At 40.8% G+C, this 72,089-nt stretch overlaps 1 protein-coding gene and 1 long non-coding RNA gene across 2 annotated transcripts; both read right to left on the reverse strand.

The window, feature by feature from the left end:
- Nucleotides 1-3,583: 3,583 nt before the first annotated feature.
- Nucleotides 3,584-49,527, reverse strand: LOC131393057 (uncharacterized). The gene is made up of 3 exons (XR_009215843.1): nucleotides 49,401-49,527; nucleotides 44,874-44,961; nucleotides 3,584-5,766 (listed from the first exon to the last, which is right to left on the reverse strand). It is a non-coding gene; the product is annotated as an uncharacterized LOC131393057 (long non-coding RNA).
- Nucleotides 37,027-43,248, reverse strand: SPATA31F3 (SPATA31 subfamily F member 3). Its single transcript, XM_058523417.1, has 5 exons — nucleotides 43,062-43,248; nucleotides 42,519-42,564; nucleotides 41,932-41,986; nucleotides 40,807-40,913; nucleotides 37,027-37,617 (listed from the first exon to the last, which is right to left on the reverse strand). The coding sequence occupies exons 1-5, from the start codon at nucleotides 43,203-43,205 to the stop codon at nucleotides 37,367-37,369; spliced, it is 603 nt and encodes a 200-aa protein (XP_058379400.1). The 5' UTR covers nucleotides 43,206-43,248; the 3' UTR covers nucleotides 37,027-37,366.
- Nucleotides 49,528-72,089: the final 22,562 nt, after the last annotated feature.

Here is a 72,089-nt window from a genome sequence, read left to right on the forward strand (position 1 = left end):
TGAGAACTACATGCTCTTAAGCAGGAATAAACAAAGGCCAAGTGGGATATTTCAGATTATGGGGACAGTTGCTTTGAGGCTTTAGAGCCGTTGCAGTTATTTACATATTTCTGAGCCTGTCCCCAGTAAGCTTCCACCAGTCCACCTGTCAGTGCTGCACTTTGGGCTAACCACTCAACATAAAACATAGTTGATGATGACACATCTTTTAAAATCAGGGGCAGGAATTGATTTGGAGAAAGGATGAGAATGTGTCATTTGCATGGGGTGCCACTGGGCTGATGAGCACCCTTCTGGCTAAAGAATCCTCCTGCACAGCTAAGAGATCACTTCAAGAAAACCTGTGATGAGAAAAATTCCCTGGGACCATGTGCATTTCTGCTGGCGATGGATCATTTTTTGTTTGGTTATGATTTATTTGGTGTTTCAAAAGAGATGATTGCTGCCTGAAGGTCCATTCTTTCCTTCTGGAGACAATTTTATGCCCCCTGGCTTGGAAGGAAGATCTATTTTGCCTCAGAGGAAAATTACCTGTGATGTACAAAATATGGCACTGTGAAGTCAACAACACAACAACACAACAGCAAAAGTAACCTCTGCTGGAGAAAGATGCATTGCACTGTGAGGGATGAAGAAATTTTCCTCTACCCTTCTAGGTTCTTCTGGATAGCCTCAGAATTAGATTGATATGAGACAGATTAACAGAAGAAAATCAAATTTAATTTTGTGCATACGGGAATCCCACATACATGAGAGAGTTGGAGACCCTGCGTACATGAGAAGTTCAGAGACAAAAAGCTAAAATGAGTTAGATATGCCATCTGGAGCTAAGGAATGGGATAGGGACCTGAGGCTTCAGAGGGGAGGAGGGTAATTCACAGGATGATAAGAAGAGCAGGTGTTTAGTAATTAGAAGTTTGCCTTGTTACAGATAGGTCCTACAAATTTATTTCTGGTAATAACTCTTATTATGGACAAGGCCCTCAATTTAAATTCTTTAAGGGGAAGGTAAAAGTTTCGGTGGTGAACTTGATGTAATCTGTGCAGAAGTGAAGGTGTAGTGATGTACACCTGAAATTTTTACAATGTTGTAAACCAAGGTTACTGCAATAAATAAAAAATTTAAAAAAAAAAAAGTTTCTCTTGAGCCCAAAGGATCTTGGTTGCCTGTAGCACAAAATATTCCACATGCCAATGTGGCATATCTTGGGGATGCCAGTTCTGAACCCCTTTAGCACCTCCTTGTCTCCTCCCCTCTGCACCTTTACCCTCTCCTGTATGTAGGAGTCATAACAAACCATGGATCTTCTTCTAGTTTGATTTTAACTTAATACTAATTGGTATCACTAAGTCTGAATCAATTTTTTTCCTTTGAAGAGCTCATGTTTCTTTGGGCATTTATCAGGTACTAGATAGCCTATGGGCATTTCACATTCACCAGCTCCCTGATCCTCCCTCCTTTTCTATGAAGTGGGTATCATTGTCCCCCAATTTTACCTTTTCCAGATCCCACAGCAGGAGGTAGAGAAGAGCTCATGCTCAGGCAACCTGGACCACAGAGTGTGTGTCACTCCCTCTTGCTTCTGGACACCTGGCTGTCTAATCTAATAAGCAATCACACAGGTGATTCTGTGCCCTGCTGGCATGCTCTGAAGATGTGGCAAAATGTGGCCCTGTGTCCACTTGTCAGATGTGGCCTTCTGAAAACTATGAAGTAAATTAGGTGGACACAGGGCTCCGTGGGCTTCTTAGAAACACAGGAGGCTCTTGGGTTTGAACAGTTTGAGTTTGAAACTTGGAGCACCTTTCCTTACAGAAACATATAACACATGAGAACTGGGTAACTATCCAAAATCCAATTGAGTTTATAAGGTGGCTGAAATATTGTACTCTGCTAATCTGACCATAGCATAGAGTCACCATTTTCCTACACTTTTCTGTCAGAGAATGTCTCAGTTTCTAATGAGCACTCCAGATAGTGGGAAGGGTGTTGAATGGAAACTGTGGAGCAGTAAAGTTCCCTGCCCACCAAACACCGTCTCACATTGAAGCCAAGCCTTCAGGATCTGGCCTTGCTGGTGTGGGGGTCAGTGTCCTTAGGGGAAGGGTAGTGTGTGGTGTGGCAGTACCTCAGGCTGCCTTCCTTCATCACGTTGCTGGCAGGGGGAAGCAGGATCCCAGAAGGTCAGCCCAGGGCAACAGGGAGTGGAGGTGTTCTTGGTGATGGTGGGAGGTTGAAGAGGGGCTGAAGACAGCACCTCTACTTCCTGGACTGGTCCAGAAGCTCTCTGGGCCCACTGCCTCTTCTTCCTGCCCTCTGGGGAGCCTGAGAGCAGCCTGGACCCCACACAAAACTGGGGTCTCTGCTGGGGACTCCACTCTCCCCCACGTCCAGGTCTTTCCCCCAGTTCTGCTGGATATCAGCCCTGCTCCCCACCCCCACCCAGCCTGGCATCAGTGAGAGGGAGAGGGTGAGGCAACCACACTGGCCTCCAGTGCAGGCATGGGACTTCCCAGTGGGGAACAGTTCTGCTTTGCAGAGTGATCCTCTGGCTTAGGAGACTGTGACTAATCACAGAAAGTGAAAAGATACAATGGGAGGGTAGTGAAAATGATGAAACCAAATTTTCATTTGAAAGCCCTCTCTCATCCCTCACAGTCTGACTGGTCTAGCTTTTCCAGACCTTGCTCAAGCATCCCTGAGTTTGTTCCTTATCTTCCCTCCTTGCCTCCTCCCCTCCCCCTACCCATGCTGTACACTGGAACCATCCTGTTACCATGTTGGCTTAGTTACGTACCTGAGGCCAGATCTATGTCTGACTCATATCAAGACCCACTGTGCCCTAGAATGGAAATAGAGACCTGCTCCAATAATTGATGTTAATCCATATTGATGTTAATATTAAAGTATTATATTCTTTATATTGTCGTTTGATATTGATATTTATGGTTTCTAGCTATTAACAGCTATGAATCTCACACACTAAATTGTCCCATCTACAAGTGCTTTGTGGAGGTAGTGTAGACAGATGACACTTTTTCCTGCAGAGGAGGATCCAGAGCCAGAGACCTCATCACAACTCACTGAGGTGCCAGGTCAACTGGTCCGTGTTTGAGATGAGGAATCTTAATCTGAGAAGTAGGTGTGGAGCGACGACCCCTTCACCTGTACCGTCTATGATTCCAGAAATTGCCAGATGTCCCAGCTGATATGATGAGCTCAGCAGTCAGCCCCTGCCTGAGGTCCTCAGTCACTGCTCTGGCCACCAAACGGCGGTCATCCCACAACCAGTCTCAGCACAGTGCTTCCAGGGGGGTGCACAGAGGATGGATCCTCCCTTCCCAAGGCAAGGGTTCCCTGGACTTGCATGTGGGGGGAGGGCAACTCAGGCATTTTCTGAACTAAGGGCAGAATAAAACAAAGAAGAAGAAATTAGAAACTAGAAGTGTCTGGTAAACAAATGTTTTTCATTTCAGTATTTGTGTCAGATTTTGGAAGGTTGACAGAAAAATAATGTGTCTATGGTTTAAAAATTTCTTAAAAAACAGAAAAGAGACAGAAAGTTCTATATTTAAAGCTCATGTTGATGTAAATAATCCATAATCAATCCATAAATCTAAATTGGGGTGAGTTTGTTATGAGCCAACTTTTGAGGACCATATCCCAGGGCATTCCTTCTGTAAGGAAGGAAGGGCACCAAAGAAGTGGGGTGTACAGAGCAGTTATATACTGTCAAAGAGCATGTATCACATAGGATTCCAATGTCCCATTTACAATAGCCACAAGATCACCCTGTCAGATTGCCCTGCCAGAATAGCTATTGATGGACACAGCAGGGAGCAGGTCTGGTGTCTCGATGGGTGTGGCTGGTGTCGGGTCTGTTGTCTCAAGCTGGGTGATTATAGGATGAGTGCAGCAATCAAATCAGGGAGAAATTCTTATCCTTAAGGAAATGCCAATGTGGGGGAAGTTGTATCCTTATCTTAAGGGCATTTACTCTTCTCTTTGGGACGTGGCTAGGCTGACACACAATGCAGGTGACAGGCTCTTTTGGAAAAACAAACCAAGGCCGACTTAGTTTTACCCCAAATGGCTTCCTCATATGCTCCAATATATCCTATTGCTTGTCATTTATTTATCACTCACAACTTAAAGTAGAACAGATGTTTATAGTATATAGCAACGATTCTTAATGGACAAGGTCTTTCTATAAACTTTTTTATACAATAACTTCCTCTTGATCATGTTTTGGCAGCACTATGTGAAATATTCTCATTTCTCATTGTGATGACCTGTGTGTAGACATACAATTAAATGTGAATGTAACATAATCCTTTAGTAAAGGATGGAAGACCCCTCAGGGTCAGGCCCTGGCCCAGGCACTCTGCTTATAACTCTGAACCAGACAGGTGTGGTCCACCCCTCCTGGAGCTCACATTCTAGAGCCAGAGACACATACAATTCAAGAACACAATGCATAATATAAGACAGTTTAAACTGTTTTAAGTAACATGAAGAAAAGAGATGGTTTAATAATGGTGGGAATGGAAGTATTTACCATAGGGAAGGTGTTCAGGGATGGCCCATGCACAGTGAAAGCCATGTGTAGACTGGGAAAGAGCTGACCAGGCAGAAAGGCCACTCAGCGGTGTCCCAGAGGTAGGGGGAGCTGGCCATGGCCAGGAAAATGAGGAGACCCATGTGTCCAGTGTGATGATGAAGGGGAACATGGAGGGAAGTGAGGTCAGATTGATGGGCAGAGGTCTAGGCTAGGGGCCACCGGCTATGGTGAGAAGATCTGATTTTATTCTAATTGCAATGAAATCAATGAAGGGTTGGCACAGGGTAGTGAGACAATCTGCTTAACATTTTAATGGATCAGAGAGAGGAGGAGTGAGCCCCATGATCCAGTTATGAATCTGGTCCAAATCTGGACAAAGGAGAACAGATGCGCCATCTAGGGTGGCTATGAGGTGAGAAGAAGCATACCAACACAGGAGTCAAGCTGTGAGGAGGGAAGTTTCAAAACAGACATGTTTTAGGGGAAAGTCTGGTTTCCCTGGAGAAACATGTGAGACACCAAGTGAAGGCCTCCAAGGGCCGTACGGCTATAGCTCAAGGCTGAATTTTAGGAGAGACTTCTATTCTACAGCTCACCAAAGCAAAATAATTGTGGATTACTTTATTCTTGACAAAGGCAGAAAAGTATTTATGGCCCAGATTTTCCTTCCTGCCTTGCAGTTCTGTGGTGGGGCGCTGGCTTTAGAACAGGCATCAGGAGCCCTGGCTGGAGCTCTCTGAACATGTCTGGTGGCCCTGGGTTGGGTGGGAAGGTGGCTTGACGACACCCTGGCCCCAGCAGCATTTACATCACTGTGGGTGTCTCCTTGTTTTCCTTCCCTGTCAGGGTCCCAGAACTTTCCTTCCTGGAAGGCACTCTGTGACACTGGAAATGCAGCCCATGATCAGGGAGGCTTTTTGCATGATTTCTGCCCAAACATCATACCCTTGTGTCAGACTTCTGAAGAAAACTGATGATCAGCAGAGAAACTAGAAATTGAATGTCACTGAAGAAAGATGGCTCCTCCTTGGAAAATTCAATATAGACCCATCTACAGCTTTGCACACCTGTGACTGCAGAATCCTCTTTCCAAAGACACATGGTAATGTTTCCTTAGGACAGGGGTGCACCCATCACTTTATTGTATTGAGGGTCTCCCAGCAGGATCCCACTCTTCTTTTCTGCTACAGTTATGATATTCTTTCTGGAGGTGCAAGAAAATAAAAGGAACGCTTAGGAAATTATGCTCTAAGTATTTGCAAGAAAGCTATTATTGGCTAAAATTCACCTGCCAATTGATAAAGAAGTAATTTGGGGGTATGTTAAAAATGTAATCTCGGTAAGAGACATGAGATGAGAATGTTTAAATGACAAAGGGACATATAATTTTGCAAGATTCTTAAATTCTTGAGAATCTTGCATTTGTACACAAGCAGTTGACAGAGCAGACAAAAATCTTTTCTATCTGGTAATGAAGGCTAATCTCCTAAGGACTTTTTCTTCCAATAATTGGTCACCTGCACCTTCATGACTACATTTCTGCACAAGTAATCAGGCTGACCTTCTTTAGAAAGAGTCTGTGGCTTTTTCACACCTCCCAGTTGTTCTGAATCTGTGACTTCATAGAGCAGAGAGCTGTCAAATGAGGACACTACTCTTTGGATCTCAGCAGGCAGAGTCCTGCAGCACTTTAGGACACAGTGGGCTCAACATCACAGTATTTGCTATCCCCATACCGGCTTCTCTCTTCTTCCTAATTTGGCTCTGCAGGCCCCACCACCATCACCCTGCGCACACACCAGCTTTGGATTTCCTGCACACCCTGGAAGGACTGTGAGTTCTTACTGTGAAACTTCTTCCAATTTCAGTATCCTGGCACACTGCTACATTCCAGATTATGGGCCAAGAGAGGCTCACACCTCCATCTCTGCTCACTTTGCTCTGTCCTCTGGGGTGATACTGGTTGGCCTAAACTTGATGTGCAGAAGCTTGTGGCAGGCTGATTGCTGTCAGCAGTAACTCCAAAGTTACTCACAGAACCTAATAAAAATTATTCCTAGGCAAAGGCAGTAAATAACTGCAATTACTTGCTTCTCAAGGTCTAATTGGCCTAAGGAAATGAAGGAAGCTGAGTGATGCATTGTGAACTGTAAGTGGCAGTCTACAGCACAGCTTTCACTGGTGGGGTGCAGTGGGGACAGTTCTGGCTTCTGTTACTCTGGTTGGTTGGGCCGTACCATTGCTCAAATTCAGTAATGAATTGTTGGATATTTTGCTTGTAGATTTAGCCAATGCATGATTTCTTGGAGAAATTAGGCAATCCAAATCTCTTACTCTTTTCCCTTATTGGGAACAAATCCTCTGATATCTTTGGTTTTAAGTCCAAACCCAGACCATCATTTATATGTTCCTTTATTACAGAAGCCAGAAACACGAGACATTTGCAGCCTAGCTGTTGTTGAGCTGAAGATTATAGAGTAAGTGATGTTGTCCAAGAGAAAAAGAAGTAGGACATGTAGCTGAGTGGACTGCTAAATGGATTGCAGTTATAACAAAGAAAGTTCCTCTGCTTTTTTATGTTAGATGGGTGAGGAGTACTCATCACTCCTCTAACTGAATCCCTCTCCCAAGAGGTCACTGTGTGGGGCACTAGGCTTCAACAGCTTGCCATTCTGCTTTATAGATCTAATTCTTGGCTGATAATTGATCCTCACATGTCACAAGGATGTTGGGAGGTTAACGTGACAGTATGCAGGAAAGGATTTCAGATCTTTGGAGACTGGCACTGTATAAACTCCTATCCCCAGGAAGAATCTTTGGACCTCTCATTGGCAGTTAACTCATTGGTTCCATTATGGTTGGAGGTCTATGTCTTTTAGGGTCTTAGATACCTTTCACAGGCCTTGCCTGGGGACTTATACCTTGTTTTTGCCCCCAAAAGTGTTAGTTGAATGTTTGGTAAACAAAAGCTATGATCCAAAGGGCTCCATCAACTCCTGATGCTCAGTTTTTTTGTTTGTTTGTTTTATTGTGAGGAGGACCAGCCCTGAGCTAACATCCAATGCCAATCTTCCTCTTTTTTGCTAAGGAAGACTGGACCTGGACTAACCTCCGTGCCCATCTTCCTTTACCTTATATGGGACGCTGCCACAGCATGACTTGCCAAGCAGTGCGTCGGTGTGCGCCCGGGATCCAAAGCAGAGAACCCCGGGCCACTGCAGCGGAGCGTGCACACTTGATGGCTTGCACCACCAGGCCAGCCCCGAGGCTCAGTTTTATGCAATGAAGATTTGCTGGGACTGGTTATGACACAACCTTCCCTTTCACTTCTCCTTGAGTTCAATTTAAGTCCAGCTTCCTTAAACTTATTTTATCTCCTCCCAAAATGTACTAAGATGTTTACACATTTAAAAAGTACTCAATGCTGCATTTGTTCATTAGCAATTATAAAATGTACTCCCGTTGCTTTCAATATGTACTTAGATGTTTTTCTGTAGTTTCATTATCACATCACAAGAAAACCAGACAAAAATATATTGAATCAGAATCACAACAACAAAAAATATACCAAAGTTTGTTTTGATTTGCTTTCTAAATATGGCCTGATGAAATACAAATACCTTCTACTGACATGTGGGAGAGCTCAGGGGTCCAACAGTCTGAAAGAATATAAAGGAAATTTGCTGAGCTCAGTTCACATCAACATCGTTTTGATGAGAATGCAGCAACTTAGGCTGTTCATGCAGTACAACCAGCAGGGAAAACATCACATATCAAGAATGAAGAAGTAGAGAAATGAAAGAAGCATTGAAAGGAATCAGCTTAGAGGAATAATGTATAGGCTTCAATGACAAAAATGAAAAAAGGCTTACGTTAGAAAATGTCATTGACTAAATATGACTATGAATGGAGAACTAAGAAGAACTTGAAGGAGTGACATCAGCATTATGGTGGAGTGAGTTGCTCCCTTTGTCTCTCCTCTCTAATTTACAACCAATTGGACATCTATTGACCAACATAAGATTCCCTACATAGGCCAACAGGATGCATAAGAGATCCATGCATCTATACATCTGAAGCCATGGAAAGTGGAAATTATGACCAGAATCTTCAGGAACCACAACAGAACTGGAGACCCAGCCCCCATTGGTGGCACCCCCAACACCAGCTCCACCAGCAATGGGGGCTGCATACAAGTCTCCAGGTCCTCAGGCCTCCAACAGCAACAGTGACACCCACAAATCCAGCACCTCTGGTAGTGGTGCAACTAGCACCCCCAGACAACACAGGAGTAGCAGAGCAGATAGTGCATGGGGCAGCAGCATCTGAGCAACAGTGACACTCATGAATCCAGCACCTCTGGTAGTGGTGCAACTAGCACTCCCAGACAACACAGGAGTAGCAGCGCAGATAGTGCATGGGGCAGCAGCATCTGAGCCCATGGAAAGTCTGTTGAGAGCCAGCAGAGGAACATGAGTCCCAGGCAACCCCAGAAGCTGCAGAAGTGCTTGCAACCTGGTGACTCCAGTGGCAACACTTGAGACTGTAGTGACATCATGAGCAGCAAGGCACCAGCAACCTCAGAGGCACAAGGTGGCACAAGGAGGGCATTGACGCCCTCAGAGGCAGCAGAGGGTGGAAAGTGAAGACTCTCAAATACAACCAAAAGCAGCTTAGAAGCAAAGTAATCAAAGCCATACCCAAATAAGAAAAAGTAGTTACTGGGGCCAGCCCTACGGTGTAGTGGTTAAGTTTAGTGCATTCCATTTTGGTGGCCCAGTTTCATGGGTTCAGATCCTGGGTGCAGACCTACAGCACTCATCAGCCAAGCTGTGGTGGCAACCCACATATAAAGTGGAGGAGGGTTGGCACAGATGTTAGCTCACAGCTAATCTTCCTCAAGCAAAGAAAGAGGAGGACTGGCAACAGACATTAGCTCGGGGTGAATCTTCCTCAGGAAAAAAAAAAAGAAAAAGTAGTTACTACAACCAATGTGCCAGCAGAGGATCAATTTGTCAAATAGCATGAAGAACTACAGTAACACAGCAGAACAGAAAGAGAATAACAACTCTCCAGAAACAAAATTTGAAATCACAGAAGAGTACAATCTAACTAAGACTTTAAAAGAGCTGTCATAAGGAAACTCAATGAGTTACAAGAAAACTCAAAAAGACAGTTCAGTGGGCTCAGGAATAAAATTAATGAACAGAAGGAATACTTCACCAAAGAGATTGAAACTCTAAAAAACAAACCAAACAGAAATTCTGGATATGAAGGATGCAATGAATGAGATGAAAAATAATGTAGAAAGCATGAAAAGTAGGGCAGACCATATGGAGGAAAGAATAAGTGAGCTCAAAGGTAGAAACCTAAAAAAGATTCAAGTGGCGGCAGAGAGAGAACTAAGTTTTTTTAAAAAATGAAAAAATTTTTCAAGAAATATCTGACTAAATTGGGAAAAGTAAAATAAGGATTATAGGTATTCCAGAAGAAGACAGGGAGAAAGGAGCAGAGAGCTTATTCAAAGGAACAATAGCAGGGAACTTCCCAAACCTGTGGAAGGAACTGGACATACAATTACACGAAGCTAATAGAACTCTTGATTACATCAATGCAAAAAAACCTTCTTCAAGGCATATAATATTAAAACTGTCAAAAGTCAATGACAAAGAGAAAATGTTAAGGGCAGCAAGACAGAAGAAAATAACCTACAAAGGAACCCCCATCAGGCTTTCAGTAGATTTCTCAGCAGAAACCCTACAGGCTAGGAGAGAATAGAATGATGTATTCAAAATACTGAAAGACAAAAACTATCATCCAAGAATACTCTATCCAGTGAAATTATCCTTCAGATATGATGAAGAAATAAAAGCTTTTCTAGAAAAACAAAAGCTGAGAGAGTCCATCACCACTAGGCCTACCTTACAAGAAATGTTGAAAGGAGCCCTCCCACCTGAAACAAAAAGGCAAAGGTTTACATAGCTTTGTGCAAGGAGATAAGTAGAGAGATAGAATCAGAAAATTGCAGCTCTATATCAGAATAGGTTAATAAAAACCTAATTATAACACAAAAGATAAAGGGAAAGAAAGCATCAAAAATAACTATAACCACTTCAATTTGAACATATACTCACAACAAAAAAAATAATTTGCAACAACAATAACATAAGGGGAAGAGGAAAAGGATGGAACCTGCATAGGCTAATGGAGATAAGATGCTATCAGAAAAAGGACTGTCTCATCTATGAGATCTTTTATACAAAACTCATGGTAATCACAAAACAAAAATTCAGAGCAGAGTCACAAATCATAAATGAAGAAAAAACTGTGAAAAACATCACAGAAACCACCAAACTGAAATGAAAGACAAGGAAAAAGTAACAATGGAAATATAGAGCATTTAGAAAATAAAAGATAAATGCAATATTAAGCCCTCATATATCAATAATCACTCAAAATGTAAATGAATTGAATTCACCAATCAAAAACACCGAGTGAATGGGTGGATTAAAAAGAAGACAATAATATATTGCCACCAGGTAACACACCTCAGCTCTAAAGACAAAGAGGCTCAGGGTGAAGGGATGGAAGAAGATACTCCAAAAGAAAGCAGGTGTAGCTATACTTACATCAGACAAAACAGACTTAAGACAAAAAAGATAAGAGACAAAGATGGACATTATATAATGATAAAAGAGACATTGCACCAAGAAGACATAACACTTATTAGTATATATGCGCCTAACTCAGGAGCATCAAAATATACAAAGCAACTATTAACAGACCTAAAGGGAGAAACTGACAGCAACACAATAATGGTCGGAGACCTTAACACCCCACTTACATCAATGGATAGATCATCCAGACAGAAAGCTAACAAGGAAACAGTGGCCTTAAATGAAACATTAGATCAGATGAACTTAGTAGATATAATTATAGAACATTCCATCCAAAAACAGCAGAATACACATTCTTCTCAAGTGCACATGGAACATTCTCAAAGATAGACCATATATATAGGGAAACAAAGCAAGCCTCAATAAATTTAAGATTTAAATTATATCAAGCAAGGAGAAAGTCAAGATGGTGGCGTAGGCAGACTCTGAACTCACCTCCTCCCGTGGACACAGCCAATTTACAACTACTCGCGGAAAAATTACCCCTGAGACAGAACTGAAAACCGAATAAGAGGAACTCCTGCAACAACGGACAATCCTAATTGAGGTGGAAGAGGCAGAAATTCCCTTCTGGAGAGGAAAAACGCCGCCTTCACAAGCGCAGCGCCTCACGGCCACCCGGGAGCAGCCCACAGGTACACAGCCCTCCCTGGAGGCATGGGGCCCTGAGCAGGGGAGCGCCCCCACTGGGGGCATTGTGTGGACCCAGCACAATCGAGACAAGTGGCATAATATCTGAATTTGCCTGCCACTAAAACATTGGGGAGTACCCCCAGAAAAGCTGGTTCACAAAGAAACTAAAACTGGCTCTTAAAGGGCCCAGGTGCAAACTCACCCAGTTCAGAAAGCAACCTAAAATCACCAAAAAGAAAGGTGCACAGTGCTTTGGTGAAAAGAGACTCACCTGATAGGCCCTGAGTGCATCTCGGTGAGGGGTCAGACCACTCCAGGGACTGGGACATTTGCGGCGGCCATTGTTGTGGCCTGGTGTGGGCATGCTGACACAGGCGCCATTGGAGTTCTCCCTGAGGCCTGCTAGCCTAGAGTCTGCCCCACCTGCTAGAGCAGCGATTTAATCCAGCTCAGCCAGGGCAGGCAGCCCACCCTAGAGACTGGCCCCACCCAACAACAAGCCCTCAGGCAAGTTGTGGGCCTGCATATATTGGTGACTGGATTCTCTGCTGCCTGGCAACTGAGCCGACTTCAGCGGGGCAGGGGGCAGGGCATGCACAAGGAGCAGGTGGAGAGTGTGGGGCCATGGTGGAGTGTGTGGAGTTCCCGCCGTGGAGAGACTGGGTCCGCTTCAGGAGGTCGGGGCACGCACACAGGGGAGGACTGTGTTGACTCTGTGTGTGGACCTGTGGGTGGCAGGGCTTGTCAGCTGCAGAAGACTTGTGCTTATCAAGGACCCACATGGGGGTTTGCTCCACCTTCCAAAGCCTGAAACAATTGGGTTCTCCTGTGCCTGAGGCCAGCCCCACCCAGCTGCAATCCTCAGAGAGCTGACAAGAGACCTAAAGGCTGGAGGCTTATACCAATTGTAAGGCCCTGAGCCTAACTACCTGACACACTGGGGGCCTACTCACTTACAAGAAATACTGCAACACAAATGTGGTATTAGAACTTGCAGCGAACTGTACTGGGGCTCCCCAGACCTGATAAAGAGACTGAAAACTCCACAACAACTACAAGCAGCTGAGCATTATAACAGCTGGCCAGGAGCATAACTCGGCCTCCCTGGGCACCTACAGGGAGAGCAAACAAGCCACAACAGAAGGACACACATAGCCCACATAGGGGTCACCCCTGGAACATTGAGAACTGAGGGAAGCACACTGCAGGCCTCCTAAGCCATCACTTACATAAGGTCACCTATCCAAGAGCAGGAGACATAGCTGACCTACCTAATACGTAGACACAAGCACAGGGAAAGAGGAAAAATGAGGAGGCAAAGGAACACATTCAAAGTAAGGGAACAGGACAAAACCCTAGAAAACGAACAAAGTGAAACATAAATGAGCAACCTACCTGACAGAGAGTTCAAACAAAGATGCTAAGAATGCTCAGTGATCTGGGGAGAAGAATAGGTGAACTCAGTGAGAATGTCAACAAAGAAAAAGAAGATATAAAAAAGAACCAAACAGAAATGAAGAATACAACACTGGAAATGAAAAATTCACTAGAGGGACTCAAAAGCAGAGTAGAGGATACAGAAGAACGGATCTGCGAGCTGGATGAAAGACTAGAAGAAGTTACCCAAGTTGCACAGGTAAAAGAAAAAAGAATTAAAAACAGTGAGGACAGTCTAAGGGACCTCTGGGACAACATCAAGCGCACTAACATCCATGTTATAGGTGTCCCGGGAGGAGAATAGCGAGACAAAGGGGCAGGGAATCTATTTCAAGAAATAATAGATGAAAACTTCCCTAACCTAAGGAAGGAAACAGACATACAGGTACAGGAAGCACAGAGAGTACCAAACGAGATAAACCCAAAGAGGCCCACACCAAGACACATCATAATCAAAATGTCCAGAATTAAAGATAAAGAGAGAATCCTAAAAGCCACAAGAGAAAGTCAAGTTACATACAAAGGAAACACCAGAAGGCTATCAGCTGACTTCTCAGTAGAAACCTTACAGGCTAGAAGAGAGTGGCACGATATATTTAAAGTGCTAAAAGGAAAAAATGTACAGCCAAGAATACTCTACCAAGCAAGGTTATCATTCAAAATGGAAGGAGAGATCAAAAATTTCCCAGACAAGCAAAAATTAAAGGAGTTCATCAACAAGAAACCAGTGCTACAAGAAATGTTAAAGGGACTGATTTGAGGGAAAAAGAGAAGACCACAAATAGGAAAAATTATCTATGTCCATGATAAGAACGTAATGGATACAAATGCACAAAAAAGAAGTTAGATATGATATCAAAAACATAAAAGGAGGGAGGAGGGGAGTTAAAGAGTAGAGCTTTCAGACAGAGGTCAAACTAAAGAGACGATCAATTCTGTATAGAAGAAGAAAGGAACAGAGAAGAACTACTAAAACACTGAGAAAAAAAAAAGTTAAAAAATGGCAGTAAGTGCATACTTATCAATAGCTACTTTAAATGTCAATGGAATAAATGCTCCAATTAAAAGGCATAGGGTGGCTGACTGGATAAAAATCAAGACCCATATATATGCTGCATACAAGAGACACACTTCAGACATAAAGACACTCACAAACTGAAAGTGAAAGGATGGAAAAAGATACTCCATGCAAATGGCAATGAAAAGAAAGCTGGGGTGGCAGTACTCATATCAGACAAAATAGACTTTAAAACAAAAACTGTAAAAAGAGACAAAGAAGGGCATTACATAATGATCAAGGGAACAATCCAACAAGAGGATATAACACTTGTAAACAGCTACGCACCAAATGTAGGTGCACCTAAATATATAAAGCAATTATTAACAGACATAAAAACAGAAATAGACAGTAACACAATAATTAGGGGACTTTAACACTCCACTTACACCAACGGATAGATCATCCAAACAGAAGATCAATAAGGAAACATTGGCCTTAAATGATACACTAGAACAGATGGACCTAGTAGATATATACAGAGCATTCCAACCAAAAACCGAAGAATACACGTTCTTTTCAAATGCACATGGAACATTCTCCAGGATTGATCACATATTAGGCCACAAAACAAGTCTCCATAAATTTAAGAAGATTGAAATAATACCAAGTATCTTTTCTGACCACAATGGTATGAAACTACAAATCAATTGTAGGAAGAAAATCAGAAAAGCCACAAATATGTGGAGATTAAACAAAATGCTACTGAACAATGACTGGGTCAACGAAGAAATCAAAGGAGAAATCAAAAAATCCCTGAGACCAATGAGAATGAAAATACGACATGTCAGAATTTACGGGATACAGCAAAAGCGGTTCTAAGAGGGAAGTTTATAGCGATACAGGCCTATCACAACAAACAAGAAAAACCTCAAATAAACAATCTAACAATGCACCTAAAGGAACTGGAAAAAGAAGAACAAACGATGCCCAAAATCAGTAGAAGAAGGGAAATCATAAAAATCAGAGCAGAAATAAATGAAATAGAGACCAAAAAATCAATAGAAAAAATTAATAAAACCAAGAGCTGGTTCTTTGAAAAGATCAACAATATTGACAAACCTTTACCTAGACTCACCAAGAAACAAAGAGAGAAAGCACAAATAAGCAAAATCAGAAATGAAAGAGGAGAAATTACAATTGACACCTCAGAAATACAAAAGATTATGAGAGAATACTATGAAAAGCTATATGCCAACAAATTCGACAATCTGGAAGAAAGGGATAAATTCTTAGAATCATACAACCTTCCAAAACTGGATCAAGAAGAAGTAAAGAATTTGAATAGACCAATCACCAGTAAGGAGATCGAAACAGTAATCACAAACCTCCCCAAAAATAAAAGTCCAGGACCAGACGGCTTCCCTGGGGAATTCTACCAAACATTCAAAGACTTAATACCTATCCTTCTCAAACTCTTCCAAAAAATTGAGGAGGGGGGGAAGCTCCCTAACTCATTCTACAAAGCCGACATTAACCTGATACCAAAACCAGACAAGGACAGCACAAAAAAAGAAAACTACAGGCCAATATCACTGATAAACATCGATGTAAAAATCCTCAACAAAATACTAGCAAATCGCATGCAACAATACGTTAAAATGATTATACACCATGATCAAGTGGGATTTATTCCAGGTATGCAGGGATGGTTTAACATTCGCAAATCAATCAACGTGATACACCACATTAATAAAATGAAGAATAAAAATCACATGATCATCACAATAGATGCAGAGAAAGCATTTGACAAGATACAGCATCCATTTATGATAAAAACTCTGCATAAAATGGGTATAGAAGGAAAGTACCTCAACATAATAAAGACCATATATGACAAACCCACAGCTAATATCGTCCTCAATGGTGACAAACTGAAAGTTATCCCTCTAAGAACAGGAACCAGACAAGGATGCCCACTGTCACCACTCCTATTTAACATAGTACTGGAAGTCCTAGCCAGAGCAATCAGGCGAGAGAAAGAAATAAAAGGGATTCAAATTGGAAAGGAAGAAGTGAAACTGTCACTATTTGCATATGACATGATTTTATATATAGAAAACCCTAAAGAATCCACCAGAAAACTTTGAGAAGTAATAATCGAATATGGTAAAGTTGCAGGATACAAAATCAACATACAAAAATCAGTTGCATTTCTGTACACTAACAACGAAGTAGCAGAAAGAGAACTTAAGAATACCATCCCATTTACAATTGCAACAAAAAGAATAAAATACCTAGGAATAAACTTAACCAAAGTGGTGAAAGATCTGTACACCGAAAACTATAAAACATTGCTGAAAGATATTGAAGACAACGCAAAGAAATGGAAAGATATTCCATGCTCTTGGATTGGAAGAATTAACATAGTTAAGATGTCCATACTTCCTAAAGAAATTTATAGATTCAATGAAATCCCTATCAAAGTTCCAACAACATTTTTCACAGAAATAGAGCAAAGAATCCTAAAGTTTATATGGAACAACAAAAGACCCCGAATAGCTAAAGGAATCCTGAGAAAAAAGAACAAAGCTGGAGGTATCACACTCCCTGATTACAAAGTATACTACAAAGCTATAGTAACCAAAACAGCATGGTACTGGCACAAAAACAGACACACAGATCAATGGAATAGAATCGAAAGCCCAGAAATAAACCCACACATCTATGGACAGCTAATCTTTGACAAAGGAGCCAAGAACATACAATGGGGAAGAGAAAGTCTCTTCCACAAATGGTGTTGGGAAAACTGGATAGCCACATGCAAAAAAATGAAAGTAGACCCTTACCTTACACCATACACAAAAATTAACTCCAAATGGATTAAAGACTTGAATGTAAGACCTGAAACTATGAAACTTCTAGAAGAAAACATAGGCAGTATGCTCTTCGATATCAGTCTTAGCAACATCTTTTCAAGCACCATGTCTGACCGGGCAAGAGAAACAATAGAAAAAAATCAACAAATGGGACTACATCAAACTAAAAAGCTTCTGCACACCAAAGGAAACCATCAAGAAAACAGAAAGACAACCTAACAATTGGGAGAAGATATTTGCAAACCATACATCTGATAAGGGCTTAATCTCCAAAATATATAAAGAACTCATGCATCTCAACAACAAAAAAACTACCAACCCAATTAAAAAATGGGCAAAAGACCTGAACAGACATTTCTCCAAAGAAGATATACAGATGGCCAACAGGCACATGAAAAGATGTTCAAAATCATTAACTATCAGGGAAATGCAAATCAAAACTACAATGAGATATCACCTCACGCCCGTCAGAATGGCTATAATTAACAAGACAGGAAACAACATGTGTTGGAGAAGATATGGAGAGAATGGAACTCTCATACACTGCTGGTGGGAGTGTAAACTGGTGCAGCCACTATGCGAAACAGTACGGAGATTCCTCAAAAATCAAGGATAGAACTACCATATGATCCAGCTATTCCACTGCTGGGTATTTATCCAAAGAACTTGAAAACTCCATTGCATAAAGATACATGCACTCCTGTGTTCATTGCAGCATTATTCACAATAGCCAAGACTTGGAAGCAACCTAAGTGCCCATCAAGGGACGAATGGATAAAGAAGCTGTGGTATATATACACAATGGAATACTACTCAGCCATAAGAAATGATGAAATCCAGCCATTTGTGACAACATGGATGGACATTGAGGGTATTATGCAAAGTGAAATAAGTCAGAGGGAGAAGGTCAAATACCATATGATTTCCTTCATTAAGTAGTAGATAATAACAACAATAAACAAACACATAGAGACAGAGATTAGATTGGTGGTTACCAGTGGGGAAGGGGGGAGGGGGGAGGGTGAAATGGATAATTCGGCACATGTGAGTGGTGATGGGTTGTAATTAGTATTTTGATGGTGAACATGATGTAATCTATCCAGAAATAGAAGTATAATGATGTACACCTGAAATTTATACAATGTTCTAAACCAATGTTACTGCAATAAAAAATTAAAAATATAAAAAAAATAAATAAAATTTCTGCCATAAAAAAATAAAAAATAAAAAATATAAATAAATCATATCAAGCATCGTTTCCAACCACAATGGTGTGAAACTAGAAATCAACTACAAGAAAAAAGATGGAAAAGTTACACATATCTGGAGACTAAACAACATTCTACTGAACTATTGGATTAATAAAGAAATCAAAAAAGTTATCAAAAACTACCTGGAGAAAAATGAAAATGAAAACAAAACATACCCAAACTTATGGGATACAGTAAAAGTGGTACTAAGAGGAAAGTTTATAGCAATACAGGCTTATCTCAACAAACAAGAGAAATCTCAAATAAACAATATTACACTATACCTAAAAGAACTAGAAAAAGAAAAACAAACAAAGCCCAAAGTCAGTAGAAGGAAGGAAATAATAAAAATCAGAGCAGAAATAAATGAAATAGATGCAAAAAAAAAAAAGCAAAAGAAAGGATCAATGAAGCTAAGAGCTGATCTTTGAGAAGATAAAGAAAATTGACAAACCCTTAGCTAGACACACTAAGAAAAGAAGAGAGAAGACTCAAATAATGAAAGAGGGGAAATTACAATGGACACCACAGAAATACATAGGATTATAAGAAAATGCTACAAAAAGCTATACACCAACAAAAACAGATAACCTAGAAGAAATTGATAAATTCTTAGACTCATATACAACCTCCATAAACTGACTCAAGAAGAAATAGAAAATCTGAATAGACAAATCACAAGTAAAGAGATTGAAACAGTAATCAAAAACCTCCCAAAAAACAGAAGTCCATGATCAAATGGCTTCCCCAGTGAATTCTGCCAAACATTCAAAGGAAATTTAATACTTATCCTTCTCAAACTCTTCCAAAAAATTGCAGAGGACAGTACACATCCTAATTCATTTTATGAGGCCAACATTACCCTGATACCAAAAAGGACAACACAAAAAAGGAACATTGCAGCCCAATACCACTGATGAGCATAGATGCAAAAATCCTCAACAAAATATTAGCAAATCAAATACAGCAATACAGTAAAAGGATCATACACTATGATGTGATTTATTCCAGGGATGTAGAGATGGTTCAACATCCACAAATCAATCAATGTGAAACACCACATTAATAAAATGAAGAATAAAAATCACATGATCATCTCAATAGATGCAGAGAAGGCATTTGACAAAATTCAACATCTGTTTATGATAAAAACTCTGAAATAAATGGATATAGAAGGAAAGTACCTCAACATATTAAAGGCCATATATGACAAACCCCCAGCCAAAATCATGCTCAATGGTGAAAAATTGAAAGCTATCCCTCAAAGAAAGGAAACAAAACAAGGATGCCCACTCTCACCACTCTTATTCAACATGGATTTGGAAGTTCTAGCCAGAGCAATTAGGCAAGAAAAAGAAATAAAAGGATCCAAATTGGAAAGGAAGTTGTAAAACTGTCACTATTTGTGGAGGACATGATTATGCATGTAGAAAACACTAAAGAATCCAACAAAAAAAACTATTAAACTAATCAATGAATACAGTAAAGTTGCAGGGTACAAAATCAATATACAAAACTCAATTGCATTTCTATACACTAATAACAAACTAGCAGAAAGAGAAATCAAGAATACAATCCCATTTACAATCATAACAAAAGGAATAAAATAGCTAGGGATAAATTTAACCAAGGAGATGAAAGACCATACACTGAAAATTATAAAACATTGTTGAAAGAAATTGAAGAAGACATAAAGAAATGGAAAGACATTCCATGCTCATGAATTGAAAGAACAAACATAGCTAAAATATCCATATTACCTAAAGCAATCTACAGATTCAATGAAATTCCAATCAGAATCGCAATGACATTCTTCACAGAAATAGAACAAAGAATCCTAAAATTGATATGAAACAAAAAAAGACCCCAAATATCCAAGGCAACCCTGAGAAAAAAGAACAGAGTTGGAGGTATCGCACTCCCTGAATTCAAAATATACTACAAAGCTATAGTAATCAAAACAGCATGGTACTGGAAAAAAGACAGACACACAGATCAATGGAACAGAATTGACAGCCAAGAAATAAAACCACACATCTATGGACAGCTAATCTTTGACAAAGGAGCCAAGAACATACAATGGAGAAAGGAAAGTCTCTTCAGCAAATGGTGCTGAGAAAACTGGACAGCCAACTGCAAAAGAATGAAGGTAGACCATTACCTCACACCATACACAAAAATTTAAAAAATCAAAATGGATCAAAGACTTGAATGTAAGAACTGAAACCATAAAACTCCTAGAAGAAAATACAGGAAGTATGCTCTTTGACATTGTTCTTAGCAGTATCTTTTTGAATACCATGTCTACTCAGGCAAAGGAAACAAGAGAAAAAATAAACAAAGGGGACTGCATCAGACCAAAATCCTTCTGTACAGTTAAGGAAACCACGAACAAAATGAAAAGACAACCCACCAACTGGCAGAAAATATTTCCAAATTATATATCCAACAAGGGGTTAATATCCAAATTATATAAAGAACGCATATATCTCAATAACAAAAAATTAAACAACCTGATTTAAAAATGGGCAGAGAATCTGAATACACATTTTTCCAAAGAAGACATACAGATAGCCAACAGGCACACGAAAAGATGTTCAGTATCACTAATTATTAGGGAAATGCAAATCAAAACTAGAATGCAGGGCCAGCCCAGTGGCGCAGCAGTTAAGTGCGCGCACTCTGCTTCAGCGGCCCAGCGTTCTCAGGTTCAGATCCCAGGCATGCACTGATGCACCGCTGGTCAAGCCATGCTGTGGCAGCGTCCCATATAAAGTAGAGGAAGATGGGCACGGATGTTAGGCCAGGGCCCATCTTCCTCAGCAAAAAGAGGAGGATTGGCATTCGACATTAGTTCAGGGCTGATCTTCCTCATAATGGGTATTATTTATTTTTTATTTTTTATTTTTTATTTTTGTGAGGAAGATCAGCCTTGAGCTAACATCCATGCCAATCCTCCTCTTTTTGCTGAGGAAGACCATCTCTGAGGTAACATCTATTGCCAATCCTCCTCCTTTTTTTCCCCAAAGCTCCAGTAGATAGTTGTATGTCATAGTTGCACATCCTTCTAGTTGCTGTATGTGGGATGCCGCCTCAGCATGGCAAGAGAAGTGGTGCATTGGTGTGCACCTGGGATCTGAACCCAGGCCGCCAGCGCCAGAGCATGCACACTTAACCACTAAGCCACAGGGCCGGCCCCAGGTATTATTAAAAAGACAAAAAATAACAAGGGCTGGATAGGATATGGAGAAAAGGGAACCCTCATACACTGCTAGTGAGAATGTAAATTGAATGGAAAACAGTATGAAGATTCCTCAAAAATTAAAAATAGAACTACCATATGATCCAGCTATTCAACTTCTGAGTGTTTATCCAAAGAACATGAAAACACTAAGTTGAAAAGGTATATGCACCCCATGTCCATTATAGTGTTATTCACAACAACCAAGACTTATAAACAACCTAAGTACCCATCGATGGATAAATGGATAAGGAGGATATGGTATATATATAATGGAATATTACTCAGCCATAAAAAATGATGAAATCTTGCCATGTGCAACAACATCAACGGATCTTGAGGGTATTATGCTAGGCAAAGTAAGTTAGATGGAGAAAGACAAACACCATATGATTTCACTCATATGTGGAAGATAAACAAACACACACATAGATACAGAGAACAGATTAGTGGTACCAGAGGGGAAGGCCTGGGCAAAGGGCAAAAGGGGTAAAGGGGCACATACGTATGGGGAAGGATAAAAAGTAAACTATTGGCGGTGAACACGATGCAGTCTATACAGAAATTAATATATAATAATGTACACCTGAGATTTACACAATAGTATAAGCCAGTATCACCTCAATGAAATAATTTTTGAAAAAGAATAACCTGAGTTAATTTTTAAATCAGTTACATGATATACAGGCAGGTTCCCACCAACTAATGGTGGCACATGGGATGAAAGCACAGGTGGTTGGACACAGGTTCAAGTGCCCTGAGGGCTCTCTGCAGGCCATCCACCAGAGTATTGTGGTGGTCACACACATGGCTTCTACAGGTGGAAGTTATGTCTCAATGGTCGTATTTGTCTAGTCTCCTAATACGCAGATTTTTATAACTTCCATGTCATCTCTCTGCTCTTGGCATTGCCCTCTCATTGGCTTCTAAGCCCTAGCTTGAAGCAGTTTTGCTGGCTGTTTCCAGGAGAGTCAGTACAAGAGGAAAATAAGCATATTGATCACCCAGTGGAAGGAAAGGGAGGAAGAGAAGAGAAAAGGAGGTGGAATGACGCTGGAAACAAGACCTCTAAGCTTCTCCTTCCATCCTGAGAACATTACATTTTACTCTTAATGACTCTAACATTTTCCTCATGCATTATGGAACAGGAAAGAATGTGGCTTCCAAAAATTTCTGGGAATATAGCTGTTCTAAAGTATTTACACAGTTCACAGTTCACCAGGAGAAGAAACTCTGCAGGAACCTCATCAGGCAGTAATCCTTAAAGGGTCATTGATAATTGCTGGAGACTGAGAGTGGACCAGCTTGAGAGATAAAAACTCCAGAGGTCGAGCCTTGGAGCGGCCCACACTTGCCTGCATTTACCTCCAGGAGTCCCATCAAGATCTCACCGTGGGGAGGAGTCAAGATGGCGGCATAAGCAGACTCAGAACTCACCTCCTCCCGTGGACACAGCCAATTTACAACTACTCGTGAAAAAATTACCCCTGAGACAGAACTGAAAACTGCATAAGAGGAACTCCTGCAACAACAGACAATCCTAACTGAGGTAGAAGAGGCAGAGACTCCCTTCTGGAGAGGAAAAACGCCGCCTTCACAAGCCGCCAGCTTCACAGCTGCCGGGAGCAGCTCACAGGTACGCAGCCTCCCTGGAGGCGCGGGGCCCTGAGCCGGGGAGCGCCCCCACTGTGGGCATTGTGTGGACCCAGCACAATCGAAACCAGCGGCATAATATCTGACTTTGCCTGCCACTAAAACATTGGGGAGTACCCCCAGAAAACCCGGTACACAAAGAAACTAAAACTGGCTCTTAAAGGGCCCACACACAAACTCACCCGTTTCAGAAAGCACCCTAAAATCACCAGAAAGAAAGGTGCACAGTGCTTTGGTGAAAAGAGACTCACCTAATAGGCCCTGAGTGCATCTCAGTGAGGGGTGAGACCTCTCCAGGGACTGGGACATTGGCAGCGGCCATTGTTGTGGCCTGGTGTGGGCGTGCTGACACAGACGCCATTGGAGTTCTCCCTGAGGCCTGCTAGCCCAGGGTCTGCCGCACCCGCTAGAGCACTGATATAATCCAGCTAAGCCAGGGCAGGTAGCCCACTCTAGAGACTGGCCTCACCCAACAACAAGCCCTCAGGCAACTTGTGGGCCTGCATAGATTGGTGACTGGATTCTCTGCAGCCTGGCAACTGAGCTGACTTGAGCAGGGCAGGGTGTGCACAAGGAGTGGGTGGAGAGTGTGGGGCAGTGGCGGAGTGTGTGGGGCTCCCGCCGTGGAGAGTCTGGGTCCCCTTGGGGAGGTCGGGGCGCTCACACGGGGCAGGACTGTGTTGACTGTGTGTGTGGACCTGTGGGCATCAGGATTTGTCAGCTGCAGAAGACTTGTGCTTCTCAAAGACCCACATAGGAGGTTTGCCCCACCTTCCAAGGCCTGAAACGATTGGGTTCTCCTGTGCCTGAGGCCAGCCCCACCCAGCTGCAATCCTCAGAGAGCTGACAAGAGACCTAATAGGCTAGAGGCTTACAGCAATTGTAAGGCCCTGAGCCTAACAACCTGTCATGCTGGGGGCCTACTCACTTAAAAGGAATACTGCAACACATATGTGTTATTAGAACTTGCAACCAACTGTGCTGGGGCTCCCCACACCTGATAAAGAGACTGAAGGGCCCACAATAACTACAAGCAGCTCAGCATTACAACAGCTGGCCAAAGCATAACTCGGCCTCCCTGGGTGCCTACAGGGAGAGCAAACAGGCCACAACAGAAGGACACACGTAGCCCACATAGAGGTCACCCCTGGAACATTGAGAACTGAGGGAAGCACACTGGAAGCCTCCTAAGGCATCACTTACATAAGGTCACCTGTCCAAGAGCAGGAGACATAGCTGACCTACCTAATACGTAGACACAAACACAGGGAAAGAGGAAAAATGAGGAGGCAAAAGAAAACATTCCAAGTAAGGGAACAGGACAAAACCCCAGAAAAGGAACTAAGTGAAACAGAAATGAGCAACCTACCTGACAGAGAGTTCAAACTAAGAGTGTTAAGGATGCTCACTGATCTGGGGAGAAGAATAGATGAACTCAGTGAGAATGTCAACAAAGAAATGGAAGATATAAAAAAGAACCAATCAGAAATGAAGAATACAATACTGGAAATGAAAAATTCATTAGAGGGACTCAAAAGCAGAGTAGAGGATACAGAAGAACGGATCTGTGAGCTGGATGAAAGACTAGAAGAAATTACCCAAGCTGAACAGGTAAAAGAGAAAAGAATTAAAAACAGTGAGGACAGTCTAAGGGACCTCTGGGACAACATCAAGCACACTAACATCCATGTTATAGGGGTCCCGGAAGGAGAAGAGTGAGACAAGGGGGCAGAGAACCTATTTCAAGAAATAATGGATGAAAACTTCCCTAACCTAAGGAAGGAAACAGACATACAGGTACAGGAAGCACAGAGAGCCCCAAACAAGATAAACCCAAAGAGGCCCACACCAAGACACATCATAATAAAAATGTCCAGAATTAAAGATAAAGAGAGAATACTAAAAGCCGCAAGAGAAAGACAAGTTACATACAAAGGAAACCCCATAAGGCTATCAGCTGACTTCTCAGCAGAAACCTTACAGGCTAGAAGAGAATGGCATGATATATTTAAAGTGCTAAAAGGAAAAAACTTACAGCCAAGAATACTCTACCCAGCAAAGTTATCATTAAAAATGGAAGGAGAGATCAAAATTTTCCCAGATAAGCAAAAATTAAAGGAGTTTGTCACCAAGAAACCAGTGCTACAAGAAATGTTAAAGGGACTGATTTAAGGGGAAAAGAGAAGACCACAAATAGGAAAAATTATCTCTTTCCATGATAAGAACGTAATGGATACAAATACACAAAAAAGAGGTTAGATATGATATCAAAAACATAAAAGGAGGGAAGAGGGGAGTTAAGAGTACAGCTTTCAGACAGAGGTCAAACTAAAGTGACCATCAATTCTGTATAGAAGAAGAATGGAACAGAGAAGGACTACTAAAACACTGAGAAAAAAAAAAGTTAAAAAATGGCAGTAAGTACATACTTATCAATAGCTACTTTAAACGTCAATGGAATAAATGCTCAAATTAAAAGGCATAGGGTGGCTGACTGGATAAAAAAACAAGACCCATATATATGCTGCATACAAGAGACACACTTCAGACATAAAGACACTCACAAACTGAAAGTGAAAGGATGGAAAAAGATACTCCACGCAAATAGCAATGAAAAGAAAGCTGGGGTTGCAGGACTCACATCAGACAAAATAGACTTTAAAACAAAAACTGTAAAAAGAGACAAAGAAGGGCATTACATAATGATCAAGGGAACAATCCAACAAGAGGATATAACACTTGTGAATAGCTACGCACCCAATGTAGGTGCACCTAAATATATAAAGCAATTATTAACAGACATAAAAACAGAAATAGACAGTAACACAATAATAGTAGGGGACTTTAACACTCCACTTACACCAATGGATAGATCATCCAAACAGAAGATCAATAAGGAAACATTGGCCTTAAACGAAACACTAGAACAGATGGACCTAGTAGATATATACAGAGCATTCCATCCAAATATCGAAGAATACACGTTCTTTTCAAATGCACATGGAACATTCTCCAGGATTGATCACATATTAGGCCACAAAACAAGTCTCCATAAATTTAAGAAGATTGAAATAATACCAAGCATCTTTTCTGACCACAACGGTATGAAACTACAAATCAACTATAGGAAGAAAATCAGAAAAGCCACAAATACGTGGAGATTAAACAAAATGCTACTGAACAACGACTGGGTTAACGAAGAAATCAAAGAAGAAATCAAAAAATATCTGGAGACAAATGAAAATGAAAATACGACATGCCAGAATTTATGGGATACAGCAAAAGCGGTTCTAAGAGGGAAGTTTATAGCAATACAGGCCCATCTCAACAAACAAGAAAAATCTCAAATAAACAATCTAACAATGCACCTAAAGGAACTGGAAAAAGAAGAACAAACGAAGCCCAAAATCAGTAGAAGAAAGGAAATCATAAAAATCAGAGCAGAAATAAATGAAATAGAGACCGAAAAAAATTAATAAGACCAAGAGCTGGTTCTTTGAAAAGATCAACAAAATTGACAAATCTTTAGCTAGACTCACCAAGAAAAAAAGAGATAAGGCACAAATAAGTAAAATCAGAAATGAAAGAGGAGAGGTTACAACAGACACCTCGGAAATACAAAAGATTATAAGAGAATACTATGAAAAGCTATATGCCAACCAATTCGACAATCTGGAAGAAATGGATAAATTCTTAGAATCATACAACCTTCCAAAACTGGACCAAGAAGAAGTAGAGAATTTGAATAGACCAATCACCAGTAAGGAGATCGAAACAGTAATCACAAACCTCCCCAAAAATAAAAGTCTAGGACCAGACGGCTTCCCTGGGGAATTCTACCAAGCATTCAAAGAAGACTTCATATCTATCCTTCTCAAACTCTTCCAAAAAATTGAGGAGAGGGGGAAGCTCCCTAACTTATTCTACGAAGCTGACATTACCCTGATACCAAAACCAGACAAGGACAACACAGAAAAAGAAAATTACAGGCCAATATCACTGATGAACATCAATGCAAAAATCCTCAACAAAATACTAGCAAATGGCATACAACAACATGTTAAAAAGATTATACACCATGATCAAGTGAGATTTATTCCAGGGATGCAGGGATGGTTTAACATTCGCAAATCAATCAACGTAATACACCACATTAATAAAATGAAGAATAAAAATCACATGATCATCTCAATAGATGCAGAGAAAGCATTTAACAAGATACAGCATCCATTTATGATAAAAACTCTGCATAGAATTGGTATAGAAGGAAAGTATCTCAACATAATAAAGACCATATATGAGAAACCCATAGCTAATATCATCCTCAATGGTGAAAAACTGAAAGCCATCCCTCTAAGAACAGGAACGAGACAAGGATGCCCACTGTCACCACTCCTATTTGACATAGTACTGGAAGTCCTAGCCAGAGCAATCAGGCAAGAGAAAGAAATAAAAGGGATCCAAATTGGAAAGGAAGAATTGAAACTGTCACTATTTGCAGATGACATGATTTTATATATAGAAAACCCTAAAGAATCCACCAGAAAACTTTGAGAAGTAATAAACGAATATGGTAAAGTTGCAGGATACAAAATCAACATACAAAAATCAGTTGCATTTCTGTATACTAACAACGAAGTAGCAGAAAGAGAACTTAAGAATACCATCCCATTTACAATTGCAACAAAAAGAATAAAATACCTAGGAATAAACTTAACCAAAGAGGTGAAAGAGCTGTACACCGAAAACTATAAAACATTGCTGAAAGAAATTGAAGAAGACACAAAGAAATGGAAAGATATTCCGTGCTCTTGAATTGGAAGAATTAACATAGTTAAGATGTCCATACTTCCTACAGCCATCTATAGATTCAATGTAATCCCTATCAAAGTTCCAACAACATTTTTCACAGAAATAGAGCAAAGAATCCTAAAGTTTATATGGAACAACAAAAGACCCCGAATAGCTAAAGGAATCCTGAGAAAAAAGAACAAAGCTGGAGGTATCACACTCCCTTATTTCAAAATATACTACAAAGCTATAGTAACCAAAACAGCATGGTACTGGCACAAAAACAGACACACAGATCAATGGAATAGAATCGAAAGCCCAGAAATAAACCCACACATCTATGGACAGCTAATCTTTGACAAAGGAGCCAAGAACATACAATGGGGAAAAGAAAGTCTCTTCAACAAATGTTGTTGGGAAAACTGGATAGCCATAAGCAAAAAAATGAAAGTAGACCCTTACCTTACACCATACACAAAAATTAACTCCAAATGGATTAAAGACTTGAATGTAAGACCTGAAACTGTGAAACTTCTACAAGAAAACATAGGCGGTACGCTCTTCGACATCAGTCTTAGCAACATCTTTTCAAACACCACACTGACCGGGCAAGAGAAACAATGGAAAAAATAAACAAATGGGACTACATCAAACTAAAAAGCTTCTGCACAGCAAAGGAAACCATCAAGAAAACAAAAAGACAATCTAACAATTGGGAGAAGATATTTGCAAACCATACTTCTGATAAGGGCTTAATCTCCAAAATATATAAAGAACTCATGCATCTCAACAACAAAAAAACTACCAACCCAATTAAAAAATGGGCAAAAGACCTGAACAGACATTTCTCCAAAGAAGATATACAGATGGCCAACAGGCACATGAAAAGATGTTTAAAATCATTAACTATCAGGGAAATGCAAATCAAAACTACAATGAGATATCACCTCACGCCTGTCAGAATGGCTATAATTAACAAGACAGGAAACAACATGTGTTGGAGAGGATGTGGAGAGAAGGGAGCTCTCATACACTGCTGGTGGGAGTGCAAACTGGTGCAGCCACTATGGAAAACAGTATGGAGATTCCTCAAAAAATCAAGGATAGAACTACCATATGATCCAGCTATTCCACTGTTGGGTATTTATCCAAAGAACTTGAAAACACCAATTTGTAAAGGTACATGCACCCCTGTGTTCATTGCAGCGTTATTCACAATAGCCAAGACTTGGAAGCAACCTAAGTGCCCATCAAGGGACGAATGGATAAAGAAGCTGTGGTATATATACACAATGGAATACTACTCAGCTATAAGAAATGATGAAATCCAGCCATTTGTGACAACATGGATGGACATTGAGGGTATTATGCAAAATGAAATAAGTCAGAGGGAAAAGGTCAAATACCGTATGATTTCCTTCATTAAGTAGTAGATAATAACAACAATAAACAAACACATAGGGACAGAGATTGGATTGGTGGTTACCAGAGAGGAAGGGGGGAGGGAGGAAGGTGAAAGGGATAATTCGGTACATGTGTGTGGTGATGGGTTGTAATTAGTATTTTGGTGGTGAACATGATGTAATCTATGCAGAAATAGAAGTACAATGATGTACACCTGAAATTTTTACAATGTCATAAACCAATGTTACTGCAATAAACAAAAAATTTAAAAAAAAAAAATCTCACCGTGAAGATCAAAGAAAAATTCCCTCCTTCTTCTAGCAGGAGGAGCGGAAAGGCACCACTGAAATATGCCCAGAGAAGTCTGTTCTTCTAACAAAGCCTGCCCTGAAGGGAAATTGCTTTACCAGAGTCAAACCAATGGGAGTTTACCAGAGACTAACCAATCTGGGGGAGAGAAATTCCACTCCAGCCCCATCTACCTTCCTGTCTCACTTGAAGTGAGGGAGGGCAGCAGGAGTGACTGAGAAACATTTGCAAAGGTCACAGCCCAGGGGAACAGGTCATGAAAAAAACCTGAGACATAATCATAGGAGGATGCAATGGGTACCCTACCCTCTCTCCTTCAACCACATCACTAGGGTTTCTGCATAACAACAAGGGATTGAAATTAAAGGAACTACATGTCTCAGACCTTATGTAGGAAGCACTCTCTGTGGAAACACAAAGAAATCAGAAGAAACAAAAACAAAAACCTGAAAGGAACCTATCCTCTGACATCTACAGCGACAGCCAACAGTAAAGATAGCCTAACTCCTTGCCAGAGAAATGTAAATCTCACAGATAAGGACTATTTAGCTCAGTTCCTTTATCCATACACCCTGCCCGGCTTTCAATAAAATATGATAAGGCATTCTAAAAGGCAAAAAATGCAGTATGAAGAGACAGAGCAAGCATCAGAAGCAGATTCAGATTTTGTAAAGATTTTTGGAATTATCAGAATGAGAATTTAAAACCACTATGATGAATATGCTATGGGCTGTATGGATCAAGAGAACAGCACAGAAGAGCAGAGGGCAATGGAGGCAAAGAGATGGAAATTCCTCAAAATTATCAAAAAGAAATGCTAGACACCAAAACACTGCAACAAAAATGAAAATGTCTTTGATGGGCTCATCTGAAGACAGGGCACAGCCAAAGAAAGAATCAGTGAGCATGAAGATAAGCGAATAGAAATTTCTCAAACTGAAAAGCAAATAGAAAAAAAGACTGAAAAAACAAAACAGAATATGTAAGACTTGTGTGACATTTACAAAGGTTTAACATACGTGAAATTGGAATACCATAAGAAGAAAGAGCGAAGGGAACAGACAAAATATTTGAAGAAAAAAATGGCTGAGATTTTTGAAATTTAATGAAATACTCCCAACCACAGATCCATAAAGCTCAGAAAACCAGAAGCAAGATTAATATAAAATGCTCTAGATTTAGGTATACCATATTCAAACTGCAGAAAATGAAAGAAACAGACAAAATCTTGAAAAAATATACAGGGATAAAAACGCCATACCTATAGAGGAACAAGGATAGGAATTACATTGGACTTCTCTTTAGAAACCATGCAAGCAAGAAGAAACTGCAATAAAACATTTAACGTGTTGAAAGAAAACTCCACCAACCTCTAATTCTAAATCCTGTGAAATTATCCTTCAAGTGTGAAGGAGAAATAAAGACTTTCGCAGACAAACAAAAATGAAGGCATTTGTCACCTTACACAAGTTTTGCAAGAATTGTTGAAAGAATATCTTTATATGAAGGAAAAGGATATACAGACTCAGATCTATATAAAGGAAGAAAGAGCATTAGAGAAGGAATAAACAAAAAGAAAATTAAAACTCTCAATTGATCTAACATATAATAGTTTGTTCAAATTAATAACAGCACCATTGTATTTGGTGAATATAGCTTACAGAGAAGTGAAATTAATGATAGCAATGTTATAAGAGATGAGAAGGAGGAATTTGGAAGGCTCTGTTATTAAGGTATTTGTACTATCCACGAAGTGTTCTTTGAAAGTAGATTGGTTAGTTGTAATTGTAGGAAACAACTAAAAAATTTTTTAAAGATTGTAATTTACAAGCTCAGAGAGGAGACAAAATGGAACCATATAAAATGCTCAACGAATACCAGAGAAGGCAGAAAAAGAAATGAAGGACAAAGGCAACTCAAACAAAATAGTAACAAATATGGTAGATATTAATCCAAAGTGATCAATAATCAAGTTACACATCAGTGGTCTAAATACACAAATTCAAAGACAGAGACTACCAAAGTGGATCAAAACACAAGACTCAACTATTTCTTGTCTACAAGAAACCATTTTTATTTTTTATATCTTAATTTTTTATTGAGCTATAATTGACATAACATTGTATAAGTTTAAGATGTGCATACATTTATATATTGCAATAAGATGACTACTATAGTGTTAGCTAACATCTTAATCACAACACACAATTATCATTTCTTTTTTGTTGAGAACAATTAAGATCTAGTCTTTTAGCCACTTTGAAGTGTATAATACAGCATTTTAACTATAATCACTATGTTGCACATTAGATATCCAGACTTATTTTTCTGCCAGTTGCATGTTTGTACCCTTAATCAAAATCTCCCCAATTCTGCCAGCCGTCAGCATCTGGTAACCACCATTCTACTCTATTATCACAAGAGAAGTTTTTTCAGATTCCACATATAAGTATATTGTACAGTATTTGTCTTTCTACATCAGACTTATCTCACTTAGCATAACACCCTTGAGGTCCATCCATTTTGTCACAAATGGCAGGACTTCCTTTTTTCTCATAGCTAAATAATATTAAATTGTATATATATATATATCACATCCTCTTTACACATTCATCTGTTGACAGACACTAAGGTTGTTTCCCTATCTTGGTTATTGTGAAAAATGCTGCAATAAACATGGAAGTGCAGATATCTCTATGGGATCCTGATCACAGTATGGTTTAGACATACTCAGGTGTCAGATTGCTGGATCATATTGTAGTTCAATTTTTAACTTTTTGAGGAACTGCCATACTGTTTTCCATTATGGCTATACCAATTTACATTCACACCAACATTCCACCTCTTTGCTGACATTTGTTCTCTTGTCTTTTTTCTGGGGGGGGGGGGGTTAGCCCTGAGCTAACATCTGTCATGAATCCTCCTCTTTTTGCTGAGGAAGATTGGCCCTGGGCTAACATCTGTGCCCATCTTCCTCTACTTTATATGGGATACTGCCACAGCATGGCTTAACAAGCAGTGCGTCGGTGTGCACCTAGGATCCGAACCTGCGAACCCTGGGCCACCGGAGTGCGCACACTTAACCACTATGCCACCGGGCCAGCCCCTCTCTTGTCTTTTTGAGAAAAGTCATCCTAACAGGTGTGAGGTGATATCTCATTGTGGTTTTGATTTGCATCTCCCTACTGATTAGTGATGTGGAGCATCGTTTCAGATACCTATTGGCCATTTAAATGTCTTCTTTGGAAAAATGTCTATTCAGGGCTTCTGCCCTGAATTTTTTAATTGGATCATTTGCTTTTTTTGGCTATTGAATTGTAATCATTCTTTATATATTTTGGATATTAGCTCCTTATCAGATTTATGGTTTGCAAATATTTTTTCCCTTCTGTAGGTAGCCTTTTCAATTTGCTGATTGTTTCCTTTGCTGTGTAGAAGCTCTTTAGTTTAATATAGTCCCACTTGATTCCTGTGCTTTGGTGCCTTAGCCAAGAAATTATTGCCTAGACCAATGTTAAGGATTGTTTGCCTTATGTTTTCTTCTAGGACTTTTACAATTTCAGGTCTTACATCTAAATCTTTGATCCATTTCAAGTTAACTTTTGTGAGGTTGTAAGAAGGGGAATATTCTGCATGTGGGTATGCTGTTTTCCCAGCACTGTTTATTGAAGACACTGTCCTTTCAGCTCACACTCAGGGAGTCCTGGTCCCCTGCTGGAAGAGGCTGGCATGACAAGATGGAGCAAGAGCAAGGAGAGGAAGTCTCACACACACACTCCTGTGCTCAGCATGTTCTATGCCCTCCCTGCTAGGGTGGAGTGAGCAGGTACACAGTCAAGCAATCATGGTGGTCAGTTGCCTGAAATTGCCTTAATAGAAATCTGCTGGGGCAGATAGGAGCCTGTGAGGAACCGTCGGATAGACCTGCTCCACCTAAGACAGGATGTGTGCAAGTTAACCTCAGCTTCTCACCTGATGCTGCTGTGACCCTTCTGAGTCACATTTCTGCTCCTGGGCATCCTCCTACATGGCTTCTTCCCAGCTTCCACCAGACAGGAAGATTTACCTGTCACAAGACCTCCTATTATCTTTGGGGGTGCTTTGGTAAAATGCCTAGAGGATGTCAGCTCAGCAGGCCTGGGCGTTGTGCCTCTTCTCCGTGGAGGCCACAAGAGGGGCTAGGCCCCATCCCTTAGGCACAGAAACACCATTCAGAGGAGGGACACATTCACGCTTCTTCCCATCCTGGCTTTTCTACATCCTGCTGCCAGTAGACACTCTGTGCTAAGCAGTGGGGTCCTATCGGAGGAAGAAAGTCTTGTCTCCAGCTTCTCCTGGTTTGATGGGAAGTTAAGTCATCCTGGATTTCCTTCAGAATCAGGGCAGGGACATCCCACAGTCCCCCATAACACATCATAAGGAAGCTACAGCACTTCCTGCACTTCCTCTAGCTCTTGGCTCCTCTGTGGTAGGTCAGAAGGTGGGAATTCAGAGGTGCCACCTTCTGAGACATGTGAGGTGTCCCTAACGGAGGTCCATCCCATCCATTCAGGGCCCTCTTTGTCTTTCTGCCTCCCAGTCCTCTCCTCCTAACCCCAAACATCCTGGTCTCTGAACACAAGGATGCCATACCTGCCCTCTTTCTGTGTCCCTCGCCCCATCCTCTTCCTCATGCTCCCTTGAGCTTTCTTTGGGATCTCTCCCATTGCCTCAGTGTTCCAAGAGCACGTTCAACCATCTTTTTATGCCCAACTGGGCTCTCAGTTGGCCACCGACTCCTTAGGCCCTAATAGAAACTTGTCATGGTGACTTCCAGAATCTATCTCTTCTTCTGGCTTTCCAGCTTTGGTTCTCCATACCCCGCTGGGTCTTTGCCCACACTCTCTTACATCTAAGAGAAATCTTTCTTCTCCCGATATACAAAGTCTTACCTCATTAACACTTCCTTTTCTATTTACCACCAGCAAAGTGTCTGTGCATTTTCCAAGGCCAACCACTCAACTTGGCCCTCATTCCCATTCCCTCACCCCTACACCCACATTGCTCCAGCAGTTCTCCTGTGCCCTCCTACATTATCGTTTATTCCTCTCGACTGGATCTTTTCCACTGACATTCAACACACCATGTCTCTCCTTCTTTAAAAAAAACTCTGGATCCCACTTCCCCCTCCAGCTATTTCCTCATTTTTCTGCCCCTTTTAGACCAAAACTCCTTGAAGTAATTGATTATACTTGCTCTCACCAATTGTTCTCCTTCCATTCTCTCTTGAATCCACTCCAGTCCTTCACCTTCACCTTCACCAATCCACTCCATGGCTTCACCTCTATCGTCCACCTGAGTCTGTTCTTCTGAAGGCCATGAGTGATCTCTGCATTGCTAAATCTAATAGTCAACTCTGAGTTCCCATCTTATTTGATCAATTCACAACTTTTCACGCAGCTGCTCACTTTCTCTTTTCAATAATTTCCTCTCTTGGCTTCCAGTACATCACACTCTTCTGGTTTTCCTCCTACCTTATTGGCAACTACTTCTCAGTCTCCTCTACTTACTGGTTCCTCCTTTTCTTCCCAAGTTCTTAACACTGCAGAGTCCCAGAGCCCTGTCCTTAGATCTCTCCTTTATTTACACTTATTCCCTTGATGATCTTACCAGTCTCATGATTTTATGTCTATCTATCTACCTACCTATCTATCTGTCTATCTATTTATCTATCTATCTTTCTATCTATCTACCTACCTATCTATCTATCATCTACAGCAACACCTGCCCTTAGCACTATCAGGCTTCTGTGTTGACAATAGGCTGTTGGAGGTATAGTATCAGGAAGAAGCAGGAAGATAAGTTATGATACTATTGCAGCAATCAGAGCAGCAGAGGAGATGAGAAGTGGTCATATTCTGGATTCATTTTGAAAGTAGAGACAACAGGATTTACTGATGGGTTGGAAGTGGACTGTTATAAGCAAAAGTCAAGGATGACACCAATTTTTTGGCCTGAACAACTGGCAAGAGAGAGGTGTCATTAACTGATATGAGAAATACTGGGATTGGAGCAGGTTTGGTATGTGTGATTTGGGGAGGGGTGTAGCGGGAATCAGGAGTTCACTTTTGAGATGAATATTGGACATCCAAGTGTATATTTTGATTAGACAATTTGGGGATGTGAGACGGCCTACCCCATGAGATCATGATCTCCATAGAGGCAAGGCCTGGGTCTTAGTGACTGCTGTGTCTGGCATAGCTCCTGGAACACAGTAAGTACTCGAATATTTGAATCGTTGAATGCAAAACTCAGCTCAAAGTCATTTTTTTGTGTGTGTGAGGAAGATCAGCCCTGTGCTAACACCTGCCAATCCTCCTCTTTTTTTTTTTTTTTTTTTTTTTTTTTTTTTTTGCTGAGGAAGTCTGGCCCTGGGCTAACATCCATGCCCATCTTCCTCCACTTTATATGGGATGCCGCCACAGCATGGCTTGCCAAGAGGTGCATCAGTGTGCACCTGGGATCCGAACCAACAAAACCCGGGCCGCCACAGCGGAGCATGCACACCCAACCACTTGTGCCACTGGGCCAGCCCTTCAAAGTCATTTTTATTGTGACCTTTCTGGAGACATTCTCATCAAATGATTGTCATTGAGGGAGGCATTTATTCCACGCAGCTGAAAGGCAATGGGAATCGAACAGGCAGCAGGGCTGCAGCAGGGTCCCAGATGGGTTACCCCTTAAAGATCTAATCAATAACAACAGGGCACAGAGAGGGGAGATTCCCTCCCTTGCTTCTAACATCTGTCACATTCTCTGTGTGCTTTGGATAAACACAAAACATCTCCTCAAGCATGGAGCACTGTGACCCTTCTCTAAAACCTTCCCTCAAGATTGTGGGCACATAAAGAAGTCATCGATGGATTGTGCCTGTGGGCCAAGAATGCACTGGGTTCCTGGCCGCTACCTCTGTACTATCATCATGCCCACACTGCTCCTCTGAGGCCGAAGACACCATGGGAAGCCATGAAAGAATTCAAGCCTGATCTTTACCTTCAATGCACCTGAGATGACAGTCTTCTTTCTCTGCTCAAGTCCCTTTATCCACAGTCCAGGGGGGTGCTGAAAGAGCTGTGTGGAATGCCAACCCTTCTGAAACATGGGTTTAACCTCCTATACCATATGAGGAGTGCTACCTACCTCCTCTACCCTCTCCATCACATACAACATTGAAAATAAGGAGGCGCAAACAGGTGGTTCTTTGCTTAGATGTATAAAGTATATTTGGAGAGGGTCCTGCATCTGCACATTAATGGAAATAATGATGACAGCCTTTTTCAGGGGGATGCAGAGGTTTGAGAACCTCTGAACTCCCTTTTCCTGGAATGAGAATTCTCCTTGTATAGGTCAATGCCTTCTGCTCAGGTGAGAGTTGAGACCTGGGATGGATCTTCTGGTTGAGCGGCACAAGTCAGCTGAGGACAGTGCTTGGAGCTGTTGCGGGAAAGGCACAGGGACCAGGAGTGGCTGGACTGAAGGAAATGTTGCTGTAGCTCATTGTCTCGGCACTGGGGGGGCAGCAAAGATGGTCATACCCTCCTCCACTGTTGTCTTCTCCAAGTTAGCTCTCCTCACCGGGTCTTTGGTAGGGGATGGACTCTTCTCAACCTTTTCTGTCGCAGTTTTGGCCACTGTCTCATCCTTCAAGAGGAGAATGGGTTCCTTATGCCCTTGACCTTTCACCTCAGAGTTAATTGAGTATAGAAAGTGCTTCATCTTATTTCCCAAGCCAGCTTCTGCAGCTTCTGGAAGGGTAGGGCTCTTGTGAGTATGGGCTGCCTTACCAGCTCTTGGCCCTGCAAAGTTTGGATGTGAAAAATGTGGCCCCTTCAAATGCTGGACTTGCAAAATTTTGCCCAGCAAATGATGGTACAGTAAGTGGGTCCTGTAAGGTCTGGCCCTTTTAAGCTCTGGGCACTCCAGATTAGACATTCTCAGGAATCGTTGTTTGGGTGAAGTCATTCAGCTTGCTCTAACAGCCTTGCAGAACATTCTTATCTGGTCCTTTCATCCCAAGGAATCCTGGAGGATCTAGGAGCTCAAGGTGAGGGAGAAGCTGGTGACGGTGCTGACAGGAGCAGGAAGTTGAGAGGATGGAGATGGTGGCTCTATAGATCCAGACAGAACCTTGCTACTCACTCAAGGCAACCATCTTGGCCAAACTAAAATTCTACCTGGGAAAGATCCTGGAGATACGTTTGGGAAGTCAGGGCCTCTGTGGGTTCTCCCCGGAAGTGTCCCTCCTGGCCCCCGAACCTCAGCAAAGTAGATGCTCTCTGGTCGGGGACAGCCTCAGCACAGCATCCCCATCTCTGGGATCCTCTGCTGCTCTGAGTTTCCCTGGGTCCTCTGTTTTCTCTGCTGGGGTAGGGGGTTGTCCCCACCCTTGCAGAGGCCTGGGACTCAGGGGTCCAGGGCTCCTCCGGGCTGGGGTTGCTCACACTGGTCTCCAGCTGAACACAAAGCACTTGGGCCTCTGTCATGTCCCCATTGGATTGTGAGACTTTGAAGGCCCAGGGGGAAGAACCATAAGGACTGCTCTGCGACTAGCTTGCTTTGGGTTCTGCTGCACTGCCTTAGTTTAATTGCAAGCTCTTCTTTAAGGTGGACCATGCTGGGGCACATGCGATGACTGGTGGGATGTGGAGTTCCTGCAGCAATGTTTTCTCCTGGTTGTTTGGACTCCTAAAGGACTCCTGGGCACTGATATTCTTTGGGACAGCCACAACTTGTTCCCTGGACTCTATGAGACTTCCCAAATGTATCCCCAGGAATTTCTTTTTCAGGTAAAAATTTAATTTGGCCAAGATGGGTGTCTTGAGTGCATATGGGGTAGCAGGATCTGGCTCTCTAGAGGCACCATCTCCGTTCACCTGTACTTCAGTCTGCAGCACCAGTGCACTGTCCGCACAAGTCTCATTGGCATCTTAAAAGCCTGGCCCAGGATGTAGATGTTGCTGTTTAGATGAGATTGAGCCAGGGGCTCTGTTGGGCCCCCAACAGGCCCAGGCACCATCTCTATGATTGCAGATTGCCTAGTGATTGCTGGGGCCATGGTCTTGGAAAGAGTCATATAGTAAAGAGCCAGCAGCCCTCACAGGAATGCCAAAACCTGTTTCCAGTTTCTCAGTGACTCCCTGGGAGGGCACCCAGGCAGGTGCTGATCAGGTGAGCAGTGACAGCATCTGATGAGGCCTCCTGCTGCTGCTTGAGGCCTGTCAGTGTTCAGGGCCTCACTTCCTGATCCATGCAGGGATAATTGCTGCCTCCACATCTAGGGGCTTACTTTCCAGGGTGCAAGGGACCCGAGCTGCTACCAGGGCCCCTGGAATGCTGCAGACCCAGTGATTTGCCTCCCAACAGCTGCAGATGTGGGCAGGGACAATGCCCTAGCAGATCTTCCCACGTTTGTAGTCAATGTGGCTCTGCAACATTGCCATGGCGCAGGCGAGCAACTGTGGACCGGCCCTGCTGCCACCATGGATCAGAACAGGTCTATCCCACTGGCCTCTAGGCCTGCAGGCTAGGGTCAGTCACACTGGTCAGTGTGCCACCCTGGGGCAGAGGCTGCTGGTCAGCAGGGGACAGGAGGAACTGGATGGACTGCTGGGTCTTCTGGGGCAGCCCTGGCACAGTGAATCAACCTGCTAATCAACCACTTCTGAGGGTGGAACTCCAGCAACTCTGGGCATGCTCCATGGAAACACAACTGCCCTCTTGAGGACGGAAATGGGCTTCCCCAAACAGGTAGGCCCCTGGGTCCCAGGGCACAGGCTGCAACATGTCTCATGGCTCCCTGCATCTACAGAGAAGTTGTATGGTTCTCTGCATCTAGAGATCTCGGGGCAATAGCTGGCAAGCCCCGCTGAAGCTGGAGCTGCCTTTGCAGCAGGTGCCACTCCAAGCCTTCCCCCTTTGTCAGAGTCGGAAATGGGACATTGATAAGGGCTTGTTGAGAGTCAGCTGGAGAAGCCCAAATTCAGGAAGGCGGGAAGAAGGTGGGGCTAAGAGAGGTGGAGGAAATTTTAGACAGTATGGAGATTAAGAAGAAATCACCGAAGAAAAAGGGACTGGGGCTCCCCTGTATGCAGAGATCTCCAGGGACGGAGCAGGGATTCATTGCGCAGAAGACAGGGACCATAGAAAGGTCGCTGTGTTTCTGTTGCAGATAGCACACCGAGGCTCAGCAGCTCCCCCAGGCAATGGACAGAGGCCACTTAGAAACTGAATGGTGGTGGAGGGTGGAGCCAGAGACATGGAGTTTGGGATTTGTGGTGGTATTTGCTCCGGGTCATAGTGGATCCTTCAGAAACCCAGACAGTTTGAGGGGACTGGCTGACCTCCCACGAGCCCAGGTCGGGGAGATAAAAGCCCATCTTTTCAACAGAAACCTTAGAGGTAGCATTCATGATGAAAGAAATGGCGATTTTACCCCAGGCTTGGAAAACGCTTGGGGCCGTGTGATATAAGCTGCCACAGGAACTCCTCCACAGGTCTTGGGAGCCTGCAGGTGTAGAAACGCGTGTGTTTATATACATGTCCCTAAACAGACCTCAGGCCTTGGGGACATAGGACCAGCAGTGAGGGAAGTGCAAGGCTGGGGTGGGGGGGGTGAGCTGAGGCTCTTGAGCTGGGTTCAGAGGAAGAAAGGGAGTCAGGGGTTCAGGGCCGCTGACCTCATCTCTCCAGGACACATCCAGAGCCGCTCTTCCTCTTGTCCTGCTGCTTCACAGGAGTCCCAGGCTCCTCGAGGCTTGAAGAAGACAGACCTCCCATGTCCCAGGACACGTCTGGCACTTGAAATCCCTACCCAAGGTCCCAGGGTGGGGAGCCCTGACTCTGCTCAAAAGAGAGATGAGACGTGGACAAAACCTCTGGGCAAGAGGACCCCTGCGATGGCCCCGATGACGTGGGGGAGATCAGGGTGATCTCACCCACCAGCAACTGCCGGATCTCCAGAGCCACAGCATTGCAGATGGGGCACGAGGGATCTGCACACAGGAGCCGCCGCACGCTTCCCTCCTGAGGCAGCCAGCCCTGGCTGGGAAGGGAGACATGGCAACCATTTGTTACTGACGGAGTGACATTGGCCTCTTTGGAAGTGTGTGGCCTGGAGATTGGTCCTGCCCTCCCCTAGTCCTGTAAGCTCTGGGGTCTGCACCCCCGGGTGTTTACCTGTCTACTTTTCTTCCTAGGAAAATGCCATTTGGGAAGTTATGTTGGGCTGGGTAGAGGTTCTGGGGCTCACTGGGCAAGGTCTCTGACAATCCCTGGGAGCACAGGACCACGAGAGACTGGAAGGTGGGGTGAGTTCTCTGCTGACCTATGTTGAGAAGCTGAACCGGGAGAAGGAAACAAGGCAGATGGGGGGTGGGGGGACAGTGGTTAGCTCTTGGGAGATCACCAGGTACATCACCAGGTAGAACTTGGAGACAGTCTTGTTTGGGGCTAAGAAGGCCACAGCCTGGTGTTCAGTATTTTCAAACTGGAAAATGAAGTCTTTTTGGGAACTTTGTATTCTGGGTACTATGGGGTATCCCTGCCGCTGTTCTCTAGAGATCTTAAGAAGAAGATAGGATGACAGGCTCCTGTCTGAGGGCTGTCCTGGGAACTAGCCTCCCTGAAGCCAGACCAGAGGAGGCAATGTTAGTAGAGTCCAGCCAGACTCCAAGGCTCCTGCTTTTGAAAGAGTGTAGCTACAAAGAGAACATGACAGTGATGACTTATTTATGCACTCATTTATCCATTCTCTGGACTGGAGAACTTGTCTTGTGGCTGAGTGCAAACCCACATAGAGTTTTTTATGAATTACACACTAGTCAAATCCTGAATTCCAGGACCCCTGTGAGCCTAGCCCTGAGCAGAACTGGGAGATGCCTCCCTCTTGAGATGTCTGATCCCCCCTCTGTTCCAGGACCCTCTCAACCAGTGCTCCAGCCTCTGCTGTGTCTGGCTCTCTCCCAGCCATTATCCTTCTCCTCATCCTTGCTCCAGACCAAGCAGAAAAATCATCACAGGCCAGGCTGGGAGTTGGGAGACTGCAAAGAGCAAGAGATTACCCATTCATGAAAGACAGCAGCTCCCTCTTCTCAGCTGCTTCCTGGGAACATCTATCTGAGAAACCAGGAGACAGTGTTACATGGAACAGGAGAGGATTTAGGGACATCCTGTAGGAAGCTGAAGGCCTTTGAATGAGAGGAGACTGGAAACCCCAACAATCAGTGCTCTAAGACTGTCTGCGTACAACTTAACTAGTTACAATGCGCTGTCCAGGACCTAATCTCATCTGATCTTCACAACCACACTGTGACTCAGGCAGGATCATCACATGCCCATTTCATGGATAACAAGACTGAGAGATGAAGTGACTTCCACAGGGTCATAAAATGAGTAAATGACCACAGTTAAGGATTTCTGCCCTACTTCCTAATTTCTCGCTCCTGGGGGATAAGGTGGAGAATTTGGGAATATTCCAGGCCTCTGATTTCCCACCCAAGAAAGTCTTCTAGGAGAATTCATCAACTTGGGGAATTGGAGCCTTCAATGGTGAGAGCACTGGGCTCCCAGCACCAGGGGTCATAGAAGGACGGGATCCATGGAACCTCGCCCACAGGCAGGGGAGTCAGGGCAGAGACTTGGCCTTTACCTCTTGATGATCTTTCTTTAGCCCTTTGTTTGACTCTCCAGTGATACTTGAAGACATAAAAGTTAGAGTGTGAAGCTGGAACACCCTTTTTTTTTTTATGTCTAAAATAAGATACAACCCACAAATATTTCCCAAAGTTTTTCTGTGTTCCAGTTTTATACGTTCTCCTACCTTTCTTTTCCCTACTCTACCTTTTCCACCCCATCATTTCCTTTTCCTTCTTATTTCTGATTCATTTCTAGGCTCTTCCATACTCCCTACCTCCACCCCATTCCCTGAACAAGTTCTGCAGGGAGATCAGAATGAGACGGGAGGAAAAGGGGAACAGATGGAAGGATGGGTGGTCTAGTAGCCAAAGAACATTAGCCATCCAAGGCCCCAAATGTCTACCAACCAGAAGGATTGCCCAAATTTGGAGCTGTTCTGGGACTCTGTGAGGAAACCCCGACACAAAGGCAAGGAGTAAGGGTAACAAGAGAAAGCGAAGGGATTAATCTTGTGTGAGGCTTAACCAGTTCAGTCATGGTCATAGTGTTTCCCTACCCAGCAACAGCTCCTGTTAGGTGCCAACCTTAATCCTTGGCAGCTCTTTTTCACTTGCCAAATAATTAATGCAATAGTGATGATGGAGCCATAAGTGTATAAGGGATATCCAACATCCCACAGAACAAAGGTAGGGCTCAACATAACCTAAACCTCACTAGCCATCCTTCTGCCTAGACTTTCAGCGTCTTGGAACCTAATGCTTCCAAATTCTAGACCTTGTCATCTCTGCCTCACAGAAGATGGAACCAGAGTACCAGACTGATCACAAAGCCCTCCTGTTTCCCAAGGCATGCACAGCATCACAGACCTTTATCTGTCTAGGGAAGCTCACGTGACTCAGTGTTCAGATGAGGGTGTCTGGTTGTCCGTGTGGGTAGCAGAGCCTGGGCCTAAAGGTGCCAAGGTCACAGGCAGCATATACTCTTTCGTGTCTCTCTAGTCCCTTTACCCTGATGGCTCAGCTGTCTCCTTAAGACAATAGTCTGGCGTCTATCCCCAGATAACTGGATCTTTAGGATCACTGCGTGCCCTATACGAGAGGGAGTGGCTAGGCCAGAGAAACCCCGTGAACTACATCACTTATACTGGGAAGGTAACTGAAACACACCCAAGAGGATAGGGCACACGTTGTCCTGTTAAGTCTTGGAAAGTGAGGGTTTTGGTGTCACAGGTAATGAGGTGGTCAGTGTCGAGAGGTCCAGGAAGAGGACCACGTCTGACGTGGCAAGGAAAGGACACAGTGCTGTCCTTTTAAATAACTTCCTGAGAGTTCAATAAGGACTCCTGCCAGCCTGTTGTCAAGCTTGAGACGGGTGAGAAGAAACCGTCAACAGTGCCTTCCATGGAGGCGCGTGCATGAGCCTCACTTCTGAGGCTTGATTTTCCAGAACAGCCCCTAGAGATCTTACAGCATCTTGCCTCTTCATGGAGATGGGTTATTGGTGAGACTTTTGATTAAGGATCACAAACTCGTGGCTCTTGGGTTGAAGCCACCATGGTTGGAATGTTTGGCTGAGTGTTTTATGAAAATCTGAATTTGAACACTTTTAGGCAGGGCAAGCTTTCTTCTGTTCAACCTCAGTACCCACCACTCCTGTGTCCACCGATTCACATATTAATGTTAATTTCATGGCCCCTGTCAACAGTGTGAGATACCTCCAACACTCCAGGACTTCTGATTTTCCTTAAGAAGTTATTGCCCTGATGAGAGTGGTCCCACAGCCCAAAAATTCTTAGGCTCAAAATCTCTGAAGAGGCTATTTTGTCCTTCCCCCAGCATCCAGTCCACCACTGAACAGGCGTGGTGAGCACTCAGTCTGTGCTCATCCCTGAGCTGGGTAGGGTCAAAGGTATAAAGACATTTGAGTCATGTTACCTGCCTGCTCTCAAAACACTCAAAAATCTAGTTTCAAAGACAAGACTAATTCACATGAATCAAGAACCAACCTTACCAGGGGTGGGGAAGAGGGGAGTAGGGAGTTATTATTTAATGGGTAGAGAGTTTCTCTTTGGGATGATGAAAAAGTTCTGAAAATGGATAGTGGTGTTGGTTGCACAACATTATGGAATGTACTTAATGATACCGAAATGTACATTTAAAAATGGTTAAAATAGTAAATTATATGTGAAGTACATTTTATCACAATTTAAAAAACAAAAGGCCAAAAAAACAATCATTAGCATTAGGGATTTTTTACTAGCTACAAAGAAGAATATTCTGAAAATGATTTGACAAAGAATGGATTGGTGAATGCTTTTCTTAAATGTCCTTTTTATAAAGAGAAAAATAAAAACAAAACAGATCTTTACATTTAAGATCCTTTAAGAAGAGTCTCGTCCTGAAGATGGGATGAATTGGAGCCATTTCAATTGGAGCCGTTTCCTGAACTTGCAAATTCTGTAATACAGGAATGAGAAGACCTTCAACAAAAGAGTACTGAATGACAAGTTAACAAAAATCAATGAAAAAGCAGCTTGCATCAGCGTTTTAGTAGCAGGTCAAGATACCTACAAAGTAGCTTGAACCTTTTATTACTTTTACTACGCCCGCCCTCCCCGCCCCTGCTTCCTGCAGCTGCTGCTGCCCTCCGTGCCGCTGCAGCACTTCTGTCTCCCACGAACCTGACCCAGTGCCACCTGCACGGGTTTTGCTGTCCTCCGCCCCTCAGCTGTGACGTATGTGTTTAATAAACTGCCAATCTCATGGGTCCGGCGTCAGGCGCTGAGCGTTCGGCCATCCCCAGAACCTCAGGCTGGGACTCTCTCCCTCACCAATGGGATGAGGAGGAGGTGAGCAGAACACCGTGTCTCCTACCCAACCAGCTCCTGCTTCCTGCAGCTGCTGCTGCCCCCTGTGCCGCTGCGGCCGCTCACAGTCTCCCCTTAGCCTGACCTCCTGCCCAGGCCAAACCATCAGAGTCTGCACACCGCACGCCTGCTCCAGCCACTGCACTCTTTACCTTACAGGTACCCACAGCCACCGTCGTCCATTCAGTGGAGGACAGGAAGCCCTTAGAACCTCCTGCTGCAAACTCCTCCCCAGGCACTCGCCCAGCCTTTGCTCCGCTGTCTCAGAGTGGAGGAGTTCGAGCCAGGGACGATCTTATGCCCTTCTGCAGAGCGGGCCTTTAGTACAGGCTTATTTATGGGTTAGGTACTCATCGTCGGAGGGTTGTGTGCACGGGACCGGGGGATCAGCGTCTTCCTAACAAGGGCAAATTCTGGTCGTGAACACACTGTCTGTCATATTAATCCTGTGGGCACAGATCCTCACATTTGCCCTTCCTGACTCATCGTTTACAGTGAACAGCAAAAAGGGAGATGAAGGACCTGCAAGCCTCTGTGGACTCTAGAGGGCTACACAACTGCCAGGGATTCACATTCATTTGTTTCTAGAAAGCTTGCTAACGCCAGACCCTGCTTCCATGACAACGCTACAGCGCCACTCTTAGTGTGATAGAATTTCTTCAGGAAACTGTTCATAGTTCCTGATTCGTATGTACCATGGGTCACCTCATAGCCCCCAAAGAAAAATCCCGACACACATGCCCCTGATGTGTTTGTCCCTCGGTACAAGCCTTACGAAGGGGTCGTGCTATGCCTCATTCTCAGCGAGTCTTACTGAACACCTTAGACGTGTCCGGTGCTGGGCACAGAGCAGCATAGTTGCTGTTATTCAGCAGCAACATTTTTATTAATGCCCAAGAGCTAAGATTTCCAGAGAGTTGGGCAGGAGGCTCCAGAGTGGTGTCAGGCAGGAGACCACCAGCGCTCAGGCGGCAGGTTCCTCAGGATGTGGAAGTGTAGGACGCAGCCGGAGGCACTAGAGGGCAGCACCTGCCCACCCAATGTTCCTAGTCCCGCGGTCTCAGTGACAGGAACTTTCAAAGGTCATCTGCCCCAGTGGCTCTCAATACTGACCTTACATCAGAATCACTGGGAGATGTAAAAATATAGATTTCCCGGCCTCATCCCAGACTTAATGAATCAGAATCTCGAGGGGCAGGGTCCAGCAGTCTGTATAGTAAGTATCAAAAATAATCCTCAAGCAATAAAGCACTGGGTGTGTATTTGGGAGCAATTGGCTTCCAAAGAGCAATAGTTCTTTTTTTCTCCCTAGTATTACTGAGATATAATTGACATATAACATTGCATTAGTTGAAGATGTACAACGTAATAATTTGATATATGTATATATTGTGAAATGATTGCCACAACAAATTTAGTTAAGATCCATCACCTTACAATCCTTTTTCTTGTGATGAGAACATTTAAGATCTACTTTCTTATCAACTTTCAAGTCTACAGTACAGTACTGTTAACTATAGTCACCATGATGTACATTAGATCCCCAGAAATTATTAATCTTGTAACTGGAAGTTCATAACTTTTGACCACCTCGCCCATTTCCTCCATCCCCCACCCCCTGATGCTGGCAACCACCAATCTCTGTTTTTATAAGCTCAGGGTTTTTTTAGATTCCATCTATAAGTGAAATCATACGATATTTGTCTTTCTCTGTCCGACTTATTTCACTTAACATAATGCCCTCAAGGCCCATCCACATTGTCACAAAAGACAGGATTTCCTTCTTTTTTATGGCTGAATAATATTCCATTTTACATCTATATCAACTCCTTTATTCATCCATCAATGGACACAGGTTGTTTCCATGTCTTGGCTATTGTAAATAATGCTGCAATGAACAAGGGGGTGCAGATATCTCTTCAAGACAGTGATTTTGTTTCCTTTAGATACATACCCAGAAGTGGCATTGCTGGGTCATATGGTAGTTCTATTTTTAATTTCTGGAGGAACCTCCATTCTGTTTTCCATAGTGCACCTATTTACATTCCCACCAACAGTGCACAAGGGTTCCCCTTTCTCCACACCCTCGCCAGCACTTTTTATTTCTTGTCTTTTTGATGACAGCCATTCTAACAGGTATAAGGTGTTTTCCCGTGGTGGTTTTTATTTGCATTTCCCTGATGATTAGTGATGAGCACCTTTTCATGTACCTGTTGGCCATTTGTATGTCTTCTTTGGATAAATATCTATTCAGCTTCTCTGCTCATTTCTTTAATCAGATTTTTTTTTTTGCTATTAAGTTGTATGAGTTTTTTATATATTTTAGATATTAACTCCTTATCAGATATATGATTTGCAAAGATTTTCTCCAATTCCATAGTTGGCTTTTAATTTTGTTGATGTTTTCCTTTGCTGTGCAGAATCTTTGTAGTTTGATATAGTCCCATTTATTTATTTATTTATTTATGAGGAAGACTGGCTCTGAGCTAACATCTGTGCCCATCTTCCTCTATTTTGTATATGGGATGCCACCACAGCATGGCTTGATGACTGGTGCGCCAGTCCATGCCCGGGATCCGAACCTGCAAACCCCAGGCTGCCGAAGTGGAACACACAAACTTAACCACTACACCACCAGGCCGGGCCCCCACTCATTTATTTTGGCTTTTGTTGCCTTTGCTTTTGGTGTCTAATTCAAAAAATCATCACCAATACCAACGTCAAGGAGCTAACCCCTCTGTTTTCTTCTAAGAGTATTATGGTTTCAGGTCTTAATTCAAGTGTTTAATCCATTTTGAGTTGGTTTTTTGTGTATTGTGTAAGATAGGGATCCAGTTTTATTTCTTTGCATGTGGCTGTCCAGTTTTCCCAACAACATTTATTGAAGGAACTATCCTTTCCCTAGTGTATTTTCTTGGCTCCTTTTTCATAAATTAACTGATCATATATACATGGGTTTATTTCTGGGCTCTCTATTCTGTTCCGTTGATCTATGTCTGTTTATGCCAGAGCAACAGTTCTTATATTGTTACAGACCTTGCTGAGACTCTGACGAAACTATGTCCCTCTCCTCACACTCAAAATTTGATTCAGTTTCAGGGGGTCATGGGCTTCATTTATGGACATCCTAGGGCATCCAAGGAAGCTAGTTAAGAAACTTGAATGTGGTCTGTACCAAGCCAAAGACCACAGCTAAGAGATAGGGGTCCTCAGCAAGGCCAGAGTCCTTCATATTCCGAGAAGTTATAAGAAAATAAGGGAAAAACAGAGAAGACATAAATTACTAATATCAGGAATGAGAGAATTAACTCACCACAAATTCTACAGATATTAAAAAGATAATAAATTAGTTATGAAAAATTTAATGTATATAAATTGGCAGCTTAGATAAAATGGACAAATTCTTTAAAAGACACAAACTATCAAAACCTACTCAAGAAGAAATAGATAACCTGGATAGCCATATATCCATTTAAAGAGGATTTGTAGTTCAAGTCTTATCACAAAAAAAAATTCATCACAAAGAAAACTCTAGGCCCATATTTCTTTACTGGTGAATTCTACCAAATATTTAGGGAAGAAATATTACCAAGTAAACACAAATTCTTCCAAAAATTTGAAGAGAAGGGAATACTTCTCAATTCATTGTTTGACGCCAGCATTCCCTTGATATAAAATTCAAAGACATTACAAGAATAGAAAACTACAGACCAATATTCTTCATGAACACATATGCAAAAATTTTCACAATATTTTAGCAAATCAAATCCAACAATATATAAAATGTCTAATACATCATGACCAAGTTACTTTATCCCAGGAACGCAGGGTTGGTTTAACACTCAAAAACTGATCATTGAAATTCACCATGTTAACAAACTACAAAGGAAAACCATATGATCAGCTCAATAAATACAGAAAATGTATTTGACAAAATTTAACGTCCATTCCATGAAAACTGTTAGCAAGCTTGAAATAGAAAGGAACTTCCACAAACTAATAAAGAACACCTACAAAAAACTTACTTACGGTGAAAGACTGAATGCTTTCTGCTTCAAGATCAGGGACCAGGCAAGGAGGCCCACTCTCAACAGTTCTTTTCCATATGACACTGGAGGTGCTGGCCAGTTTAATCAGGCAAGAAAAGAGATAAAAGGCACCCATACTGAAAAAGAAGAAGTAAAACTGCCTTAATTTGCAAACAGCCTGAATGTTTATGTGAATATGTTATGGATCTATTCAAAAGCTACTAGAACTAATACATGAGCTAAGCAAAGTTGAAGGATACAAGATCAATGTACAAAAATCAATTGGATTTTAAAGCATCTGCAACAATCAGAAATTGAAATTTTTTTAATATCATTTACAATAGCACCAAAAATATGATGAACCTAGGGGTAAATCTACCAGAAGATGTGAGAGACTTATACACTGAAAACTAGAAAATAATTCTGAGAAAATTTAACGACTCCATAAATGGAAAGATATATACCTTGTTCACGGGTCAGACGACTTAATATTAAGATGTAATTTCTCCCCAAATTGATCTACAGGTTCAATGCAATCCTGGCAGGTTCTTTTGTAGAAACTGATAATCTGATTCTAAAAATATATGGTAGTACAAAGGCCCTTGAAAAGCAAAACCAATTTTGAAAAAGAAGAATAAAGTTAGAGGTTGTGATTCTTAATTTTATGTGTCAACTTGACTGGGACATGGGGTGCCCAGAAATTTGGTTAAACATTATTCTGGGTAAGTCTGTGAGGGCGTTTCTGGTTGAGATTAACATGTGAATAGGTAGGCTTAGTAAAGCAGATTGCCCTCTCCAAAGTGAGTGGGCCTCATCCAATCTGTTGGAGGCCTGAATAGAATAAAAGGTGGTGGGGTAAGGGGGAATTTGCTCTCTGCCTGACTGTTTTTGAGTTGGGATATCGGTCTTCTCCTGCGCTCAGACTGGAACTACACCACCAGCTCTCCTGAGTCTCCAGCTTGTAGATGGCAGATTGTGGGGCTTCTCAGCCACCATTATCACCTAAGTCAATTCCTTATAATAAATCTCTTTTATATGTATATTCTATTGGGTCTTTTTCTCTGCAGAACCCTGGCTAATACAGGGGGCTAATACTGCCTGATTTGAAGACTTCTTATAAAGCTATAGTAATCAACACAGTGTGCTATTGGCATAAAGACTGATAAATAGACCAGTGGAACAGAACAGAGAGTCCATAAATAGACTCACACATATATGGACAAATGATTTTTGACAATAGTGCAAAAGCAATTCAGTGGGAAAAGAATAGTCTTTTCAACAAATGGGTCTGTAACTATTGATATCAATATGCAAAAACAGTTCATTTCAATCCATTCCTATCAACACATACAAATATTAACTTAAAATAGATCAGAGACACAACAATGTGAATGTACTCAATGCCATTGGTCTGTACATTTAAAAATGGTTAAAATGGTAAATTTTATCTTATGTACCTCTTACCACAATAAAAAAAAATAACAGATATTTGACTGTGGAGCAAAAGTCCTTACAAATTTATATGATTTACGGCTACAGTTGGCCCTCTGTATCTGCGCATTTCCACATCCGCGGATTCAATCAACCGCAGATTGAAAAGCCTACGATGGTTGCCTTTGTACTGAACATGTACAGACTTTTTTCTTGTCATTATTCCCTAAACAATATAGTATAACAACTCTTTACATAGAATTACATTGTGTTAGGTATTATAAGTAACCTAGTAAAGTATATGGGAGGATGTGAGTAGGTTATATGCAAATACTATGCCATTTTGGATAAGGGACTTGAGCATCCACAGATTTTGGTATCTGTGGAGGGAGGCGAGGAAGGGGGTTCTGGAACCAATCCCCCGCAGATACCAAGAGAGGACTGTATTCTTGTGCTAAGACCTGTGCAGTATGGCGGAATAAAAGACAGTATTTACTATTCATTTTTTGATATTATCTTTGTCAGTTTTTTAGTGTCTACATAGGTTTTCCTTAGGAAATATAGGATATTTCCTTTTTTAAAAAACCATTATTAATATATGAATGGAGGGGTCTCTGCAAATGTCATTTAAAATTGAAACGTTTAGTTTTAACTGTTTATGGGATTATTCATGTAATGCCATTTGCATTTGCTGAGATCTTCTATTACTAATAGAGTAAATAAACTGGCATTTTGTCAGCATAAAAAATTCTATTGGATGCAACCCTTCTAATGAACAGTTTCTTCAAAAATTAAAGAAAAAAGGATCAAAGAACTAAAATAAAACCTAAAACTATAAAACTTCTGAAGAAAACATAGGAGAAAATCTTTGTGACCTTGGGTTAGGCAAAGATTTCTCAGATATTACACCAAAAGTATTATCCATAAAAGAACAAATTGATAAATGGGGCTTCATCAAAACTAAAAACTTCAAAATCAACATTTTGAAAACTCTAGTGAATTAATGGATCTAGTCATTGATCATCAAACATCACTGACATCATAAACAGATCATCAGTTACTATGTGCTTTCTAAAGGAAGTACACACCACCACCTATGAAGTATTCTTGCCAGAAAGAATTGAACTTAAATCTGATCAAACCTCTGAATCTAACTACCAATTAACAGGAAATACAGAGGACAAAGAAACATCCTAAACCATAGGGATGCAATCACCAGAATAAAGACCATAGATAATTGATCTAGTTTCTTCAACCTAAAAATTATAAGGAAAAAGAGTAAAGCAGTGGAGCAGAACCTACAGATTAAAAGAGACTTAAGGGACATTTCCACTAATTGCCATTTATGAACTGTACTTGTATTCTAACTCCAACAAACTAGCTGTAAAAATAAAAATAACATTTATGAGTCAATCAAGGGAATTTAAACATTGATTGGATATTTGATGATATTAAGAAATTATTGTGAACTTTCTAGGTTTGATAATAGTAATGCAGTCATTTTTTAAGTTTGTATATACTGAAATATTTACTGATATAACTGCCTGATGTCTGGGATTTACTTCAAAATAATGGGGTTAGAATACTGTAAGAGTACAGAAGAAACAATTTATGTCCCCCATAAATGTTAATTGTTGAAGTTGGGTGACAGTTACATGAAGGTATGCTATTCTTCTAACAATTGTAATATATTTTAAATTTTCCTTAATAAAAAGATAATTAAAAACAGAATCTTCCAGATACCTTACTAACAACTAAAATACCTTACTAACAACTAAAAACTGTCACAAGACAGGAGATGTGTAAATGATAAGCATAAACATACGTAAAAATGCTTTTGATTAATATACATATAAAGCTTTTTATAATCAAAATGATTAAGTTTTGTTCATGTCTTATAAACAACGTGTTACTCTGATTACAAAAATGAATTTTTATTCTTATGTTGTATAAAATGCGTTATTCTATCAAATATTACTGAAAGTTATCCATTCAATCAAAGAAAATATAATTACCTTCCCATCTGCCTTAAAGAATACATCTAAAAGAAATGTCTGTAAAAACCCTCAACAAAATACTAGCAAATCGCATACAACAATATGTTAAAAAGATTATACACCATGATCAAGTGGGATTTATTCCAGGTATGCAGGGATGGTTTAACATTCACAAATCAATCAACGTAATACACCACATTAATAAAATGAAGAACAAAAATCACATGATCATCTCAATAGATGCAGAGAAAGCATTTGACAAGATACAGCATCCATTTATGATAAAAACTCTGAATAAAATGGGTATAGAAGGAAAGTACCTCAACATAATAAAGACCATATATGAGAAACCCACAGCTAATATCATCCTCAATGGTGAAAAACTGAAAGCTATCCCTCTAAGAACAGGAACCAGACAAGGATCCCCACTGTCACCACTCCTATTTAACATAGTACTGGAAGTCCTAGCCAGAGCAATCAGGCAAGAGAAAGAAATAAAAGGGATCCAAATTGGAAAGGAAGAAGTGAAACTGTCACTATTTGCAGATGACATGATTTTATATATAGAAAACCCTAAAGAACCCACCAGAAAACTTTTAGAAGTAATAAACGAATATGGTAAAGTTGCAGGATACAAAATCAACATACAAAAATCAGTTGCATTTCTGTACACTAACAACGAAGTAGCAGAAAGAGAAATTAAGAATACCATCCCATTTACAATTGCAACAAAAAGAATAAAATACCTAGGAATAAACTTAACCAAAGAGGTGAAAGATCTGTACACCGAAAACTACAAAACATTTCTGAAAGAAATTGAAGAAGACACAAAGAAATGGAAAGATATTCCGTGCTCTTGGATTGGAAGAATTAACATAGTTAAGATGTCCATGCTTCCTAAAGCCATCTATAGATTCAATGCAATCCCTATCAAAGTTCCAACAACATTTTTCACAGAAATAGAACAAAGAATCCTAAAGTTTATATGGAACAACAAAAGACCCCGAATAGCTAAAGGAATCCTGAGAAAAAAGAACAAAGCTGGAGGTATCACACTCCCTGATTTCAAAATATACTACAAAGCTATAGTAACCAAAACAGCATGGTACTGGCACAAAAACAGACACACAGATCAATGGAATAGAATCGAAAGCCCAGAAATAAACCCACACGTCTATGGACAGCTAATCTTTGACAAAGGAGCCAAGAACATACAATGGGGAAAAGAAAGTCTCTTCAACAAATGGTGTTGGGAAAACTGGATAGCCACATGCAAAAAAATGAAAGTAGACCCTTACCTTACACCATACACAAAAATTAACTCCAAATGGATTAAAGACTTGAATGTAAGACCTGAAACTATGAAAATTCTAGAAGAAAACATAGGCAGTACGCTCTTCGACATCGGTCTTAGCAACATCTTTTCAAACACCACATCTGACCGGGCAAGAGAAACAATAGAAAAAATAAACAAATGGGACTACATCAAACTAAAAAGCTTCTGCACAGCAAAGGAAACCATCAATAAAACGAAAAGACAACCTAACAATTGGGAGAAGATATTTGCAAACCATACATCTGATAAGGGCTTAATCTCCAAAATATATAAAGAACTCATGTATCTCAACAACAAAAAAACTAACAACCCAATTAAAAAATGGGCAAAAGACCTGAACAGACATTTCTCCAAAGAAGATATACAGATGGCCAACAGACACATGAAAAGATGTTCAAAATCACTAACTATCAGGGAAATGCAAATCAAAACTACAATGAGATATCACCTCACGCCTGTCAGAATGGCTATAATTAACAAGACAGGAAACAACATGTGTTGGAGAGGATGTGGAGAGAAGGGAACTCTCATACACTGCTGGTGGGAGTGCAAACTGGTCCAGCCACTATGGAAAACAGTATGGAGATTCCTCAAAAAATCAAGGATAGAACTGCCATATGATCCAGCTATTCCACTGTTGGGTATTTATCCAAAGAACTTGAAAACACCAATTTGCAAAGGTACATGCACCCCTGTGTTCATTGCAGCGTTATTCACAATAGCCAAGACTTGGAAGCAACCTAAGTGCCCATCAAGGGACGAATGGATAAAGAAGCTGTGGTATATATACACAATGGAATACTACTCAGCCATAAGAAACGATGAAATCCAGCCATTTGTGACAACATGGATGGACATTGAGGGTATAATGCAAAGTGAAATAAGTCAGAGGGAGAAGGTCAAATACTGTATGATTTCCTTCATTAAGTAGTAGATAATAACAACAATAAACAAACACATAGGGACAGAGATTGGATTGGTGGTTAGCAGAGGGGAAGGGGGGAGGGAGGAGGGTGAAAGGGATAATTCGGTACATGTGTGTGGTGATGGGTTGTAATTAGTATTTTGGTGGTGAACATGATGTAATCTATGCAGAAATAGAAGTACAATGATGTACACCTGAAATTTTTACAATGTTATAAACCAATGTTACTGCAATAAACAAAAAATTTAAAAAAAAAGAAATTTAAATCAAAAAAATAAAAAATAAAAAAAAAATAAAAGAAATGTCTGTAAAAATTAAATTTCAGTCATGATTTCAAAAATGTTTTCAGGATCTATATCTTTCTTTCCCACTTAAATACATGCTTCTAAATACTCTAAAATTTAATTCCTATTTATGACAGATTTCAGTTAAGAAAAAGAAAAGAGCTCTCATAGGGAAGGGAGTGAATAGGCGTAATAGCAAAAGACCCATAAAATTTAAAGCAACTCTCTGTGGATGATATTGTGAAAAATCTTCACAGCAGGTGCATTTAGCCATCTCTGGCAATGACCTAACCTTGACAGTGAACTATAAATTGAGGTTAAAAATTCAGGAACACAAGAAAGAAAGGGGAATTAACCCTGACCAAGCAAAATTATTATGTGCAAAGCCCTTTATAGACATCACCTCATTCAGTCCTTACCACCAGCCAGACCCAGGTATGGTTATCCCATGTTATATATGAGGAAACTGAATCACTGAGAAGTTAAGTAACTAGCCCAAGGTCACACAGCAACGTAGTGATGGATAAAAATTTTGTCTCTAAACTCCACCAAGCCTTGCAACTTCCATTTCAACCAAGTTGAAAGAATATAGACACACAGTATGATTATAATAAGATATGTGAAACTGCAGACTACGCACATGTCCAGTAGTTTTTGAAAAGGAGGGCCACAGTAACAAAAGGAATCTAAAACAGGAGCCAAAGAGCAAGGCTGGGTCCAAAGGTCCCCAATGTCATCCAGGTACATACCTGCTTCCCCTCATCAGGTGTGTTCCCCAGTGGCAACAGCCCGGTGACATTAGCACCTGAGATTGTCCCATTCACACCCCTGGCTTGATTACAGGCTCATAACCCTGACTAGAATGTAACTTTCAACTTAAATAACCTATAGGAAGAGAATGCCCTGACCGGCAGGTGGGATATGCCAGGATCCTTGGAGTTATATTTCCCAGTGTAAATTAGTATATTAGCATTATGATTTATGCCTCATACTCTTTTCAGTTTAATTACAGTTGGTCCATCCTGAAGAAATCGATTGGCTCAGTGAACCTTGAGAAAATGGAGTCTTTCTACTTGTAAAGGTGAGGAACACTGACTCCTAGTTCTCCCTCCTGTCTGTTCCTCCTAGTTAGTCTCCAGCCTCCCGACCAACTGCAGAGGCAGGGAGCACAATCCCAAACATGGGGCTGCTGCAATGACCACGGTCCCAGCCTCTTCACAGAGGAGAGTGGCTGCCACCATTTCTTAGTCTAAGCTGCCCTCCTCTGGTGTGCCTGAGTTTTCTCCCATTAGTGTAAAGTAGTATCTACTAAAGGCTGTTTATTGAATAAAGCATTGGCGGGAATATAAATGTTATCTAGAAGTGAATCCTGATCACTTAAAAGTTGTGTATTTTCAGCCAGGTAGGAAATAATTGGTAGTTATACAAAGATACTCAAATATCTCGGAGTGTATCTGGTACAGATAAACTGCTACATAAATCTGCTGTAAACAGGAGAGAGATTATTCTTGGCTAAAGTGATCTTGGAAAGCTTCACGTAGAAAGTGGCATTTAAGCTGAAGCAAAGAGAGGCTTGTAATATGTGAGATTGGAAGAGAAAGTGGTCCAAGTGCAGGACTCAGCATGCACACAGCTTGCGGGTATGTCTGTGTAACGATGGGGTAACAGAAGGATTCCTGAAGTAGTTATTTTACTCTGGGTACCTTTTATGTTGCATATATTCGATCTCAATGAAGTGAGGTTTAGATTTTGTTTTGTCTCTGTGTGAAATTGAGGTTGCGGATGTCTCCTTATGGCTGTATTTTTCTGCATCACATGGACACGAACTGTGGAGATGGGTCTCTTGAATCTGACCATATGTATTTCCAGGTATAAACGTCTGTGTGGGTGCACTTCTCTACAGATTTTTTGGTCTTTGTGAGTGTGTGCACATGCAGTTCTGAGAGGATGAGAAGGAAAGAGAGAGGAAGAATCAGAGGGGAGAGGAGGGGGGGAAGGGAGTGAAAAGTTGAAGCCCAAATGTGAAACCATGACACACCATTAGTATTTTAAGTAATTGACAACTGATTGTCCCATTGACCTCAGAAGTTCTTTTTCTAATAATACAACATTTAGTGGTAAAAGGCTAGTGTTTAAAAATGCCATCTTCTATCCATCACAGTTTATCTGTTTTATTTCATTTGTCCATCCTTTCATCCACTTAATCCTCTTTTTGGATTTTTTTTTCTTTTAGTTTCTTTTTCCTTTCTATTCTTATCTTTCTGGTTCTATTCCTTTCTTCATTGGAGTTTACTCTTTCTGTAAGTTTCTCCTTTCTCTTCTAACTTATGGAGCTAATACCATACCCCACACATACCCCAGAAACAAATGTTTTTAAACTGGGAAAGCGGGTACGTCTTGTTGTAAAGATACTTTAATCTCAATCTTAGGCTTTTGTCTTCACAGTCACTGCCACAGTCAATTCATTCATTGATTCAACAAATTTTAATTGGGCACTTTTATGTATGTTAAAGGCATTGTTCTAGTTACTGGAGAAGCAGAAAAAATACCTAGCATAGTCAATCAATTTTATTATCATGTTTAAAGTAACCAACTTTTCCTTTCTCCAGACATAAGAGAAAATTAGAAGACAGAAAAGCAACAGTGATCTAGCTAGTTTTTTCATGAGCATCTACTACATATTATCTTAAGAAAATTGAGGTAGCAAATAATCATCCAGTGTATTTGCATATTTTTTCATATTTGTTAATATATTGCCATTCTAAGAAATAAGGGTAAATCAAAATTATGTTTAGTGAGAAGTATTTTTGCATATGTTTCTTAGAAATAGTTCATACATCCAAAGATTGTTCATTAACTAACTTAATCATTTGTTCAATGATTAAGCTCTTAAAATTAGTTAAGGATCTGGAAATACAATTTTAGATAATATGTTATCCTTATGAGTTCTAGAATTTTAAGAATTTCATGAAATTAAACCCCTTTGAAAAGATATCCATTATTACCATTTCATTTAGTCTAACATATATAGATATATACACACATTTCTCTATATATATATATGTGTGTGTGTGTGTGTATATATGTACATATATATATAATTGGTACAGAAAACATATGAAGAAATAATGTCTGAAAATTGCCCAAATTTAGTGAAAGTTACAAATTTACAAATTCAAAAATGTCAGTGAACCCCAAACAGGATAAACCAAAAGAAAACCATGCCCAGACACATCATAATCAAGCTTCTTAAAACCAAAGATAGAGAAATTCTGAAAACAACCAGAGAAAAACAATATGTTACAGTTCAAATGACTGTGGATTTCTCATCAAAAACCACACAGGCCAGAAACCAGTGTAACAACATCTTTAAATTGTTTAAAAAAAAACAACTATCAACCTACAATGTTATATCCAGCTAAAATGTCCTACAAAAAATGAAGATGAAGGATTCTTGGTAACATGGCGGCGTAGGAGGACTCTGAACTCACCTCCTCCCATGGACACAACAAATGTACAACTACCCTTGGAACAATTACCCCTGAGAGAGAACCAGAAGCTGGATAAAAGAACCCCCACAAGAATGGACAGTGCCGACTGAGGTGGAAGAGGCAGAAATTCCTTTCTGGAGAGGAAAAAGCCACATTCTAGCTATGGTGCTTCCCACCTGGGAGCAATCATAAGCACTCTCTGGAGGAGTGGGGGATCTGAGCAGGAGAGCTTTGCCACAATAAGCAGCTTTTGGACTCAGCACATCTGAGACAAGTGTCATAATATCCAACTTTTCTGGCTATTAACAACAACAGAGAATACCCCAAGAGAAGCTATTGAACATAAGGGAAAGAAAAGCCTGCTCTTAAAGTGCCCATGCACAAATTCACCTGTTTTGGAAAGCAGCCTAAAATCACCAGAAAGAAAGAGGCACAGTCTTCTGGTGAAAAGAGACTCACTTGTTAGGTTCTGGGCACATTTCAGAGACAGGAAATACCTCCCCAGGCTGGGACCACCTCCCCAGGGACTGAGAAATTGGCAGCAGCCATTATAGTGACCTTGGACAGGCATGCTGATACAGACGCTGGCAGACACTATTGGAGTTCCAATGCTGACCTACTCAGCTGCTCTCCTGAGACAGCTAACAAAAGCCTTGCAGGCCAGAGGTCTACAGCAGTTGTAAGCCCCTGAGCCTAGCAACCAGCCACGCTGGAAGCTTACTCACTTAACAGAAAAACTGCAATAGGAATGTGCTATTAGACCTTGAAACCAACTGTGCTGAGGCTCCCAATGCCCACTAAAGTGACGGAAGGCACCATAGCAACCACATGCAGCTGAGCATTACAACCAGCCAGTCAGGGGGACAGCCTAGCCTCCCCATGCACCTGCAGCAAGAGCAACCCTGCCACAAAGAGCACATGCAGCCCACACAGGGGACACTCCTGGAACATTTGGAACTGGTGACAAGAGGGAAGCACACTGCTGGGACTCATAAGGCATTTCTTACATAAGGCCACCTCTCCAAGATTGGGAGACATAGCTGATCTACCTAATACATAGATATAAGCACAGAGAAAGAGGTAAAACGAGGAGACAAAAGAATATGTTCCAAATAAGAGAACAGGACAAATCCTCAGAAAAAGAACAAAATGAAACAGTAATAAACAATCTACCTGATTGTTTAGTACTGTATTGTACTCTACTCTATGACTAGAGTACAAACTAATAGTCATAAGGATGCTCATTAATCTTGGGAGAAGAATGGATGAATTCAGTGAGAACTTCAACAAAGAACTGGAAAATATAAAAAAGAACCAATCAGAAATGAAGAATATGATAATGGAAATGAAAAATTCACTAGAGGAACTCAATAGCAGAGTAATGATGCAGAAGAACGGATCAGTGAGCTGGATGAAAGACTAGAAGAAATCACCAAAGCTGAACAGATAAAAGAAAAAAAAATTTAAAAGAATGAGGACAGTCTAAGGGATCTCTGGCACAACATCAAGCACACTAACATCCATGTTATAAGTGTCCCAGAAGGAGAAGAGAAAGAAAAAGGGGCAGAGAATCTATTCAAAGAAATAATAGCTGAAAAATTCCCTAACCTAAGGAAGGAAAGAGACATCCAGGTACAGGAAGCACAGAGAGCACCAAACAAGATGAACCCAAAGAGGCCCACACCAAGACACATTATAATTAAATTGTCAAAACCTAAAGACAAAGAGAGAATCCAAAAACCATAAGAGAAAGGCAACTAGTTACATACAAAAGGAACCCCATAAGGCTATCAGCTAAAACCTTACAGGCTAGAAGGGAGTGGCATGATAAATTTAAAGGGCTGAAGGGAAAAAAACCTACAGCCAAGAATACTTGAGCCAGAAAGGTTATCATTCAGAATGGAAGGAGAGATCAAGAGTTTTCCAGACAAGCAAAAACTAAAGGAGTTTATCACCAATAAACCAGCCTTACAAGAAATGCTAAAGGGGCTTATTTAAGTGGAAAAGAAAAGACCACAAATAGGAATAAGAAAATTATCAAACAAAATCACTGGTAAAGGCAAATATACAGTAAAGTTGGCAGATCAACCACCTATGGAGCTAATATGAAGGTCAAAAGACAAAAGTACTAAAATTATCTATTTCCAGGATAAGAGGGTAATGGATACACATGCACAAAAAAGAGGTTAAATATGATATCAAAAACAAAATGTAGGAGGAGGGGAGTAAAAGAGTAGAGCTTTTAGCAAGAAGTCAAACTTAACAGTCTATCAACTTATTATAGATTGCTATATACATAGGTTGTTATATATGAACCTCATGGTAATCCAAACCAGAAACCTATAATAAATACACAAAAAAAAAAAATAAGAGAAAGGAATCCAAACATAATTCTAAAGAAAGCCATTGAAACACAAGGGAAGAGAATAAGAGAAGAAAAGAACAGAGAAGAACTACTAAAACACTGAGAAAAAAAGTAACAGAAAGGCAATAAGTACACACTCATCAATAGCTACTTTAAATGTCAATGGACTAAATGCTCCACTCAAAAGACATAGGGTGGCTGGTTGGATAAAAAAACAAGACCCATATATATGCTGCATACAAGAGACACACTTCAGATCTAAAAACACTCACAAAGTGAAAGTGAAGGGATAGAAGAAGATACTCCATGCAAATGGCAGTAAAAAGCAAGCTGGGGTAGCCAAACTTATATCAGACAAAATAGACTTTAAAACAAAAATTGTAACAAGAGACAAACAAGGGCACTACATAATGATAAATGGAACAATACAAGAGGATATAACACTTGTAAATATCTCTGCACCCAACATAAAAGCACCTAAATATATAAAGCAACTATTAACAGACGTCAAAGGTGAAATAGACAGTAACACAATAATAGTAGGGGACTTGAACACTTGATTTACACCAATGGATAGAATATCCAAACAGAAGATTAACAGGGAAATATTGGCCTTAAATGACACATTAGACCAGATGGACTTAGTAGATATATACAGAACATTCCGTCCAAAAACCATAGGATACACATTCTTTTCAGCCGCACATGAAACATTCTCCAGGATAGATCACATATTAGGCCACAAAACAAGCCTCAATAAATTTAAGAAGACTGAAATAATACCAAGCATCTTTTCTGACCACAACAGTATGAAACTAGAAACCAATTGCACGAGGAAAATTGGCAAAGCCACAAATATGTGGAGATTAAACAAAATGCTACTAAACAGGGTGATGTCAGCATCGTGGTGGAATGAGCTCTCCTTTTAGACTCTCTCTCCCAAGATACAATGAAAAGGACATACATATACCAACAGAGGACATTCACACAACACAAAAGATGTCTGAGACACCCACACAGCCATACATCTGAAGGTAGAGGTGCTGGGCCCCCCTGGAGGAAGTGGAAGGAGGAAAGAGGATCTCCTCTCTCTCCCCTTGGAGGGGAGAGAGATCCTGGCAGTGATCCTGGGCTCCAGACTATGAGTGGCTCTGAGAGGAGAGGGGGGAAGAGCAGCCCTCCATGGGAACACCTTTGCTTTCCAAGTTCCCTCACAGCCCATTGCAAAGCCCCACACAGAGGTGACTAAGCTACTGCAGGGGTGTATTCATCAAGCCAGCATCCCAGGGGAGCAGATACTGAGGGCAGAGCAAGAAGACCCTGGGGTCACACCGGCAAAAGAAAGTGCCCCTCCCACCACCCAGTGCTCTAGCACAGCTGGTTGGCCAGAGCACCCATGCATACAATAGAAAATCAGCAGCTGTGAGTGAGTGAGGCTGTGTCACAGCAGACTCAGAATACACAGTTCCTGAACCCCACTTAGTGGTGGCAGGTGGAAGCTGCAACCAGATACTATCACTATGCAGAGGCACAAATCCACACTGTCAAAGAGTATGAAAAAATATATTAAACCTCCAGACCAGAAGGAAAATGACAAGCACCCAGAAATCAATCATGAAGGCACAGAAATTTACAATCTAAATGACAGAGAATTCAAAGTAGCTATCATAAAAAACCTCAAAGAGTTACAAGAAAATATAGATAGATAGTTTAATGAAATCAGGAACTTCTTCACAAAAGAGATTGAAACTATCAAGAAAAACCAATCAGAAATGTTGGAGATGAAAAACACAATGGATGATATAAAGAAAAATATGGACTCCCTGAATAACAGAGCTGACATGGAGGAGAGAATCAGCAGTCTGGAGGACAGAAATATAGTAATGCTTCAGATGAAGGAGGAGAGAGAACTGAGACTAAAAAGAAATGAAGAAATTCTCTGAGAAATATCTGACTCAATTAGGAAATGCAACATAAGGATTACAAGTATTCAAGAGGGAGAAGAGAAGGAGAATGGACCAAAAAGCTTGTTCAAAGAAATAATAGCTGAGAACTTCCCAAACCTGGGGAAAGAGCTGGAAATACAAGTGAAAGAAGCCAAGAGAACTCCTAACTATATCAATGTAAAAAGACCTTCTCCAGGGCATATAGTACTAAAGCTGGCAAAGTCAATGGCAAAGAAAAAATATTAAGGGAAGCAAAACAGAAGAAAATAACTTACAAAGGAACCCCTATCAGGCTTTCAGCAGATTTCTCAGCAGAAACCTTACAGGCTAGGAGAGAGTGGAATGATATATTCAAAATTCTGAAAGACAAAAACTTTCAGCCAAAGATACTCTATCCAGAGAAAACATCCTTCAGATATGATGGATAAATAAAAACTTTCCCAGATAAAAGCTAAGGGAGTTCTTCACCATAAGACCACACCCCTACAAAATACACTCAGGAAGGCCCTCATACCTGACCAAAAAAAGAAAGGAGTTACAAAGCCTTAAGGGAGGCTTTGTAGGTAGAAAAAATCAGAAAATTGCAGCTCTCTAGCAGAACAGGTTAGCAAACCCTTAATTATAACATTAAAGATAAAGGGAAGGAAAACACCAAAAATAAATGCAATCTCATCATTTTAACCACAAACTCACAACACAAGATGGAATTAGTTGTGACGATAATAACTTAGAAGGGGAAGAGGAAAGGGATGGAATCAGCTTAGTCTAAGGAATAAAGAGGCTATCAGAAAATAGACTATCTCATCTATGAGATTTTTTATACAAACCTTATGGTGAGCACTAAACAAATAATCAGAGTAAGACACAAATGACAAATAAAGAGAAAACTAAGAAAACCATCATAGAGAACTATCAAACTGAATTGGTAGTCCAAAATACATGGGACGAGAAACAAAGGAAATGCAGAAGAACTGGAAAACAAGCGGTAAAGTGGCAGCATTAAGCCCTCACATATCAATAATCACTCTAAATGTAAATGGATTGAATTCTCCAATCAAAAGACACAGAGTGGTGAGATGGATTAAAAAACAGGACCCAAAAATATGCTGCCTCCAGGAAACACATCTCAGTTCTAAAGACAAACACAGGCTCAAGAGTGAAGGGATGGAAGACGATACTTCAAGTTAATGGCAAACAAAAGAAAGCAGGTGTCGCCATACTTAGACAAAGTAGATTTCAAGATAAAACAGATAATGAGAGACAAAGAGGGGCAGGATATAATGATAAAAGGGACACTCCACCAAGAAGACATAACACTTATAAATATATATGTACCCAACACAGGAGCACCAAAGTACATAAAGCAACTATTAACAAACCTAAAAGAAGATATTAAGAACAACACCATCATAGTAGGAGACCTTAACACCCCACTGACATCAATGGGTAGATCATCCAGGCAGAAAGTCAAGAAGGAAATAGTGGATTTAAATGAAAAACTAGGGGCTGGCCCCATGGCTTAGCGGTTAAGTGCGTGCACTCCACTACTGGCGGCCCAGGTTCGGATCCCAGGCGTGCACTGATGCACCATTTGTCTGGCCATGCTGAGGCGGTGTCCCACATACAGCAACTAGAAGGATGTGCAACTATGACATACAACTATCTACTGGGGCTTTGGGGAGAAAAAGGGAAAAAAAGGAGGAGGACTGGCAATAGATGTTAGCTCAGGGCCAGTCTTCCTCAGCAAAAAGAGGACGATTGGCATGGATGTTAGCTCAGGGCTGATCTTCCTCACAAAAAAAAAATGAAAAACTAGACCAGACGGACTTAATAGCTATAGAGAGAACACTTCATCCAAAAACAGCAGACTACACATTCTTCTCAAGTGCACATGGGACATTCTCAAGGATAGACCATATGTTGGTCTATCCTTAAATAAATTTAAGAAGATTGAAATCATGTCAAGCATCTTTTCTAATCATAATGCTATGAAACTAGAAATCAACTAAAAGAAAAAAACTGGGAAAGTGACAAAGATGTGGAGACTAAACAACACGCTACTGAGCAATCAATGGATCATTGAAGAAATTAAAGGAGAAATCAAAAAATATCTGGAGGCAAATGAGAATGAAAATACACCATACCAACTCATATGGGATGTAGCAAAAGCAGTCTGAAGAGGGAAATTCATAGCAATACAGCCCACCTTAACAAACAAGAAAAATCCCAAATAAACGACCTTAAACTACACCAAACAGAATTAGAAAAAGAAGAATAAACAAAGCCCAAAGTCAGCAGGAGGGAAATAATAAAAATTAGAGCAGAAATAAATGAAAGTGAAACAACAACAAGAAAAAAAAAGTAGAAAGGATCAATGAAACCAAGAGCTGGTTCTTTGAGAAGATAAACAAAACTGAAAAACCCTTAGCCAGACTCACTAAGAAAAAAAGAGAGAAGGCTCAAATAAATAAAATTAGAAATGAAAGAGGTGGGCCGGCCCCGTGGCTTAGCAGTTAAGTGCGGCCCTCTGCTACTGGCGGCCCAGGTTCAGTTCCTGGGCGCGCACCAACGCACCACTTGTCAGGCCATGCTGAGGCCGCGTCCCACATACAGCAACTAGAAGGATATGCAACTATGACGTACAACTATCTACTGGCACTTTGGGGGGAAAAAAATTAAAAAAAAAAATGAAAGAGGAGAAATTACAATGGATACCACAGAAATACAAAGGATTATAAGAGAATACTATGAAAAACTATATGCCAACAAACTGGAAAATCTAGTAGAAATGGATAAATTCTTAGATGCATACACCTCCCAAAACTGAATCAAGAAGAAATAAAGAATATGAATAGACCAATCACAAGTAAAGAGCTTGAAATAGTAATCAAAAACTTCCAAAAATAAAAGTGCAGGACCAGATGGCTTCTCTGGATAGTTCTGCCAAATATTCAAAGAATATTTAACACCTATCCTTCTCAAACTATTCCAAAATATTGTGGAAGATGGAACACTTCCTAACACATTCTACAAGGCCAACATCACCCTGATACCAAAGCCAGACAAGGACAACACAAAGAAGGAAAATTACGAGCCAATATTGCTGATGAATGTAGATGCAAAAATCCTCAACAAAATATTGGCAAACTGAATACAGCAATATATTAAAAAGGTCATACACCATGATCAAGTGGGATTTATACCAGAGACACAGAGATGGTTCAACGTCAGCAAACCAATCAATGTGATACACCACATCAACAAAATAGGAACAAAACCACATGATCATCTCAATAGATGCAGAGAAAGCATTTGACAAGATCCAACATCCATTTATGATAAAAACTCTCAACAAAATGGGTATAGAAGGAAAGTACCTCAGCATAATAAAGGCCATATATGACAAACGCACAGCGAACATCATACTCAATGGGGAAAAACTGAAAGCCATCCCTGTGAGAACAGGAACAAGACAAGGGTGCCCACTCTAACCACTCTTATTCAACATAGTACTGGAAGGTTTGACCAGAGCAACTAGGCAAGAAAAAGAAATAAAAGGAATCCAAATAGGCAATGAAGAAGTGAAACTCTTGCTGTTTGCAGACAACATGATTTTATATAGAAAGAATATACAGAGAGAGAAAGAATATATATATAAAGAATCCATCAGAAAACTATTAGAAATAATTGACAACTACAGCAAAGTTGCAGTGTACAAAATCAACATACAAAAATCAGTTGCATTTCTATACTCTAATAATGAACTAACAGAAAGAGAACTCAAGAATACAATCCCATTTACAATCACAACAAAATGAATAAAATATCTAGGAATAAATTTAACCAAGGAAGTGAAAGGCCTATACAATGAAAACTATAAGACATTATTGAAAGAAATCGATGATGACATAAAGAAATGGAAAGATATTCCATGAAAATGGATTGGGAAATAAAACATAGTTAAAATGTCCATACTACCTAAAGCAATCTACAGATTCAGTGTAATCCCAATCAGAAGCCCAATGACATTCTTCATGGAAATAGAACAAAGAATCTTAAAATTCATATGGGGCAACAAAAGACTCTGAATAGCTAAAGCAATCCTGAGAAAAAAAGAACAAAACTGGAGGCATCACAATCCCTGACTTCAAAATATACTACAAAGCTATAGTGATCAAAACAGTATGGTACAGGTACAAAAACAGGCACACCGGTCAATGGAACAGAACTGAAAGCCAAGAAATAAAACCACACATATGGACAGCTAATCTTCAACAAAGGAGCTAAGACCATACAATGGAGAAAGGAAAGTGTCTTCAACAAATGGTGTTTGGAAAACTGGATAGCCACATGCAAAAGAATGAAAGCAGACCATTATCTTTTGTCATACCCAAAAATTAACTCAAAATGGATCAAAGACTTGAAGGTAAGAGCTGAAACCATAACACTCCTAGAAGAAAATATAGGTAGTACACTCTTTGACATCAGTCTTAAAAGGATCTTTTTTTTTTTTTGGTGAGGAAGATCAGCCCTGTGCTAATATCTGCCAATCCTCCTCTATTTTTGCTGAGGGAGACTGGCTGTGGGCTAACATCCGTGCCCATCTTCTTCCACTTTATATGGGATGCCGCCACAGCATGGTTCAACAAGCAGTGTGTCGGTGCATGCCCAGGATCCGAACCAGTGAACCTCAGGCCGCTGCAGCGGAGCACGCAAACTTAACTGCTTGCGCCACCGGGCCAGCCCCCTAAAAGGATATTTTTGAATATCATGTCTACTAGGACAAGTGAAACAAAAGAAAAAAAAACAAGTGGGGCTTCATCAGACTAAAGAGCTTCTACAAGGCAAAGGAAACCAGGATCAAAACGAAAAGACAACCCACCAACTGGGAGAAAATATTTGCAAATCATATATCTGACAAGGGGTTAATGTCCATAATATATAAAGAACTCACACAACTGACCAACAAAAAAACAAACAACCTGATCAAAAAAAGGGGCAGGGGATGTGAACAGACATTTTTCCAAAGAAGATATACAGATGGCCAATAGGCACATGAAAAGAAGTTCAGTATCACTAATCATCAGGGAAATGTAAATCAAAACTACAAGATATCACCTTACACCCATTAGAATGACTATAATCACCAAGACAAAAAACAACAAATGTTGGAGAAGTTGTGGAGAAAAGGAAACCCTCATACACTGCTGGTGGGAATGCAAACTGGTGCAGCCACTATGGAAAACAGGATGGAGATTTCTCAAAAAAGTAAAAATAGAAATATCATATGACCCGGCTACCCCACTACTGGGTACTTATTCAAAGAACTTGAAATCAACAATTCAAAGAGACTTGTGTATCCCTATGTTCATTGCAGCATTATTCCCTATAGCCAACAAGTGGAAGCAACCCAAGTGTCCCTCGACTGATGAGTGGATAAAGATGTGGTATATATACACAATGGAATACTACTCAGCCATAAAAAAGATAAAATCGTCCCATTCACAACAATGTGGATGGACCTTGAGGGTATTATGTTAAGTGAAATAAGCCAGAGAGAGAAAGAAAAACAACATATGATTTCACTCATATGTGGAAGATAAACTAACACAAGGACAGAGAGAACAGTTTAGTGGTTACCAGGCAGAAGGGGGTGGGGGGTGGGCACAAGGGGTGAAGGGGTGTATTTATATGGTGAATGACAATAATATACAACTGAATTTTCACAATAATATAAACTATTATGACCTCAATAAAAATATTCTACTGAAAAACGATTGGGTGAATGAAGAAATCAAAGGAGAGGGCCGGCCCCGTGGCTTAGTGGTTAAGTGCGTGCGCTCTGCTGCCGGCGGCCCGGGTTCGGATCCCGGGTGCGCACCGATGCACCGCTCCTCCAGCCATGCTGAGGCCGCGTCCCACATACAGCAACTAGAAGGATGTACAGCTATGACAGACAACTATCTACCGGGGCTTTGGGGGGAAAATAAATAAATAAAATCTTTAAAAAAAAAAAGAAATCAAAGGAGAAACAAAAAAATTTTTTAAATACCTGGAGACAAATGAATATGAAAATACGACATGCCAAAATTTATGGGATTCAGCAAAAGCAGTACGAAGAGGGAAGTTTATAGCAACAAGGCCTATCTCAACAAATAAGAAAACTCTCAAATTAACAATCTAACAGTTCACCTAAAGGAATTGGAAAAAGAAGAACAAACAAAGCCCAAAATCAGTAGAAGGAAAGAAATAAAATCAGAGCAGAAATAAATGAAATAGAGACTAAAAATACAATAGAAAAAATCAGTGAAACTAAGAGCTGGTTCTTTGAAAAGATAAACAAAATTGACAAGCCTTTAGCCAGACTCACCCAGAAAAAAAAGAGAGAAGGCTCAAATAAATAAATTCAGAAACGAAAGAGGAGAAATTACAACAGACACTTCAGAAATACAAAACATTATAAGAGAATACTACAAAAAGCTATATGCCAACAAATTGGATAATCTAGAAGGAAGGGATAAATTCTTAGAAACATACAACCTTCCAAAACTGAATCAAAAAGAAATAGAGAATTTGAATAGACCAATCAGCGGTAAGGAGATCAAAACAGCAATCAAAAACCTCCCCAAATATAGAAGTCCAGGACCAGATAACTTCCCTGATGAATTCTACCAAACATTCAAAGAAGACTTAATACCTATTCTTCTCAAACTCTTCCAAAAAATTGAAGAGTGGGGGAAGCTTCCTAACTCATCCTATGAGGCCAACATTATCCTAGTACCAAAATCAAACAAGGACAACACACAAAAAAAAGAAAATTACAGGCCAATATCACCAATGAACAGCGACACAAAAATCCTCAACAAAATATTGGCAAACTGAATACAACAATACAACAAAGTTCATACACCATGATCAAGTGGGATTTATTCCAGGGATGCATGGATGGTTCAACATACACAAATCAATCAATGTGATACACCACATTAACAAAATGAAGAATAAAAATGACATGATCATCTCAATAGATGCAGAGAAAGCATTTGACAAGAGACAGTATCCATTTATGACAAAAACTCTCAATAAAATGGGTATGGAAGGAAAGTACCTCTACACAATAAAGGCCATATATGACAAGCCCACAGTTAATATCATACTCAACAGAGAAAAACTGAAAGCTATCCCTTCAAGAACAGGAACAAAACAAGGATGCCCACTTTCACCACTCCTATTTAACATAGTATTGGAAGTCCTAGCCAGAGCAATCAGGCAAGAGAAAGAAATAAACGGGATCCAAATTGGAAAGGAAGAAGTGAAATTGTCACTACTTGCAGATGGCATGATTTTATATATAGAAAATCCTAAAGAATCCACCAAAAAACTTTTTTTTTTTAGAAATAATAAATGAATACGGTAAAGTTGCAGGATACAAAACCAACATACAAAAATCAGTTGCTTTTCTATACACTAACAACAAAGTAGCAGAAAGAGAAACTAAGAATACAATCCCATTTACAATTGCAACAAAAACAATAAAATAGCTAGGAATAAATTTAACCAAAGAGGTGCAAGATCTGTACGCTGAAAACTATAAAACATTGTTGAAGGAAATTGAAGAAGACACAAAGAAATGGAAAAATATTCCATGCACTTGGATTGGAAGAATTAACATAGTTAAAATGTCCATATTTCCCAAAGCAATCTACAGATTCAATGCAATCCCCATCAAAGTTCCAATGATGTTTTTCACAGAAATAGAACAAAGAATCCTAAAATTTATATGGAACATGAAAGACCCCGAATAGCCAAAGGAATCCTGAGAAAAAAGAACAAGGCTGGAGGTATCACACTCCCTGATTTCAAAATATACTACAAAGCTATAGTAATCAAAACAGCATGGTACTGGCACAAAAACAGAAACACATATCAATGGAACAGAACTGAGACCCCAGAAATAAAACCACACATCTATGGACAGCTAATTTTCAACAAGGGAGACAAGAACATACAATGTAGAAAGGAAAGTCTCCTCAACAAATGGTGTTGGGAAAACTGGACAGCCACATGCAACAGAATGAAAGTAGACCATTATCTTATACCATATAAAAAAATTAACTCACAATGGATTAAGGACTTGAATGTAAGACCTGAAATCATAAAACTTCTAGAAGAAAACATAGGAAGTATGCTCTTTGACATCGGTCTTAGCAGCATACTTTCAAATACCATATCTGACCAGGCAAGGGAAACAATAGAAAAAATAAACAAATGGGACTATATCAAACTAAAAACCTTCCGCACATCAAAGGAAACCATCAACAAAATGAAAAGACAACCTAACAACTGGGGAAAGATATTTGCAAATCATCTTTCTGATAAGGGATTAATCTCCAAAATATATAAAGAACTCTACATCTCAACAGCAAAAAACAAACTCAATTAAAAAATGGGCAGAGGATCTGAACAGACATTTTTCCAAAGAAGATATACAGATAGCCAACAGGCACATAAAAAGATGTTCAGCATCACTAACTATTAGGGAAATGCAAATCAAAACTACAATGAGATATCACCTCACACCCATCAGAATGGCTATAATTAATGATGAGAAATAACAAGTGTTGGAGAGGATGTGGAGAAAAAAGAACTCTCATACACTGCTGGCAAGAGTGCAAACTGGTGCAGCCACTGTGGAAAACAGTATGGAAATTCCTCAAGAAATTAAGAATAGAACTACCAAAGGATCCTGGTATTCTACTGTTGGGTATTTATCCAAAGAACATAAAAACATGAATGCATAAAGATATATGCACCCCTATGTTCATTGCGGCATTATTCACAATAGCCGAGACTTAGAAACAACCTAAGTGCCCATCAAAGGATGAATGGATAAAGAAGATGTGGTATACATGCAC

The sequence above is a fragment of the Diceros bicornis genome, chromosome 28 (genome assembly GCF_020826845.1).
Source record: "Diceros bicornis minor isolate mBicDic1 chromosome 28, mDicBic1.mat.cur, whole genome shotgun sequence".
Lineage (NCBI taxonomy): Eukaryota > Metazoa > Chordata > Mammalia > Perissodactyla > Rhinocerotidae > Diceros > Diceros bicornis.

Bases quoted from the DNA above. Each gene is read 5' to 3' on its own strand.
- SPATA31F3 (XM_058523417.1), bottom strand. From the start codon at position 43,205: ATGTTGAGCCCTACCTTTGTTCTGTGGGATGTTGGATATCCCTTATAC. The intron at 41,987-42,518 runs GTAAAGGCCAAG...CTGGTTTCTCAG, and splicing joins TAAAGAAAGATCATCAAGAG to ATAGATGTTCCCAGGAAGCA. The intron at 40,914-41,931 runs GTAATCTCTTGC...CTCCCTTCCCAG, and splicing joins CTGCTGTCTTTCATGAATGG to CCAGGGCTGGCTGCCTCAGG.